Source organism: Papaver somniferum, chromosome 4, assembly GCF_003573695.1.
Source record: "Papaver somniferum cultivar HN1 chromosome 4, ASM357369v1, whole genome shotgun sequence".
NCBI lineage: Eukaryota > Viridiplantae > Streptophyta > Magnoliopsida > Ranunculales > Papaveraceae > Papaver > Papaver somniferum.
The window spans coordinates 48,515,002-48,587,090 of record NC_039361.1 but is presented as its reverse complement, the minus strand read 5'-3'; the positions used below and the strand labels follow the sequence as shown (position 1 = coordinate 48,587,090).

General features: G+C 37.2%; 3 protein-coding genes, 2 long non-coding RNA genes and 1 pseudogene across 12 annotated transcripts; 5 read left to right on the top strand and 1 right to left on the bottom strand.

Moving 5' to 3' along the window:
• The first annotated feature begins 18,390 nt into the window (after nucleotides 1–18,390).
• Nucleotides 18,391–18,490, top strand: LOC113276738 (annotated as a pseudogene).
• A 5,443-nt stretch (nucleotides 18,491–23,933) lies between these two features.
• LOC113273847 lies at nucleotides 23,934–25,931 on the top strand. Its single transcript, XR_003322635.1, has 3 exons — nucleotides 23,934–24,211; nucleotides 25,083–25,160; nucleotides 25,663–25,931. It is a non-coding gene; the product is annotated as an uncharacterized LOC113273847 (long non-coding RNA).
• Nucleotides 25,932–37,286: 11,355 nt separating this feature from the next.
• LOC113275398 (L-Ala-D/L-amino acid epimerase-like) lies at nucleotides 37,287–40,437 on the top strand. Of its 4 annotated transcripts, none has more exons than XR_003323567.1 (7): nucleotides 37,287–38,076; nucleotides 38,790–38,900; nucleotides 39,027–39,243; nucleotides 39,414–39,747; nucleotides 39,842–39,903; nucleotides 39,980–40,100; nucleotides 40,252–40,437. XR_003323567.1 is itself a non-coding variant. In XM_026524888.1 (7 exons), coding segments are annotated over exons 1-7 (1,311 nt in total). In that variant the 5' UTR covers nucleotides 37,289–37,563; the 3' UTR covers nucleotides 40,253–40,437. The 4 variants fall into 4 exon arrangements, 3 of the variants coding, with proteins under 3 accessions (XP_026380674.1, XP_026380673.1, XP_026380672.1); XM_026524888.1 differs by having other exon boundaries at nucleotides 37,289–38,076; nucleotides 40,028–40,100; XM_026524889.1 differs by having other exon boundaries at nucleotides 39,980–40,437.
• Nucleotides 40,438–44,788: 4,351 nt separating this feature from the next.
• On the top strand, nucleotides 44,789–47,338 carry LOC113273846. The gene is made up of 5 exons (XR_003322634.1): nucleotides 44,789–45,144; nucleotides 45,260–45,306; nucleotides 46,119–46,197; nucleotides 46,397–46,451; nucleotides 46,887–47,338. It is a non-coding gene; the product is annotated as an uncharacterized LOC113273846 (long non-coding RNA).
• Nucleotides 47,339–54,423: 7,085 nt separating this feature from the next.
• LOC113275396 (LEAF RUST 10 DISEASE-RESISTANCE LOCUS RECEPTOR-LIKE PROTEIN KINASE-like 1.2) lies at nucleotides 54,424–66,158 on the top strand. Of its 5 annotated transcripts, none has more exons than XM_026524882.1 (4): nucleotides 54,424–55,530; nucleotides 64,515–64,550; nucleotides 64,708–64,977; nucleotides 65,079–66,158. In XM_026524882.1, exons 1-4 carry the CDS (start codon nucleotides 54,669–54,671, stop codon nucleotides 65,993–65,995), a joined length of 2,085 nt encoding a protein of 694 aa, XP_026380667.1. In that variant the 5' UTR covers nucleotides 54,424–54,668; the 3' UTR covers nucleotides 65,996–66,158. The 5 variants fall into 5 exon arrangements, with proteins under 5 accessions (XP_026380667.1, XP_026380666.1, XP_026380669.1 ...); XM_026524881.1 differs by lacking the exon at nucleotides 54,424–55,530 and adding an exon at nucleotides 57,064–57,950; XM_026524884.1 differs by lacking the exon at nucleotides 54,424–55,530 and adding an exon at nucleotides 60,056–61,105.
• Nucleotides 66,159–66,262: 104 nt separating this feature from the next.
• Nucleotides 66,263–70,194, bottom strand: LOC113275397 (alpha/beta hydrolase domain-containing protein 17C-like). Its single transcript, XM_026524886.1, has 5 exons — nucleotides 69,498–70,194; nucleotides 68,388–68,424; nucleotides 67,246–67,482; nucleotides 67,118–67,165; nucleotides 66,263–67,016 (listed from the first exon to the last, which is right to left on the bottom strand). The coding sequence occupies exons 1-5, from the start codon at nucleotides 69,854–69,856 to the stop codon at nucleotides 66,612–66,614; spliced, it is 1,086 nt and encodes a 361-aa protein (XP_026380671.1). The 5' UTR covers nucleotides 69,857–70,194; the 3' UTR covers nucleotides 66,263–66,611.
• Between the last annotated feature and the right edge of the window lie 1,895 nt (nucleotides 70,195–72,089).

Here is a 72,089-nt window from a genome sequence, read left to right as displayed (position 1 = left end):
CCTAAAGAGATGTTTGTGAGACAATTAATTATTGTAAAAGCAAGCTTAGTAAATAGTTTAAGGTTGATCCACTATTTAGGGAGATTGTGAGCGTAACAAAGAGAGAATTGTAATCGTTTTTTTGTTCATAATCTAGAGAAGATATATTCATTCGAATTACTTTCTTGTGTCTTCTGTTTTCTAAGTATTTTTGTCTATTATTATTCTGAATTCCGCCTCTATAATAATAACTACCAAGGTATAGAGATCAATACGTATCAAGATCTCTGTCATCAGTGCAACATCCCCAATCTGTATTTGAATATTCCCAAAGAAATGAAATTCCTTTAGTGAAATGTAATCCAAAATCCATAATTCCTTTAATATACGTCAAGATCCTCTTTGAAGCTATTAGATGATGACACCTAAGATGCTGCATGTGTTGACAAACCAAATTGACAGTGTAAGAAACTTCAGGTCTGTCCAGGTGATATAGTGAAGAGAACCACTAGAGACCTATATCATGTTGGATTGTCTAGAAGTGTACCACCATTCTTGATTAGCTTATCAGAAATAACAATTGGAGTTTGATAGGGCTTGACACCTTCCATATGATGCTTGTGAAGTAAATCAACAATATATCTAGTTTTTGAAAGACTGGGAGTATCAGAATCCCTTTTAATTTCAAGTCTCAGAAAATAGTATCAGTCACTTAGATTCTTGATAGAAAAATACACTTATAGCTAAATGATGATGTGTTAAACAAAATTTAAGGAAGAACCGGTAAGAAGGATATATCCACATATACTAGAGCCACTGTAAGTTAAGAACCCTCATTGTGAACAAATAATGATGAATTAACTGCAGATCGATAAAATATAGAGATTGTAAATCATTATTCTATCACAGTGTGAAAGGTAGGGGCTACCGTAATGGCTGCCAGTAATAGTTAGTTGAGGGTGCCATATCATTTTCTGTTTAGTTAACTGTGTCCATTGGATCTGTGACACGTATGTCCGATCCGTTGACGTAGTCTTAAGGTTAATCTTTAGCTATAAGGTTGTAAGAAGAGTTCATCTCTTCATTATCTGAAATTAATGAAATGAAACCATTGTTGGCTGCGCTTCTAAAGCACAGATTTCTCCTGAATCATTTGATTTAGGAGGTGTTTATCACCAATTCTACCATTATGTTTGTTAATTTGTTGTAGTAATACAACAATTGGTATCAGAGAATGCAAGCCAATAATTCTATCCTTCTGCTTGTTGTAGTAATACAACAAGCAAATAGATGTAAATGGAGGATAATTGGTGTTAAACACCTCTTGAATCAGAGATCCAAGCCAAGTTTTTGTGCTAATAACCGCAGCCAAGAAGAAAAACAATTTTATTAACTTTCAGATAAGATCCAATAAATCCTTCTTACAGCTTAAATAACCAATAACTGGGTCTAACCCTACTGAATGGATCACACACACGTGTCCACAATCAAACGGCTAGTAACATCCAGTAACATAAATGTTAAATACACCCGAGTTACTAATAAAGGCAGACTAAACTGGTAGCCCCTACTATGCACACTGTGACATTACCTTCCCCTAAAAAACATCCTTGTCCTCAAGGATGAACTTTGGATAGTGAGTCCGAATGTTGGAGAGTTTTTCCCAAGTTGCATTCTCTGGGAAGGAATTAGTCCATTGAATTAATATCTTCCTGACAAGCTGCTTTCCCTGTATAATTTTCCTTGTACCCAAAATCTTTTCAGGTAGCATAATCACTTGGCCTTCATGATCCACTATTGGCAGAGATGGTGAGGGAGTGTGCTTCTGACCAATGTGTTTCTTGAGTTGAGAGACATGAAATACAGGGTGAATGTGAGAGTGTGATTGTAAATCTAACCTGTAAGCCACTTTGCTAATACGCCGAAGAACTTGATAAGGACCATAAAACTTGAAAGATAGCTTAAAAAAATTTCTAAAAGAAAGAGAAGACTGCCCGTAGGGTTTAAGTTTGAGGTAGACAAGGTCTCCCACTTCAAAGGTTCTATCTTGTCTTGACTTGTCAGCATATAGCTTCATTCTCTCTTTGAGCTTTAAGAAGGGACTCTTTGAATATATCAAGTAAAGAAGCTCTGTCTTTCAAGTAAGTCTCAACTGAAGCAACTGAAGTGGTAGTAGCAGAAGGAAAATCAAGATGAGGAGGAACATACCCATACAGTGCTTTATAAGGAGAAGTATTCAAACCTGTGTGGTAGCTAGTATTATACCACCATTCTGCCAGAGCTAAGAATTCAGTCCATTTTCCTGGTTTGTGTCCAATAATGCACCTCAAATAATTCTCAACACAAGCATTGACCCTTTCAGTTTGGCTATCTGTTTGGGGGTGGTATGTTGTGCTGAGGTTGATGCTAGTACCCAATGCTTTAATAAATCCTGCCAGAAATTGCCGGTGAAGACTTTATCTCTATCAGACACAATTGAAGAGGGTAATCCATGTAACTTGGCCACCTGATTTAGAAATGCATGAGCTACAGATGCAGGAGTATGTGGATGTTGCAGAGCTAAGAAGTGAGCATATTTTGCCAGTCTATCTACCACCACTAAAATGACACTTTTCTTGCTGCTTATAGGCAAACCCTCTATAAAATCCATGGTAATATGTTTCCAAGCATGTTCAGGTATAGGCATAGGTTGGAGAAAGCCAGCAGAGTTAGTGTGATCAGCTTTGTTTATCTGACAAACATCATACTGAGAGATAAGGGAAACTGTGTCTTTATGCATACCTGATCAATAAAAATGACTTCTTGCTCTCGCAGATGTAGCCTGAATGCCAGAATGTCCTCCAATGGCAGAAGTATGTAAGGATTGTAATAGTTTATCTCTAATCTGAGCACCAGTACCTATGTAAAGTTTGTTTTTGTATCTCAGAACACCATCAATGAATGTGTAATTAGGTAGAGTATCAGGGCTGAGTAGGAGTTGATACATGATCTGATTGGCCTTGACATCATTAACATAGCTCTTCTTGTACCCAAATTGGTGTAGATATTGCCATGGAGTGGCAAGTAGCAGAATCTGAGGGTCTTCTAGAAAGTGCATCTGCAACCACATTGTCACAGCCATTCTTGTACCGAATTTCATAATCAAACCCCAATAATTTGATGAGCCATTTTTGTTGGAATGCAGTGGTAACCTTTTGTTCCAATAAGTACTTCAGACTTTGATGATCAGTTTTTATGATGAATCTGGTACCCTGGAGATAGTGTTTCTACCTTTGAACTGTAGTAACAATAGACAGAAATTCCTTCTCATAAGTTGAGAGTGCTGCAGCTCTAGGTCCTAGTGGCTTGCTGAAGTAAACAATAGGTTTCTTCTCTTGCAATAGGAAAGCTGCAATGCACAGGTCACTAGCATCACTTTCCACTACAAAGGGCTTAGAAAAATCATGTAAAGCCAATATAGGTGTAGAACTCATTGCCTTTTTGAGAGTCTCAAATGCAGTTGTGGCAGCTGGGCTCCAATGGAATGAATTTTCTTGAGAAGATTAGTTAGTGGCTTGCTTATAATTCCATAATGTTGTACAAACTTTCTGTAGTAACCTGTGAGACCCAGAAACCCTCTCATCTCTTTTATATTCTTTGGTAGTGGTCAAGATTGCGTACAAGCAATTTTATTTGGATCAGCACAAACACCCTCTGTTGTTACTATATGACCAAGATACTCCAAAGAAGGTTGTCCAAAGCAACATTTGGATAGTTTGGCAAAGAGTTGATGATGTCTGAGCAGAGTAAAGACCATCCTGCGGTGCTCCAAATGTTCACTCATGCTTTTACTATAAATAAGTATGTCATCAAAGAAGACCAACACAAATTTTCTTAAGAATGACTGAAAAATATCATTCATGAGAGCTTGAAATGTGGCAGGGGCATTTGTGAGGCCAAATGGCATGACCTTGAACTCATAATGGCCTTGATGAGTTCTAAAAGCTGTCTTGTGGATGTCAAGATCATGAACCCTGATTTGATGATATCCAGCCCTCAGATCTATCTTTGAAAAGATGATGGCACCATGTAGTTCATCTAGCAATTCATCCACAATAGGGATATGAAACTTATCTTTAATAGTGATGTTGTTGAGATTCCTATAATCCACACAGAATCTCCATGAATTATCTTTCTTTTTCACAAGAAGAATGGGATAGGAAAATGGGTTGTGGCTAGGCTGAATGATCCCAGTTTGAAGTATTTCCTTAACCAATTGTTCAAATACTTCTTGGGTGACTGTTCTTTTTGGGTCAATTTTGACGGATGCATACAATGCGAATTTGGTTTGTGATTTTTTTCCAAGACATGGGTATCCGTATGAATTTCAGTTATTCCATCGTTCGCCAGATGCAGTTAGAGTAGCATATATTCAACTACAACTACAGTACAGATTGCTTGGAGTTATAATTCGTCATCTTGGGTCACTAGATATTTTTCAGATTACTTTAAAGAGTTGTGCACCTGCCCACGAGTCTATCTTAATGGCTACTTCAAGCATTCATACAAGGTTCTTTACACTGCCATTTTGGGTTAAATCCCATCTTATGTTTCTTTTTTTATAAGGATCATAATGAGTGGGTTACTCAAGTTGTTATAACATGTTCTTAAATCATTGAGAAGGTGTATTTGCTAATAACTAATGTGGTAAATTCAGCAAATGATTTTAAGTGGGTCTATTATTATTCTATTATGGGGAGTCTCTCATTTGCTAGAAAGTGCCCTGAATTCTTGTGGCTAGGTTCCTTCTTACCTTTTCTTTTGTTGACGTATGAAGTGTGTGGTTGTCTAGTGGTTCGAGAGAAAATAAAAAAGGTATATCCACATTCCGCCATACACTCAACTTAAATCTTATTGGAATAGAGCTTATCATCCAGTGAGATGCTTATTCAAACTAGCGGTTTTTGAAAGAATGACGGACACTCAAGCCTCACCTTAAGTGTTTGATCGTGGAAAGACGTGTTGTAGGTCCAGGGTAATGGAAAATTACAATAAAAAATTTGTTGTTGCACTTGTTTTAAAACTTGGATACTCATTAAAGTTGCTATGGAAGGGCTCGATTATATTTATGTTGGTTCAAGGGGTTGAGACCGGTGCTGTGTGCAAGTTATTGGATAAAAGGTTAAAGCAGGGTGCATTTCTATGGGCTAGGTTGATACTTCAACTAACAAGTAATCATGAAGCTAAGACTGCGAGGGAATTACTTGATCAACTACACCATAGTAGTAGATACAGTTTTAGTGGTTTTATATTCTCGCAGTTGGGAGGTGGTTCACACAAATCTTTGAAGGTCTGTATTGCTGCGAAGAAATATGTTGGTAAGTCACATATTCTCTCAAAGAGACTTACCTGTATGTTTGTGTTTAATGTTTATTTCATTTGGTGCTAGCAAGCTGTGTGATGAGTTTTTGCAGCAGGGGATCAAATTATTGCTTAATCTGGGTTTGTGGAGTACAACTTGTAGTGATGTTTTCACTTGGTTTTTCACTGGGCTACCAAACGGACCTAGCTCTACAGTTTGCAGTAGTAATGAATGTTGTCTTGGTTGGGAAGAGTTTCTTGTGGTTATTGGTGGTGTATGCTTTTATGGATATTTGAGGTGGAAATTTAAACTTGTTCCGCTTGGGTTCTGGAGTCTGAGGAGTGTTAACATGACAGTTCAATTCTCAGTTTTCAGCTTTGACAAAAAATGGACTTCTCATTCTAAGAGCCTTGGTTTTGTTCCTGTTTACACAGAAATTCTATAGAGCAGCGACGCAGATAATATTCGTGAACATGGTTTTCTTAATGCTTCTGTAGCTATGACTTATGCATGGTTGGATGGTAGTACAGGTACACTTCGAAATGAGAATTCTGCCTTGGCGACAGTTGGTTGTTGGGCCTGGTTTGAAGTGTGTCAGAGCCTCACCAGGTTATTCACTAGCGTTACGGATATTGGGCTTCTCATGCGTATTGGGATGAGCTGCCGCTACCTTTTTTCCAGCCAGTTTGAAGGGGGTATGTCGACTCCATACCACAATCCTTGTTCTTTGGAACGTGTTACAGGAGATGAATATCTGCCACTCAAGTTAATTTTCATCCTTGAGGACAAGGATGTTTTCAAGGAGAGTGAAATGTCACAGTGTGAAAGGTAGGGGCTACCGTAATGGCTGCCAGTAATAGTTTATTGAGGGTGCCATATCATTTTATGTTTAGTTAACTGTGTCCATTGGATCCATGACACGTGTGTCCGATCCGTTGACGTAGTCTTAAGGTTAATCTTTGGCTATAAGGTTGTAAGAAGAGTTCATCTCTTGGATATCTGAAATTAATGAAATGAAACCATTATTGGCTGCGCTTCTAAAGCACAGATTTGGCCTGAATCATTTGATTTAAGAGGTGTTTATCACCAATTCTATCCTTCTGTTTGTTAATTTGTTGGTGATAACCTTTAGCAGCCAGTCTTGCCTTATAACTATTTATACTCCCATCTATGTTAAGTTTTATTATGAAAACCTATGTGCTTGCCTGAAGCAATGCATTGTATATTCTTCAACAGATGCTATCCTCCATACTTTTTCTTTCTTAGCAGCTGCAATACTCCTTAATATAGTAGACACAAAGAAATATGCAAGGGATGTTTTGTCGCATACTAAGATTTTGAGGTGAAAATGCCATTTTTACCTATAGTAGTCATGCAATGATAATTTCTGGTAACATGAGTAGTATGAGATGAACCAGAAGAACAAACAGGAGGAAATATTTGAGGTAAGGGAACAACAACACATATAAGGAGTAGAAAGAACAAGTTCCTTATAAGGAAAATATGATTCACTAAAATATACACATATGGAGATGTATACAGTAGTAGAAGTAGGATCCAAAAATCAATAAACTTTATGTTGTAGGCTATGCCAAAAAAATAAATACAATGTTTACTTCTTAGTTCAAGTTTGGTTGTGGTATAAGGCTTGAACCAAGGAAAATAAACACAACCAAACACCTTAAGAAATTTATTATCAAAAAGTTTCTCAAAAGGAGTATGAAATTCAATGGATCTAGTAGGTAATCTAAGTTCTCTTCGTATCATACTTTCTGATTCCTAAATATAGATATCTGAAAACTATTCTTAATTGATAAGTTGAAGATTATTCTTGAGAGGTGGTAAAGAATACAGGCTTCTCATCTGAGTGAGTGTAAGTATTCTAGATTTGTGAGGTTTGGTAGCTTTGTCTATTGCAAACAGATTTCCAAGGCTTGATCATTGATCTAAAGGAAAATCAAATAGGATTATCTGTTAGACGCAGATTGGTATCAAAAGTCTTTAATTAGGTTGAAGAAACTCTTAGGATGTAAAGGACGTCAGCTAATGGAATAAATTGTGCACAACTTTTTGAGGTTCAAGAGACTTAAGGAGCACGACTGTAACTGAATTTATTGGAGGGCGGATTCGGTCTCAAGTACTTTCCAGTCTGAAGTATGATATTGGGCTAGTGTCTGTGGCGGCTTAATACAGTTTGATGTGTTAGAACATTGCTCGGTTTAACTCACAAGTGTTGCTATATAAAACTTATTCTCAAATTTAGTTGTCAAAACTATATCTTGATTTCTAGTCTATATTTAGTTAAGTCTCGGATTAGGATAAAATTATGTAGTTGAGAATCGGATATCACTGCGTTCTACCATTTGAAGTCGAAGATCAACCGAAGCTTTTGGAGAACTTCTTCAATAAAAGGTAAGTGAAGACTGAACCTCCTATTTCTCAAGTTATATTCATCCTTCTGTCTATGAGATGTTGTCGCATGACTAATTAGACTATCGTAAGCATATCAAGAATTTCGAGTCAAGTTTATCTTGGTAATTAGTTCTTAAAATATATATGACTAAGCTTAATGAACATTTGTTCATACTTGATGAATTTCGGTTAAGAACAATTTATTGTTCATAATCTAACCTGTGATTCAAGATTATCATTCTAAAAATAGCCTGGAACAATAATATGTGTGATTGATGTTATTTGGGAATGTTTCGAATTGATTTAGAGAGAAATACGGAATTACTGTAAATACAGATACAGGACAGTATGCATACCAGTTTCACAAACTGGGAAAACTATTATAGGTCCGTTGTCTATTGCATGTACCCATTACACGTAACAGAGTAGCTATATGTCGATAGTAACTTAATGGTACGCATACCCGGTCTCCATACCATGAAAAGTCCGTGAACTCGTGAAACTAGAATGGTATGCGTACCTAACATGCATACCGAAATAAAACTGTTGGTTTTGAAACAGGTGTGGTATCCATACCCGGTACTCAAACCGGAAAAGTTCTGTAAGTTCCTGAACTTATATTTGTCTTAAGGTACATGTAGCGCCCCCTAAGCTAGCAGCTGACTAATCCAATAGGTTAACTAAATAAAGAGGCATTACGAATCTAATTCAAATACTTAAACATTCAATTAAGAAATCTGCTACAAAACTTATCTCAAAACTAACCGCGCTCAGAATATATATACATGAACTTCTCTCAAATGATACATATGCAATAGTCAATTGGTTTACAGATACAATAAACAGCATAATAAACATAACAGAAGTTAACTAATTAACGGAGTCAACACTTGTGGCTTTCGCTGCGCAATTCTGATCTGTCTCTGAAAACTGAAAGTGGGAATAATTAACATTTAACTTCTAAGTAATCATAAACAATATTAAGAAAAACAATAATGTTTTTCCCAGACATTAAATAGTGACCAAGTCACTGAGATACACAAACACGAATTGGACAAGCTCTTTCTTCAAACAATGTATACTATGGTTATGCAATTCCGAACTCGCAAATCCACACCTAATCGTAAATATGGATGTCGACCATTCCGAACTCGCAAACTGTCGACCGATATAAGCATAAAAGTTGAATTCATGTAGATATAAATGTGAAAGAGCATATCCTCACAGAAGTAAACAAACATGTATATGGACAAACTCCTTCTTCAAATAATGTATACTATGGTTGTGCAATTCCGAACTCGCAAATCCACACCTAATCGTAAATATGGATGTCGACAATTCCGAACTCGCAAACTGTCGACCGATATAAGCATAAAAGCTGAATTCATGTAGATATAAATGTGAAGGAGCGTATCCTATATACCACAAGTGGAAATTCGTATTTCCCATAACAATTCATATGACAAACAAACATTACAAGTCATTTCCAAACCATGGAAAGATTAACAAAATCAACAGAAGTATAGTAATGCAATTTAAACAAAACATGGAATGCACACTAGAAAATGCATGAGTTTGTTAAGCATAAACTTTTGTAAAAGAAACAACAATGGTTACAAAAGAGTCAAATGTATTCCCACCTCTTTTGATGACAAGCCACGCCTACCTCGAGATCCACGATCCACTGGTTCGTCCTTTGAATCGATCTTTGTTAATAACTAATTGTTAATCATACAAGAACTCTAAGAATCTAGCCAAAATATCTCATTCAAGAATCATACAAGTCTATCTAATTGTTCTAAGCCCAATTATAGTTTTATATCCTTTTATTATCTATCTTTAGTATGTCTAAGGTTTACTAATTCAATTAGGTTGATTCTATAGTCCGTAACTAAGTCTTATGAATATCTACAACTTTGTAGAAGGATACAAGGTACTAAGCCCAAGTTCTCTAAAAAGACCCATTAACTAAGGTCCGGTCCACCTGAGTCAACTAACGGTAAACGTCAGTCAAAGGTCAAGGTCCAGGCCACGGTCAAAGATTAACTCGGTCAAGGTCAACTGAGTCAAACCGAATCAACTCAGTTTAACAAGGGTAACTCGACTCAGTCAGATTAACTGAGTCAGCTAAGCAAGACGAGTCAGACTGAATAAGTTCAGTCAAGGTCTAATGAGTCAAGTCTAGTCAGGTCTGGTCATTGAGTTAAGTCAGTCAGATATGCTGAGCCAGATGAATGGGATGACTACGGGTAAAGCTATGCCATAACAGAAGCCAAAACTCTAATGCACCCTTCTATGTTCCAACTGAACAGAAACTCTACCAAGGTTACAAACACATCTAATCTCTTTATCAAGCAACAACATATTCTTAACAAAAGCAATTCATATATTCTTTCTAAATAAACTTCATAATCAAATGAAACCCACCTCTAATTACTCAATTAATCAATCAATTTCAAATAATTTAATCCTCAAATCAAAAGAACCCTGGTTTACCTTTTCTTTACGATTCAGCACCAGAACAGCTTCACATCATCAATTAAGAACACCCATCTTCTAACTTCTTTGATTCATCTACTAAATTGAACTTTAATTGAAACCATAGAAAACCTAAATCTTTGTTTATTCATTAAATCAACCTCATCACTTTAATTCAACTACCACCCTCATGTTCTTCATTTAACAACAACCCATCTTTGTTCGCTCTCTTCTTGTTTCGATCCTCCACTCCAATTTTACACAAACTCGAAACCAACCCAGAAACCCTAATTTCAATTCATCTCATATTCGAATTTGAATCCACAACAAACAAAATCACCACCAACAACCCTTCGTGAATCTCGACCAACTTACTAACGACTCAAACTCATGAGTTGATTCTCAATTTTTCATCAACTGATGAAGATTAGGAGCAGAGGAACGAAAAGAAAAATGAAGAAGAAAAGAAAGAAACGAGATGAAAGAAGAAGAAAGAGAAAGCAAAGAGAATGAATGAATTCTTACCGATCGGTTTCTAGAGATAATACCAAGGAAAACACTAAGGAACGAACCACATTTGATAAGGGAAGCCAAGGTCGGTGATGTGATTTGTAGATAGTGGTAAAAGTGGTTCGATTAACAGACTTGTGAAGGATATTAATTAGACTTAAATTCTAATATTAAAATAGAAAACTCACTAAAAATTATAGCAATCCCAATCAAAGTTGATATCAATATTAAAAGAACACCGAGGCTAAGATTCCACTATTTTCCAAATTCAAAGTGATTTAATCCAATATTTATATTCATGCAATTTTCTTGTTCAATTTGATTCTTACTATTGCAACAAGTAGATTTTCTAAAGCAATAATTGTAAATACCAAGCATGAAGCATCAAGAGTCTATAAACTAAGCATACTCCATCAAAATAGATCACAATCACTCAAATAAAAATTATATTCAGTAATAGTCCAAGGCAAATAATCATAATAATAATTGCAATAAATTAAATTAAATAGATTGTACCGCTTTTTGTTGGAAAAATAGCTTCCTATATCGCCTTAGCAATGGGGTTTAGCTCCTCATATCAAAAACAGGTTCAAAATAATAAATCATGGCTCAAAAGGTGGTTTTATTGAAGAGAATATATAAAACAGCAGATCTGCAACGGTGTATAGAAGTCACCGTTACAGTTGGTGTTGCAATACTGAAGATATACGTTACTAATCAACTGTTACAGGATTAGAAAATTAAGACCCTAGAATACGACTGTCCTGCACAGCTTAATGTTCTTCAGCTATTAAACAACGACACTGTTCTACGACTGTTTCCCGTGCGTCAATGTTCTTCGCGTTCTTCCTCTTCAGCAGCAGCAACAGCAGAAACAGAGTTTGGTAAAGCTATGATTTCTTCTTCTCTGGCTCTCCTTAGGTCCCCAAACTCTCGACACCCCTTCTATATGACCCAAACAATCTATTTATATCAAAAATACCGATTAAATCTCTCCCAAATCTTCCAAAATCTCTTTCCTTCTCTTCACGGTAAAGTTACGGCAATTTCTTGTTTTAGAATTTGTACGCGTTTCTGAGCTTTCCTTTTTATTCTAAACTCTTCCTTAGATAGATACAAATCTTTGGGAAGGTTTACAACACTTTAATCTCTCTAAAATTCTCTAAAACAGGTCACACACGTGACTTTCCATATTTTCTGTTGTGATAAAAATCCATCGATTGAGACCAGTCTAATCGATTTCAACACCCATACCAGATTCCTAGACCCATAAAGAGTCTATCCTATGAAAATCAAAGGTTTAATCGACCTCAAACTCCTTCAAATCAATAACCCTAAATCTGCCAGAAATGTATCTACTTTCCCGCCTTTTGAATTTCAAATATTGAAGATGGTTTCCCCTTATCCATGGTAGGGGTGCGATTAGCAGCTGCCTGGAAATGGGACACCCCTTAGTAATTAGGTTACCCCTTATCCAAATTGAGAGTCCGAATAGCAAATGTCCTCCGGGTGCTTTCCGACAACTTTTCGAGCCAATTTTTTCCAAAAATGTTTATTGGCTAAAAATACCTACAAATAAATAAAACACCATAATAAGTACAAAAATTAGCCCTAACAATATATAGAATCGAATCGGACACAAAAATGTGTCTATCAAATACCCCCAAACCTATTATTTGCTAGTCCTCGAGCAAAAATAAAATAGAAATAAAATCCTAACTCACTGTCGCAGGCATCGTCGATTGCATTTAGCGTATGCAATAAGCTTTTAAACCCCTAGGTGTCCCTAGTGGTGGAGTGTTGTCTCCGGAGAGCTTACCAGAGGTATACCCACAAAACCTTTGTACTCCAGACCCTAGCTATCTACACAGAACCTTGGAAGGCACTAAAGAATCTCCTTGGTTGGCATACTTATTGACTACAGGAGGAAGTACCCTGATGCGAAATTCCAATTGTTGTACACGAGTTTGCACTCAAGCATACTAAAATTCATATATAAGTGACAGAGCTCTACTCAGATAGTTGCACTATGGACATCAATATCCGGAGTCGAAACTAATCACATGGATAGATCAAGAAGATGAGTATAGAGAAAAACATAGATGGTTTTGATGTTTACTAGGTGAACGGTGTTTCTCATATCTTTCTGAAGGCCTCCGCAAAAATGAACCTATCCTAATGGATTGAGATACCGGTCTGACTAATATCAACACACTGGCATATACAAGGGTACCATTGGTCGATAATCCTAACTCTAGGTCAACACAACTAGCATATACAAGGGTTCCAGTGGTCGACTTTATTGAATTTATTCCAGTTGGTCTGATGGTCTGATCTCTTTTTTTTTTTTTTTGGTATCTCAATCACTCTAATTCACCCTAGCATTGGTAACAACTTGAATCGTGAGCCCCACCTAATCACTTAGAGAAACATAGTTTAAAAACAAAATAAAATAAAAACAGAAGTGAAAAAGACTCAACGAGATATGGTGAAACTATCATGTTATTTCTAACACATGAGCTCTGTGCTTTTATGAATAGACTCTTTAGATGTTGCCATCTAGTCAGATTGGTTCCTCAACTCCTACAACCAAAATGATTCCATCCACTTAGATTGGTTAGTGCCATCCTTAATAGGGATAAATTTCTAGGCTCTGGAGTTTATTTATTGCAACGAAAAGGTAACAAAAAGTTCTACCCCACCCCCAAACTTAAATCTAACATTGTCCACCATGTTTCTAATCAAAGAACAGTACCAAAAATATAGTAACATGAGGAAATAGTAAAGAGAGAAGTCGGAAAGATAGTACCTGGGTGAAGTGTAACCAAAAACCTAAAAAATATTATACAACATACAAAATCGCCTCGATGGTCAATCAAGGTAAACAGGGTCCTCCAGAGGGACCTCCTCAACATCACCTGTAGGAAAAGGCTCTAAAAAGGGCTTCAATCGCTGACCGTTAACCTTCGAAGAACTACTACCATCTGGTGTCTCAATCTCAACACGCCATGAGGAAAAACAGTACGGACCACAAAAGGACCGGTCCACCGAGAGCGCAACTTCCCGGGGAATAGATGCAAACGAGTGTCATACAGAAGAACTTTTTGACCTGGAGAAAATGACTTTCGTAAAATATTCCTATCATGCACAAGTTTCATTTTGTTCTTATACTCCTTAGCACTATCGTATGCATCTCTACGAATCTCGTCCAACTCATTGAGCTGGAGCTTTCTTTGAGCTCCTGCCTTGTCAAGTGAAAAGTTTAAGTTCTTAATAGCCCAATAGGCTCGATGCTCTAACTCAACAGGCAGGTGACATGCCTTGCCAAACACTAAACGATAAGGTGACATTCCAATGGGTGTCTTAAACGCAGTACGGTAAGCCCATAAGGCATCAGTAAGCCTCGACGACCAGTCTTTCCTATTTGGATTAACTGTTTTCTCTAGAATACGTTTAATTTCCCTATTGGAAACCTCTACCTGACCACTAGTCTGAGGGTGATATGGGGTTGCTACTTTATGGGTAATACCGTATTGTTTCATTAAAAGAGCAAACGGTCTATTACAAAAGTGTGAACCTCCATCACTAATTATAGCTCGCGGCGTACCAAAACGTGTAAGTATATTCTCTTTCAAAAACTGGACTACGACCCTGTGGTCATTCGTTTTACACGGAACCGCCTCAACCCACTTAGACACATAGTCTACAGCGACAAGTATGTAAAGATAACCAAACGAAATAGGAAATGGACCCATAAAATCAATGCCCCACACATCAAAGACCTCAATCACTAAAATAGGGTTCAAAGGCATCATATTTCTACGGGAAATGGTTCCTAACTTCTGGCAACGCTCACAAGAAACACAATGACTATGGGAATCTTTAAACAACGAAGGCCAGTAAAATCCACACTGCAAAATCTTAGCAGCAGTCTTAGCACTAAAATGACCCCCACATGCATGTTCATGACAAAAGGAGATAATACTAGACTGGTCACTCTCAGATACACATCTCCTAATAATCTGGTCCGGACAATACTTAAACAGATAAGGATCGTCCCAAAAGAAATGCTTAACCTCGGCTAAAAACCTAGAACGATCTTGCTTACCCCAATGTTGAGGGGTTCGACCAGTAACAAGATAATTCACTATATTTGCATACCAAGGTGATTGGGAAACAGAAACAATTGTTCATCAGGAAAGCTATCCCTTATAGGAAGGGAATCACTAGGGGAACTAACAACTAGCCTAGACAAGTGGTCTGCTACTACATTTTCTGCACCCTTTGTCTCTAATGTCTGATGTCTGGGAAAATTCCTGTAACAATAGGATCCATCTAATCAATCTAGGTTTGGTATCCTTCTTAGATAAAAGGTATTTCAAAGCAGCATGATCTGTATAGATTATGATCTTAGAACCTAATAGGTAGGACCTAAACTTATCCAAGGCAAACACGATGGCTAAAAGTTCCTTCTCGGTAGTTGTGTAGTTCATTTGGGCATCATTCAGAGTTTTGCTAGCATAATAAATCACATGAAGTAATTTGTTTTCTCGTTGTCCTAAAACGACGCCTATAGCATAATCTGAAGAATCACACATAATCTCAAAGGGTAGGTTCCAGTTAGGTGCCTGGACTATCGGGGCAGTAGTGAGTAAAGTTTTAAGCTTCTCAAAAGCCTCTAAACAAGCATCATCAAAGACAAACTTAACATCTTTTGCAAGCAAATTGCAAAGAGGTCTAGAAATCAAGCTAAAATCCTTAATGAATCGACGGTAAAAACCTGCATGCCCTAGGAATGACCTAATATCTTTTACGGTTTTTGGGACCTGTAAAGTCTTAATAAGGTCAACTTTGGCTTTGTCTACCTCTATACCCTTTGAAGAGACGATGTGCCCTAACAATTCCTGATTTAACCATGAAATGGCATTTTTCCCAATTAAGCACTAAATTTTTTTCCTTACACCTAGTCAACACTAATGTCAAATGATGCAAGCACTCATCGAAAGATGAACCAAACACTGAAAAATCATCCATAAAGACCTCTAAGAACCGTTCTACCATATCAGAAAATATGCTCATCATACAACGCTGAAAAGTTGCAGGGGCATTACATAGCCCGAAAGGCATGCGTCTATACGCAAAGGTACCAAAGGGACAGGTAAAAGTGGTTTTCTCTTGGTCTTCTGGGGCAATAACGATCTGATTATAACCGGAGTAGCCATCTAAGAAGCAATAGTGACTATGTCCAGCTAATCGCTCTAGCATTTGGTCGATAAAAGGAAGGGGAAAGTGATCCTTCCTTGTGACCTTGTTCAATTTCCTATAGTCAATACACACACGCCATCCCGTGGTCACTCGGGTTGGGATTAATTCATTATTATCATTCTGGACTACAGTGATACCTGATTTCTTGGGGACAACCTGAACAGGGCTGACCCACTTACTGTCTGAAATTGGGTAAATAATACCCGCATCTAACAACTTAAGCACCTCTTTTCGAACTACCTCTTTCATGTTAGGGTTCAGTCGACGTTGCATCTCCCTAGAAGGTTTGGAGTCTTCCTCTAAATGAATCTGATGCATACACACAGTAGGACTTATACCCTTAATGTCTGCTATAGTCCACCCTAAAGCTTCCTTATTGTCTTGAAGTACATTTACTAGCCTACTTTCCTGATCACTATCCAAATGGAAGCTACAATCACAGGTAAAGTCTCAGATGGGCCTAAAAACACATACTTTAGAGTATCGGGTAGTGGTTTAAGGTCCAACTTTGGGGGCTCTTCTAAAGAAGGAATTAGGGTAGTCTCAGAAACTGGTAACGGTTCGAACCTAGCTTTCCATCTATCAGTGTCTAACACAGGGGTAGAATCTAATAGAGCATTCACCTGTTCAATAGTGCTATCGTCGTCAAAATCTAAACCAAAATGGGATAGACAACTTTCTAATGGGTCTTCAGACAAGATGTTTGGTAATGACTCCTGAACTAAGGCTTCTATCATGTTCACCTCCTCAACACATGTGTCATCTAGCTCATGAGGTTGCTTACTGACATTAAAAATGTTCATCTCCATAGTCATATTACCAAAAGATAAACTCATCACACCATTTCGACAGTTAATGATCGCATTAGACGTAGCTAAAAATGGGCGACCTAAAATCACAGGTATCTGGTTCTCTGGGTCAGGGACAGGTTGGGTATCTAGGACCACGAAATCCACTGGATAAATAAACTTGTCGACCTCAATAAGAACATCCTCGATAACACCTCGAGGGATTTTAACAGACCTATCAGCTAACTGCAGTGTCATCTGAGTAGGTTTCATTTCACCAAGTCCTAGCTGTAAGTATACATGGAATGGCAGTAAGTTCACACTGGCTCCTAAGTCAAGTAAAGCTTTTCTACCCGGAAGTTACCTATTGTGCAAGCAATGGTAGGAGAACCTGGGTCTTTGTACTTTGGAGTTGTGGTGTTCTGAATGATTGAACTTACGTGACTAGCTAAAAAGGCTTTCTTATGGACGCTAAGTTTTCGCTTTCGCGTACACATATCCTTAAGGAACTTGGCATAAGCAGGAATTTGCCTAATTGCATCTAATAAGGGAAGGTTTATGGTAACTTGCTTAAAAACCTCCACTATGTCATTAAAGTTCGATTCCTTCTTTGTTGGTACTAATAGCTGAGGAAATGGGGCTCTAGGCCTAAAATCAGACCTTTCAGGAACCGAATTCACATCATCAGAAACTTTATCAGTCTCTTCAGCTACTGGTCCTGAGAGGTGAGATCCTGAGGGGTGAACTACAGTATGTTCACTATCGGCATGGTTACCTTATTGTCTACAACTCTACCACTTCTAAGGGTTCTAACAACATTCAATTGATTCGATGGTTTTGCACCTAATTCATGAACTCCTCTAGGGTTGGGTTGTGTTTGACTAGGAAACTTACCTTTTTCTCTCAAAGAATCACTTATCAGACCAACCTGGGTTTTTAACTCGGAAATAGCCTGACTATTTTCTTGTCCTATCCTGTTACTAGCTTGTAGACTCTGTTCTACGGATAACTGAAATTTTGCAGTTTGCTGAGTTAACAAGGCGAGAGATTCCTCTAAACTTAGGATTTTCTTATCTGACTGATTCTGAAACTGAGCTAGTCCTGAAGGATTCTTAGTATAGCCAAAACCTGGGGAGCATTAGAATTACTAAACTGACCTTGACTTTGGCCCTTAGACCACGAAAGGTTCGGATGGTTTCTCCAACCAGGATTATAGGTTTCTGAATATGGGTCAATCTTTTGACGGTTATCAAATCTAGTGTTATTATAAAGAGCATTGGCCTGCTCTTCAATATTCTGGCCTTCCCAAAAAGGCTCCACTCTACCACTAGTCTGGCCCACTTCTAAGGCTTCTAACCTTTTTGCTATAGCAGCAATTTTGGCATCTGATTCATAGCCTCCTTCTACCCTATTAACGTTTCCTCTACTTAAAAGAATTGTTTTCTGGGGTGCCCTACTATTTTCCCATTGCTGGGTTTTTTCGGCGATTTCATTAAAAAATTCCATCGCCGCATCAACAGTTTGGTTTTCAAATCCACCAGTGCATAGAGACTAACCATGGTCGTTGTGGAATAATCTAAACCCTCATAAAGGATCTGAACTAGCCTAACCTTTTCTAAACCATGATGAGGACACTGGGATAATAAATCATTGAACCTTTCCAAATACCTATATAAAGATTCTCCCTCTTGTTGTGAAAATGTGCATATTTGCGTCCTAATAGACGATGTTTTGTGCCTAGGGAAAAACTTATTGAAAAAGGCAGATGTAAGTTGTTCATATGTCTCAATTGACTCGGAGTCCAAACTATACAGCCACGACTTGGCCTTATCTTTCAGGGAAAATGGGAATAACCTAAGTTTCAAAGCATCATCATCTAAGCCTCTAATTCTTAGAGTACTACAATTTCCTCAAAATCCCTAACATGGTAATAAGGGTTTTCATTTTCTTTCCCTAAAAATATTGGGAGCATCTGTAAGGTCCCAGGTTTCAGTTCATAGGGTGCCTCCGTTTCAGCTAACTTAATACACGAAGGACGAGTAGTCCTAGTTGGATTCAACAAAGCTTTCAAAGTTGCCATTTCTGGCGCTATCGGAGCAACATGGATTCTCTCCTCAGTCAAAGGACGTTCAAAAACAGACTCTTCAAAAGTCGGACTTTCTAGATTAAGGTAATCGAGACGCTTCGAACTACTAGGTTTCTCTTTAACAAATCTACCTAGTGCGTCTCTTTTACGTTCAGGCATACAATAGAATTTTCTAAATTGGAAGGGTAAGCAAACACAGATCAAGGCCGACTCAACCAAATCAAACCTATTGATTTCTAGCAAACAAAAAGCATGATGGCTCCACTTAGATTGTTTCTAGACCAGCTTCTAATCCTTCGAACGGGAATTCGTTACAATTTAAGCAAACCCCTCTGGAATCAATCCGAGTTAACGTAAGTTGAATAGAGGCGAGCTCGGTGGAGCTTTGATACCCAAGGCCTCACCGGTATTACAAGGCGGCGCAATCACGCATTCAACTTACATAAACCGTCAAGAACTTCGAAGTATGCTTAAAAGAGTAACCAATATTTTTCGAATGACTTTCCTGTTAAGCTCGTTACCCTATCGGTCTCTTTCTAGTCAAAATTTTAGGCTTAGGTTCGCGTAGGTTACGTGTTCCTAAAGCGGGCAAGAAGAGAACGGTGATGAAATCCGAACCCTTATCTTGTATGGCCAGGCCTTGCCCTTTACTAGAAAAATAAATATGCGTATTCAGTCCTCAACATATATGCATACGAAGGAGTCCAGTAACTCGCTGACAGGGGATTCACGAGTGTTTAGAATCTTACCTCCCGTTCCAGACGGGGAATGAATCGGTTGTAGTCGACTCGGGCCACTGACTCCGATGTCTAGTGTACGAACCCAAGGTGCAGAGACAATATCGTAATTGTCCTCCTTCTCTGCAAACAATTTATATTTAAAGTACCCTTCCGTAGGGTAATAAAAAAATAATGTCCCAAGGTCCAAAAGTCCAAAAAAAAAATAATTATAAAAATAATAAACCCTAATACAGTTTTTTTTTTAAAAAGAAAATAAACAAACCCTAAACTAAAATTGTCTAAAATAAAATTTTCTTCTTTTCTGTTCTTTTTGCTTTAATCTTTAGCTCTAAGTCTTTATGAAATCACCAAACTCTTTGGCTCAATTTTCTTTATGATCCAGAACCTGTAGAGACAAGATAAATACCCAAAAAAATAAAAAAATAATAATAAAAATAAATAAAATAAATCTAAAACCCTAAAAACAAGTCCGCGTCGGCGGCGCCAAAAATTGGTGTGATTTGTAGATAGTGGTAAAAGTGGTTCGATTCTCAGACTTGTGAAGGATATTAATTAGACTTAAATTCTAATATTAAAATAGAAAACTCACTAAAAATTATAGCAAACTCAATCAAAGTTGATATCAATATCAAAAGAACACTGAGGCTAAGATTCCACTATTTTCCAAATTCAAAGTGATTTAATCCAATATTTATATTCACGCAATTTTCTTTTTCAATTTGATTCTTACTATTGCAACAAGTAGATTTTCTAAAGCAATAATTGTAAATACCAAGCATGAAGCATCAAGAGTCTATAAACTAAGCATACTCCATCAAAATAGATCACAATCACTCAAATAAAAATCATATTCAATAATAGTCCAAGGCAAATAATCATAATAATAATTGCAATAAATTAAATTAAATAGATTGTACCGCTTTTTGTTGGAAAAATAGCTTCCTCTATCGCCTTAGCAATGGGGTTTAGCTCCTCATATCAAAAACAGGTTCAAAATAATAAATCATGGCTCAAAAGGTGGTTTTATTGAAGAGAATATATAAAACAGCAGATCTGCAACGGTGTATAGATGTTACAGAAGTCACCATTACAGTTGGTGTTGCAATACTGAAGATATACGTTACTAATCAACTGTTACAGGATCAGAAATTTAAGATCCTAGAATACGACTGTCCTGCACAGCTTAATGTTCTTCAGCTGTTAAACAACGACACTGTTCTGCTACTGTTTCCCGTGCTTCAATGTTCTTCGCGTTCTTCCTCTTCAGCAGCAGCAGCAGCAGAAACAGGATTTGGTAAAGCTCTGATTTCTTATTCTCTGGATCTCCTTAGGTCCCCAAACTCTCTACACCCCTTCTATATGACCCAAACAATATATTTATATCAAAAATACCGATTAAATCTCTCCCAAATCTTCCAAAATCTCTTTCCTTCTCTTCATGGCAAAGTTGCGGCAATTTCTTGTTTTAGAATTTCTACGCGTTTCTGTGATTTCCTTTTTATTCTAAACTCTTCCTTAGAGAGATATAAATCTTTGGGAAGGTTTACAACACTTTAATCTCTCTAAAATTCCCTAAAACATGTCACACACGTGACTTTCTATATTTTCTGTTGTGATAAAAATCCGTCGATTGAGCCCAGTCTAATCGATTTCAACACCCATATCAGATTCCTAGACCCATAAGGAGTCTATCCTATGAAAATCAAAGGTTTAATCGACCTCAAACTCCTTCAAATCGCCAGAACTGTATTTACTTTCCCGCCTTTTGAATTTCAAATGTTGAAGATGGTTGCCCCTTATCCAGGGTAGGGATGCGATTAACAGCTGCCTGGAAATGGGATGCCCCTTAGTAATTAGGTTACCCCTTATCCAAAGTGAGAGTCCGAATAGCAAATGTCCTCCTGGTGCTTTCCAACAACTTTTCGAGCCAATTTTTTCCAAAAATGTTTATTGGCCAAAAATACCTACAAATAAATAAAACACCATAATAAGTACAAAAATGAGCCCTAACAATATATAGAATCGAGACAAATCGGACACAAAAATGTGTCTATCAGTCGGTCCAAAGGATAAAAGACTATTTTGCCCTTCATATTTATCCATAGATATCTTCTTCGTCCAGTATTCGATTGGCACGTTCGAGTAGTCTATTCTGCGTAACTTTTCGACATCTATTCAACGGTACTATTTTCATATCTAGATCGTTGTTAGACTAATTCCTATATATTAATGTTCGAGTTAAAAAAATCGATTAATTAGCGGCTAAGACGTCTCTTGACTAGTCTAATTGTGTTGACGAGCCTGAGGGTCTTTACATTCTCCCCACCTTATATATTTTCGTCCACGAAAATCAACCATCCTTCTGGTATTCAAAACTCCCCACCTTATAGAATAATCCCATCTCTTGTCTAAACGCAAACAACAAGTAACAAAGCACAAACCTATATGGCTCTACAACTAAAATCTAAAATTTATAACTCTAAGTTCAATTATGCTGAGTTAAGTTCTATCAAATGGTGAAGTCTAAGTTTCTTGCACGAATTTCTATAATGGAGAACTATAAATTTCCGTCTTTAAGACCTCTACACTAATTTCTATTTCATAAGATATATAATTGTCTCTGATTACAAGGGAGATTCCTAAGAATCTTTCTAAGTGTAATTATGTCTAACAGTTTCCTAAAATAATTAGGACACACTCCTATGATCAGTCATCTCTGAATGTAGTTGCCCTGTCAAGGTTGGCCAGTCCCAACAATGCCTTCCTATGAACAGAGAAAACAGAACCTTCACTATTCCCCAGTGATGGATTAACTAAATACAAACTTATTAAGATTAATTAAGTATTAATTTATTAAAATTAATTAGTCTTTAAACTTTTATCGTAATTAGTGTAAGTTTGATAAATTTACTTCGTAAAATATATAAAGAGTTTACATCATTTTAAACAATTTAGTCCTCTGAATTTATTTATTTATTTCTATATATATATTTTTTTTCACTATTATTATTCATTTATTTTAATGAAATTGAATTTTAATTCCAAATATTATCTATTATAAATTTATTACCAGCTTAATTACTCGGATATTGTTATCAACTGTGTCATTGTTCCCATTATTCTTAAGTTGATAGTCCAATTGGTACATTAAGTCTTAATCTTCTAAATACCATTCTACATTCACGTAAAGATTGATATAATATATTTTATTTATTCACATTGAACTTGTATAGTATATCTTGTTAAACATTGACGTTGGTAATTTAATATGATCTAAATTTGAGTCTGCATAAAATTATAATATATCTTAATATATCTTACGAGTTTATTTCCTTTTAATTCTAATATTGCATTACATCAAAATTCTATCATTACTATTTCATGTATATTTGTTTCATTTAAAGATTTGCTGGATCATCTATTACACTAAAAAATAATTTTGATACAAAATTACTAACAAGTTGAGTCTTTTTATATAAATATTAGTTAGCAACTACTTATATGAGCTATTAGACTAGTCAAGAAAAGTAGTTAGGATACCAACACTGTAGCATATGCCCATATAAGCTGCTATCTTAGGGGGCGCTACTAATGGGCTCTGATGATATTTAGCTAACCAATCCACCTGATCGGTTTATTGGTCCATTTCAGATTGTTGAGAAGATTGGAGAGGTAGCATATAGGCTTGCACTACCAGCAAGCATGAGTCAAGTTCATGACGTGTTTCATGTGTTTATGCTTCGTGGATACGAGTCCGATTCCTCTCATGTGTTAGATTGGAAAACTCTATCGTTGGAAGATAATGGTTCTTATAAAGAAGGGTCAGTAGGAATTCTGGACCGTAAAGAAAAAGTTTTGCGAAATAAAATCATCCCACTAGTGAAAGTGCGCTGGATTCATCATAATACAGAAGAAGCTACTTGGGAGAAAGAATCCGATATGCGAGCTAATTATCCAGGATTTTTCATTTGAGGTATGTTCCTTTTCTTTTCGAGGACGAAAAGTTCTTTTAGGTAGGGTGATTATAGCAGTCCAATAATTTATCTTTTGATTTTTGGCATTAGGAATGCACAATTATTAATAATTGGAGATAGTATAATTTTTGTGGTTAGTCGACCATTCGGTTGGTTCGTTATTTTGGTTGGTTATCAGTGTTCTTTTGTGAATTAGACTGCCAAGTCTTCTTACTGTGTCTTAGATTTGGTTGCTGTTGAATGACTAGCTTAGTGTAATACTAGGATTATTATTATTTTTAATTAGCTTAGAGTGCAGTCTCCTTGACATGTGGTGAAATTCTAAATCGACACATAGGGTCACAATCTGTTAAGGACCCGTTTGGCTAGAAAAGAAAAGGGATATGATTAAACTCTCGAATTTATCTTCTTGTATTCATTGTTTTTTTTCAACGAGATTAGAAAAAAAAAAATAAGAAGAGAGGCTGAGTGAAAAGACAAAGAGCAGAAGAAAAAAGTGAATTTTGATTTGAATCTCTAATTTCAATCTGAGAGGAAAGAAGGTTATGGTCATGAACCCTTCATTTGGTAGGACTTCTGTAGAAAATTGAAGGATTGTTAAAAAGGGGCTTCTCTGTGTTCTTGGTAGAAGATTACTGGTAAGAATTCGACCTTGAGTATATATCTTGTTTCAACTAATTTAGTTCGTGTTCAATGATTCTGCAACCAACATAAATTGTAATCAATGATTCTATGGCTCCTAATACTACTTAATCGTTTCAATTTGTGTTTATGAAACTTAGGGTTTCTTTTAGAAATGGGTTTCATCTCTGCCTACTGCTGATGCTTGATAGGTGTAGAACTGTGTTAGGGTTGGAATTAGATATATTATGATCTTACCTGATACCATGGATTTTAGATTTCTTATGAAAAATTGTTGAATTGAAGTACACAGTAACACGCCAGAATTTTACATGAAGTCAGGTGACATTTAGACATTTTTAAGGCTTTGAAGCTTATGAATGGGATTAAAGTTTTTTCCTTTGAAAAGTAGATCCCTGAATGGTGATGAAAACTTGGTGTTAAATGCTCCACTTTGATTTATACGTTGTGAGAAGTACTAGTTTCAGATACAACTGTTTTGTATTTACGGCAGTTGCGTTTTCAACGATGTGGACGTGTTTTGTTTCTTAATCTAGCTTAAGACTTTTACTGCTAAGTACCAGTTATCCTTTGAACAAGAATTCCAACATGATGATTTTAGTGTTGTTATGAAATCTGGAGTTTCCTTGTAACTGCAGTGAGTAGGCATCTTTTTGGACTTTTATAGATATGCTAGAGACCGATTTAGTTCATGTTGTCTTAACGAAAATTGTAGAGGAGATTGCTATCTTTCTAAAGAGCTATTGGTTGTTTAAATTCAATCAAATATGAATGTTTTATACACCCCGAAATTTAGACCCTTGTGTTGTTTACAAGAATGATGGAAGTTGAAGATGAAGCAAGTTTTAACCAAACTGCACTGTGCAGGTTTTCTTATATGATTAGGTGTCCCTGGATTTCAGTTGGCGGACTATGCAGATTGAGGTTTGAGTAGCTGGAGTTGAGGTGGGAACTTACAGTACTCTTTTGTAATCATTGATGCTCTTTACAAAACTGTGTCTATGTGCTTAATCAAAACGCATGCATTGCTGAATCTTTCATTACTTAAAATTCTGTTGATTCTTTTAACCTTTCCGTTACTTGGAAAGGAACTGAAGTGTATTTGCTTGCCTTATGAGTGTTCTGGGAAATAAGAATTTCCTTCTATGGTATTTAGGATTGTGCTCCTTCTTTTATACCTAGCTTTTATGCATATATTGGTCGGCAGTTTGTGAGTTCGGAATTGTCGACATCCATACGTACGATTAGGTGTGGATTTGCGAGTTCGGAATTGCACAACCATATTATACATTGTTTGATGAAGGAGTAGGTCCGTATATTCAGTGGGTTAAATGTGCTTTCAACGTTTGGTAAATTTGCATTGTTTGAAATTCAACTTTAATGATTCCATTTGAGAAATGTAAGTATCCACTGAGCTTGTTGGTCTCACTCTTTCCACCTCTTTTAGTGACAGGTAACTGTGATGTAAGTGGCGTCGATTTGGGCGAAGGAGAATTTAACGTTTGGGTCGATTAGTTGTGTTAACTTATGTCCTTGAGAGATCATTGCTGGTCTCAGTAGGACTGTGCAGTCTAATATCTTTCGGAAGGTGTATTTTCTTGAGTTTTTTGATTGTAAGTAAGGCTCTACCCTCTGTATGTATATATTGTATATCACCAGAATAACACACTTGTAAATTAGATGGTTATGTATATTATGAATAGCCTAGTTTGTATCCTTGTTTTGACTTGGAATTTTTTTATCTCAGTTCAAGATAGTTTTGATTTTAGAATCCTAAATACTGATTTTGGAAAAGGGGATCTACAGTAAACATATACAGTACGTGTACCATGACAAATATAGTCACGAACAAGGTTGAGTACACGTACTTGCCTTGTCGAATATTTTCAGATGCACATAAAATTATTTCGGTGAGATAATTAACATTTGAATAAATCTATAAGAACACTGTATAAACATGATTGATCACATTATAACCTATGATTGTGACTCAAGCTTAAAGTCTTAAGTGTTTTATGAAAATGTTTAAGCTTATAGTTCAATCGGTTAGTTTCGGCTAACCATCTATGAACAATGTCTTTGTACACGGTTCGGTTACGGTTCATCCTAATCAGAGTGTATATATTGATATGTAAATCACATTTCAAAGATTCATTTAAGGGTGGATATTGTTTGCTTGGTTCCAAAGCTATCTTAGCTTAAACCTAAAGCAACCTATCCTATATAAAGGGACCCTCAAGCAACTGGGATCTTTGAATCCCGTTGCTATTCTTGTGTGTCCTAGTTTTAAACTAGAGTCGTCCTCTTCCTAAAACCCTTTTAGGGTTTAGTGACTAGAAAGACTTCACAGGGATTCATGAAGACAGGTCCAACTATCTTTTATCTTGAGAGTTCGTGTATCCTGATCTTGTTTGATTGTTGCGCTACTCACTCAAACAAGATAGATAGAAATCGCAAAGTTATATTCGTCCCAGACTTTGTGATTCCACAAGTTTAATACTTGTGAGGCGAATAATAATCTAGGCTGCTCTTCAGGAAGCATAAGAACAAATTTTAAGGTTAGCTAGACTTTGTCTATTGGTATCGATTATCGGTCTCACTTTGATCTACGATCAAAAAAGAAATCACAAGGGAGGAAGAATGGTTTAAAGTCTTCAATTGACTTGATTGATTCTTGGATATTGATCTTTGAAATCGTCTGAGTACTCTCACACGTAAATCAGGTTCACGGACTTGTCTCTGTAAACTTTCTGATCGTGAGGGAAAGAGATATAACTTTAAGTATCATTCTTTGATTGAGATTCATTAAGTTGAACTCTCATAATTATATTTAAGGTTTTCCATACAGGTTTCCTAAGAAAAAGTTAGTGGTGTATTTTGGTACCCCATCGTTTTCATTTGGTATCAGAGCAGGAAAACATGTGAAAGACCTAATAAGTCTGTGTTTGAAGCAATCTGACTATATGAACATGAGTGCAATCTCAATAAACGTACTGCCATCCTTTGATGCCACAAATTAGTTATGGTGGAAAATTGTTATGCGTTCCTTTCTATAAGCTTGTGACTTTTAGACATGGAAACTTGTGGTTACAGGATACGTTCCTACAACAGTTGTTAGAGACGAAACCACTTGCGAAGCCATTAGAAGAATATATCGAAATCGAGATAAATGTTGCAAAGCATAATTCTGACGGATTAAGGGCTATTATCCACGCCATAAGCCAAGATCTTCAACACCATATCACTTCGTGCACTATGTCTAAAAAAGCTTGGATATATTAGAAACCGAATTCGAAGGAGATACCTCAGAAAAATAAGCTAGGCTTCAAAACCTAAATTCTGACAGTGAAAATCTTCATATGTCTGATGAGGATTCATTTGACGAGTTTAACCAAACGGCGCTTGGAATTGTTAATACATCTTATGCGTTAGGGAAGACTATTCCCCAAAAGGACATTGTGATGAAAATTCTCCGATCTTTACCAGCAAGATACGAGTTTAAGAAACATGGCATCATGGAAGGAAATAACCTTGAAACTCTTTCCATAAATAGTCTCGTTGGGAAGTTGAAAATATGTGATCACGAGCACAATATGGCTAAAGATAGCGCTTTTGTAATACCCGGTATTTTTGTGTACCATTTCGGGTCGGGTTAGACCTTTTAGCTTGTCATTTAGGTTGTTGTTCTTTGGCCTTAGCCTAGGTGGGTTGCTTGAACCAGAAAAGATTAAAAATTGAGGTGGAAATAGAGTCACCTAATATTTTTATTAAACAAATGAAAATGAATAGAAAATAAGAAGGAAATTAATATAAATAAAGAAAATAATAAAATGTTAATTATTATTATTAGTATATAATAAGTTTATATTAGATTTTTGGAGAGAGAATTTAGAGAATAGAAAACCAAAAAGCTAGAGATATTTGGAGGAGAAAGATATGGAGAGGAAGAAGATGAACTGGAGTTAGGGTTCTTGAGGAGAAATTTTAATTAGGAAAATCAGTGCAGGATCAATGGAATTGAGGTAGAATGTGAAACCCTTTCTCTTTTGATGTTTCTTTGGGTGTTTATTTTATATGGTTTTGTATTGTTGGGTTTTAGTAATTTTAATCAAACAAATATATATCTCCTAATGATGATCAGGCTTTTGAAATTGTTATATAACGTGATTAAGTAACTATGGTTACATTTTGAGAACAATACATCACAAATTCACCGTTGAATTTATGTTTGAATTTGGATGATAGTTTCTGAAATTATGGACAGTTCCGCTTTTCTGTGTTTTTGATACCCTTAGGAAGTCTTAATGATAATAAAACGATTTGAGTCCTAACAAAAGTTGTATATTTGTGGTTTATATATTAGCGTGCTTTGGATTGAGTCAATTTTATATTTCTATCAATTTATCATGAATTGTTTGGTAATGACATGTAATCTGCCCAGTTTTTAGGATGTCCTTGTAAATTCGATAACTTTTGTTTGAACCGTTGGTTTTCTGTCAAATTTGGATATGTGGTTGATTATGGAGCTATGTATATTATGTAAAAGTTTCAGGAAGATCAGATGAATAAATCACCCAAATTTGTATGATGCAAAATGGATGCAGTTAGCTTGTTTGTAGAAATGCTTGAAAGAAAATTATGTTCTTATGCCATGGTTGCTTGTGCCGTGTGTAAAAATGATTTATAAAAGGAAACGAGTTCATGTTTTTCCGTTAGATGGAATATCGTTTCATGCTAACGGCGTGTAATGATCCCCGAGAGTTAAATGGGTACTGATCCCCATGGGAACTTGTGTTTCCCTCCATCGATGACGGCTGTCCATGCCGGTAAACGACAGGTGGTGTACGAATCAAGGTTTTTATACTGTGAATGAAACGGGTAACGATCCCCGAGAGCAAATGGGTATGATCTCCATAGGAACTTTTGTTCCTGACCATCGATGGAGGTTGTCCGTGCCGATAAACGATAGGTGGGTGTACGAACCAAGATTTTCGTACCGTGAACTCATGGTTTGAGGTGACTTATAAATATGTGAATAATGTGTTCGAAATCTGAACTAAATGAGTTATTTGAAACATAATCGATGTTATGAACTCATTTGTGAAATTCAAATGGAGTATTGTTGTTGTGAATTGATGAGTTGAATCCTAAATGGATGATTTGACAAATGGTTTGTTGATAATAATATAAATGTTGTGAAGTCATGGCTTGTTGGTTACGGTATTAATTTGTGAATCGTGTGTTGGAATCTCTATTGAGTGATTAGTGGAAACCTTATTGGTTTTATGAACTCAAGCATTGAAATACGATTGAAGTATTTGTAGGAAAATTTTATACTTTTGTGAACTCACGTGCGAAATCTATTTCAATGAATTGTTGAACTCAAGTGTGAACTTAAATGTATGAATTGTGAATTGATGTATTAAATCCAAAATGGATGATTAGTTGATAATAATAATGGTATAATAAACTCATGTTTGGTCGGTGACAATGTTAATATGTAAAAATGTATTGAAACTTAAATTGATGGTTTGTTGATAATAATTTTAATGCTATAAACTCATAGACTGAATTCTAGATTGGATAATTTATCGAAAATATTGTTGGTATTATGATTCTTGAATATATCATGGATTCGTTGAAGTTGTACCATGTTCTTGTCATATGTTTTTCCTTGATAAAAATGATTATGTTTGCGCATCTTTAGAGAATTGGTAATCCATTCTACTGAGCTGTCATCTCACCCCAATTGACATCCTTGCAGATTTATTAGAGTCGCGCAGCAGAAGCTAGGATTGAGTAGCTTAGTGATTTGAATCTTTTCATTGTATTGATTGAAATGTAATTTGAAATAATAAGTTTGGTGGAAATGTTGTTACAAATGATTAGCAAATTCATATGTTTAAATTCATATTAGAAAGACTAAATTATATTTGTTGTAATAAAAAAAAATTAACTAAGAGAAATATATATGTATAATTCTCTTTCCGACCGGTAATGACTCGAGTTCGGATCTCCATATGGGTTTGACCCTGGTCCAGAACTCGGGATGTTACAACTTTTGTACTTGAATCCACAACCAAAGAAAGCATAACCTCTTCGAAGGGAAGCTTGTCTTGGGATGACGAGTGTTTTGCTGATCACAATGAAGAGAATATCTCTATGATCATACAACAAGTCAAAAATATCCTAAGGAGGAGCACACATTCTAAAAATCGGCGCTCCCGAACCGCGAACCAAGATGATTCAATTATTAAAGAAGGAAGTTCTCTTCAAAGAAATAATGTTCTCATTGTTTATAATCCTGATGAGCTTACTTCTGAAAATATGATAGAAAATTCAGCCCCTCGTGCAGAAATATCTGTTGATTCTGATTCGGCCTTTAATTCCGAGTCAGAAAAGGAGATTTTAGAATTCTTGAATAAAAGTGAACAAATTTACCGAGAAAACCTATGTTTGAAGAAAGCTGTGGAAAAATTCGAATCATATCTTCAAGTGAAAAAATTAGAGTTGGATAAACTTAATGAAAATTTCACTAGAATGATGTCTGTAAAAGATAACGGGATTGATACCTTCAAGTGTGATCTACAAAGGCTCTCGGGAAGCTCAGACAAAATCTCAGCTATGTTGTTTGGGCAAAATTCCTTTGGTAACACGAATGTTATTGGGTACACCAGCAATACCTGAATCACCAACAACTGTTTCATCCTTGTCGGCTCATGTAAAGTGTCGGCTCATTGTGATAAAAAGGTAGCTAAGTATTCTAAAGATGAGCCCTCTCCGCATTGCTTCTTTTGCGGCGGTAAGTACCATGTTCAAGAAAACTACGGGAAATTAAAGAAGAATAACAAGAAGATTGTTAAACTTCAGAATGACATGCAAAGAATGAGTCAGTTATTGAAGTATGGTTCGGAATTTTCAATGATGCTGAGCTATTAAAACCCCATCGTTACAGAGCATATCTGCAATCTCTTCGCCTCAACCATCTTCATCTTGGGTGGTTGCACCTAAGGATTGGACCAAGATAAATACAGATGGTTTTTGGAACCCAAGTTCTCCAAATAGAAGAATGGTTTCCATTCTTAGAGAATCATACGATAAATTTGTTGACACTCAGTCAACTTACTTGGTATGTTTCTCTGCAGAGAAAGCAGAGACTCATGCAATCAAATATTTTTTGATGTTGGCTTTTGAGAAGAGACTTGATCAAATCATTGTTGAGAGTGTCTATTACAATACCACCACCTTAAATTGGAGTGGTTCGCGGATCCGGAATATACTCAAGCCTAGATCTTCGACGTTACTTGCCCCTCATGAGATCAGTACCTGACATATATCGTCTAGCGTACTCTCCCACCCTCGATAGGTGACCCGTCGTCGGCTCTGATACCAATTGGAATGATCCGACCCTCCACCGATATTGTCCCCACTTAACCACCGGGGTTATCCGGTAGTGTGAGGTTTTCAATGAGAAACTCTGCGGTCATCCAGCAACAACTTCCCGGGAGGTTTCCCATCCCTGGATTATTTCCGTCCAAACACGCTAAACTGCAGAGCATACTCTCTCAACCGAACAAAAGCAAACCGTCTTAGTTGTATCCCAACTAACACCGATATTGTTCCAACTTATCCACTGCGGTTATCCAACAGTGTGGAATTTTTAACGACACTACTGCAGTCATCCAGCAACAGCTTCCCGAAAGGTCACCCATCCTGTGGTTACTCCTACCGAGCACGCTTAACTGAGAAGTTTTGCCCATATCTCAATCAAGTGAACCCATGAGACCTCGGTGTTAGAAAAAGACGGACCATTACTTATATTCCATTCAGCCAACCACTGCTGAAATTGGGGTATTACAGTAACGCCTTATCAATCTTGGAGCAAATAAACAAGAAGACCTTCATGGGAGATCAGAAAATCCATTGCCTATTATAAGACATTAAAATACTTATTCCTAAATTTAAATTTATCTCCTTTGTATTTGTTAACCACGTCGCAAATGGAGTTGCTCACGATTTAGCCCAATGAGCTAAAACAAATGTCAGCCATATGGCTTGGTCTGTACCCCTGTTTGGCTCTTGCCATCTTTATGTAAGGACCACAGGGGCGGTTCGTTGTAGTCGCCTGTCTGATTTTTGCTTTAAAAAAAAAGACAAAAATATAAAAGAAAAAGGAAAAAAAATAAAATTATAGCCAACCCCATTGGACCAACTCGCAAACTAGTTTGGAGATGCCCTCAAATTCGCCAGGTTACACATGTGGAGAAGGTTTGGGTGTTTGAAAATTTTCACAGTCTCGATGTCTATTTTCTACTCCCTCCGTACCACGTATATAGACGGAGGTAGGGGTGTGTAACGGACGGACGGTTGCGGATTAGGGGTCACCCGTAACCGAACCGTCAAAGTTGCGGATTTTCAAAATTGAACCGTGACCGGCCCAATCACCCGCGGATTTAACCTTTGCGGATCCGCGGATTGTACGGGCCGGTTGCGGATTAACCGCGGATTTGACCTAGTTTTGATTGTACTTGTTGGGCCTAAATTCAGTTAGTGTCTTAACTTAGTTTTGATTAGGGCTGAGCATAAAAACCGTAACCGCGGTTTTTATCCGTATCCGTCCGCAAAATTGCGGGTGAAAATCAATCCGCAAGAGCTATGGACCGTACACGGATGCATTTTCAAATCCGCAGGCGGTGCGGTTACGGTTGCGGTTGAGATTTGATAACCGCGGATTACCCGCACCGTAGGACAATTAGGGATTCAATCGATTTCTTCTTGGGCCTCTTATTAGCTAAGTATAATTAGTTGGGCCTATAGCAAACTCTTCTTGGGCCTCTTATTAGAGTGACTCTACACGTAGCGAGGCTGCGAGAGGATAAACTCTTATTTTCTCTTCTTTCTTCTTCATTTTTCCTTCTTCTTCTTTTCTTTCTTCTCTTCTCTGCTTTCTTCTGTTCTTCGCTCGAGTAGTGATTTTGAGAGTAGATTCAAGAAAATTCAATTCGCGATGTTGTTTATATGGAGGAAGAGTTGATGTATCAGGGAATTACGAAGAAGAAGGTGCTTCCGGGAATCGTGATGAAGAATCAATGAAATTAGGGTTCCATGAGAAGAACTCTGAGATGATTTAGAAAGTGAATCTGACGCTCTAGATAGATGATTAGAAGTGGGTTTTGTTGATTGTGGAACGGGTCGAGGTTAATTGGATGATATGGAGTCATGCGTGAAGAATCTGATAGTTAGGGTTTCATGTTCTTCCCTAATTTTAGAACTAGAGTTTTGGAAACCGATTGAAGATTGATTTGGAGTTAGACAAGAAGAAACTGAAGGCCGGGTGTAGTGAATTGAGGAAGAATCTAAGAAGAAGGTGATGCTTCTGAAACTGATTAAGAATAGAAGACTAATATCAGAGAATAGTTGATGATGGTGTGTTGCTTCAAAGGCTGTTTCAAACTCAGGGGAGATGTGAATTAGATTTCAGCATTAGTGGGTGGTGGAACATCAATTCAGGGAAGATTATTGTTGGATAAGTCTGTATGTTGTTTAATTTCAGTGTTTGAAGTTTAATTTTGGTTCCTTAGGAATTGAGGTTATTCATATGTTCTTTCCAAAATCAGTAAATTAGGATTCGTGGATTTTAGTGGAACTATTCGTTTATTTGTATTTGATAAGATGAATTCCAGATTTGTAACAAAGATGTTAAATGTCTGCTGTGTGTGTTGGAGTTGTCTTGAAATGGAGCCACAGATTATTGTTGGGTAAGTCTCTTTGTTGCTTATTTCATTGTTTGAGGCTGAATTGTTTAGCTTGTATGTGTTGAATTGAGATGGACATGGCGGATATGAGACACAACTATGGTTTTTTGTGAAGATAACTTCTTTTTTTTTGATGATTTTTGTGATTAAAAATCCACGGTTAATCCGCAACCGGCCCGCACAATCCGCGGGTGATTGGGCCGGTCACGGTTTGATTTTCCAAATCCGCAACTTTGACGGTTTGGTTGCGGGTGACCCCTAATCCGCAACCGTCCGTCCGTTGCACACCCCTAGTTTTGATTGTATTCAGTTAGTTAACTTAGTTTTGATTCTATTTGTTGGGCCTAAATTCAATTAGTGTTTTAAGGACTTTACTTCTTTCTCTTTGGGCCTAAATTCATTTAGTTAACTAAGTGATCAAAGAACTTCACTTCTTTCTCTTTGGGCCTAGGTTCATACTCAGGTAAGAAAACTTTGCTTCTTTCTACGGTTGCGGTAATCCGCGGTTTTCAAATAACAACCGCAACCGCATCCGCACCGCATGCGGATTTGAGAATCCCACCCGTGTCCGGCCCATACGTCTTGCGGTTTGGGTGAAATCCGCAATTTTGCGGACGGATACGGGTTAAATCCGCGGTTCCGGTTTTTATGCTCACCCCTAGACGGAGGAGGGACAAGTTCTTTTAGATTAAGAAACTTTTTGGATTTCATAAATTTTTATGTTTTTTCCTGTTTTACACTTAATCATATTCCTAATGTTAAAAACATATATTTAATTGTGATGATTCTCCACCAAATAAATAGGGTTAATATAAGTAAAAATTCGTTTTGAAATTTGGGCTCGGCGCGCATAGGTAGCTAGGGAGTACATTCTACAGTACAGTCTCTATGACTATTTTTTACACATCGAAGGAAGAGAGATCCGATCACAGGGAGTCCGGAAGTGCCTAAGAGCAACCACAGTCATGACCAAATTTGGGGACTATACCCAAATTTGGTCCCAAATTCAGCCGCAGTGGTACTGACTAAAACCATATTTAGTCCAGTTAATTAGGGTTTGCGACCAAATGTGGTCGCCAACCCAGACTAAAATGATTAATAGTGGGACGGAAGTATAGTGGGCGTATGATTTCAGACGGAAGTATAGTGGACGCTCCACATCGGGCGTACGTATAAAGGATGTATATAGAGCGTTTGAGTTAGGCGTTATTATAAACACCGCCGGGCCATACGTAGATAAAACCTACGCCCCATAGCAGACGCAGTTACTAAAAACGCCTGGTTTGGACGCAGTTACTAAAAGCGCCTGGTCCGGGCGCATGTATTATGACCGTATGCGGGAGACGGACGTATTATTAACGTCTGTGTGAGACGCATGTTTTATGGGCGTATGAGTGAGACGCATGTTTTATGGGCGTATGAGTGAGGCGCATATATTACGACCGTCTGGAGTGGGCGCATGTTTTAGAAGCGTCTGGGATGGGCGCATATATTAGGACCGTCTGGAGTGGGCGCATGTTTTACGAGCGTCTGGGACGGACGCTCGTATTATGAGCGTTTGTTCGGAGCGCATGTATTACGAGCGTCTGTTACCAGGCGCATGTATTACGTGCGCCAACGGTTATATTTTGGAATTCTGATTTTGGTTTTCTGATTTTCCGACCGTTTGATAGATTGCAACGGCTCTTTCGTATATCTATATATAGCATTTGACAAACTTATTTCTGCATAATCTTATCATTTATAATTTCTATTTCAAGAAATATAGAAATATGGCACCACGAGGTCCCAATTTTACAACATAAGAAGATACAATGATATGTAGAATCCATTTAGCCATATCTCAAGATTCTGCAACCGGAACCGATCAACCAGAAAGAGTATTATGGACAACCCCAAGATTATATTTTATTTACTTACAATATAGAAGATCAAAAAAATTTACAAAAAAAATCTAGACACCGTCTTTATCATACAACTGTTTAACATTTTGTATCTCCCCTTTGTGAGCAACAACAATTCATGTTTAATGGATTTCAGTGAACTTAGTCTATCAGTAAAATTATTCTATCAGTGAAGATCAACAACAACATTTTGTATCTCCCCTTTGTATTCTATCAGTAAAATTATTCATACATAATCAAACAAACAAATTATTCATATTCTATCACTCAAATCATTCTATACATAATCAAACAAAGAACAGTAACAGTAACATAATCAAACAAAGAACAGTAACAGTAACCTCATGTTATATGGTTAATGAAATCAAACAAACACGGTTATGCTTAATGAAATCAACATGCAATCCACTCATTCCACCCAAAAACAGCCTAATTAATCATACCTTTAATCTTCAATCCAACCAAAAACAAATTACCCAAAAACAAATCATACCTTTAATCTTCAATCAAATTTCCCCGCACCCAATTAACGAATAAGATTACTCGTTTCTTTCGCAAGAACTCGTTTCCCCGCACCCAATCAAATTTCCGTCACATTCGATTTAGGTTTTGCCCTAGATTTTTCGTATGTTTTCGTCTTTTTTTTTTCTTCTGTAAAAACTGTTTATGTAAAAGGAGGAGGAGAAGAAGAGATAATCACGTCTATATCCAGACGGATTTTCCGTGCACGCCTCACTCAGACGCACGTATTACAAACGCTTGATTCAGACGCATGTATTACAGACGTCCCACTCAGACGCACGTATTACAACCGTCCTTCTCACACGCACGTATTACAAACGTCCCACATATACGCAGGTATTACAAACGTCCCACTCAGACGCTCCTTCTTTAAACGCCCCAACCAGACGCTTCTTAAATGCACGCTCCACTCAGACGCTTCTTCTATAAACGTCTCACCCAGACGCATAATCCATTAACGCCCGAAACATACGCATAATCCATTAACGCCCGAAACATACGCACTTTATATCTCCGTACGAGTGATACGCACTTTTCATCTCCGTCCCAGTAGACGCACTTTCCATCGCCGTCCCATATCCGGCGTTAGTTATACCTGCGCCTCAATCAAGCGGGCATTATACCTCCGTTTCATTCAAACGCATAATAAAAATCCGCTTCATCAACAGACGTGAGTATAAGTTACGTCTGGCATCGGGCGTTAGTGTAAGTTACGCTTCACCAAATTTGGTGTTATCCCACTGCGGTTGGGTCACCCAAAATACCAAATTTTTTTGGTTTTTAGTCTGGCTTTTGGTATTTGGTCCGTCTCATGACTGTGGTTGCTCTAACCCTACAAATTACTAAACAAAAGGAAAGAAATAACCCCACTTGAAACTTCGATCCATCCGAGGACAATAATACCATTTCTTAATTCATTTTCCTTCAAGTCAAATTGTATTTTCAGATCTTAACAGTTTTTTGTTAATCATTTTTGCAGATTCTTATAGTTTTACTTTAATCAAAACAAACAGAATCAAATACCCTGAAAACGTTAAATTTACAATCAAATAATTCAGTTTCAATATATCAGTCTCACTCACCTAATAGTCACTCTCACAAACCCTCTCGTTGAGACATCAAAACACTCGAAAACCCAATCAAAAACATCCAGGGAAAGATCCAAAAATGTCATCAAAATCAGTTTTTGTATCAAACCCATTACTCAATCTCTCTTCTCCTTCAAAAAAACATTATCTTTGTAACTTCAAGACCCCCATTGTAGCTATAGCAACTGGTAAAAAACCAACATCCGTATCAACAGCAGCAGTAGCAGCAGTTCCTGAAACAAATACAAAAACAAAAATGAATCTTGGGTTTAAGAGTTTGTTAGATACATTTCGTATAGATGTACAAAAAGCTGAAGGGAGACCATTAAATGTTCCATTGATTGCTCCATTTACAATTGCAACATCAAAGCTTGTAAATGTTGAGAATGTTGCAATAAGGGTTGAATTGAATAATGGATGTGTTGGTTGGGGTGAAACGCCTATTCTTCCTTTTGTTACAGCTGAAGATCAATCAACTGCACTTGCTAAAGCTGCTGAAGTTTGTGAGTTTCTGAGATTGAGTAAGCCAATGAGACTAAATTTCCTTCTTAATGAAATTCAACAACTTCTCCCTGGACATCAATTTGCTTCTGTGAGTATGCATACTTTCCAGCTTTGATTGTGTTTGCATGTTTAATTTGAAGTTTGGGTTGTGAGTGATTTGAGATCCTCAAAAGTTTGAGCCTTCAGAGAAGAGAATTTGCCTAATTGTTGTGCCCCAAGTGGGTTAGGGTCTAAATTTATATCTTGATTTGGTTAAACAATGTGGTTCTTGATTTCAGCTAGAGACCTTAGCATTACCTATTGGAATGTTCAGTTCTCCTTTTAATTATGGTTAGTCTCTTTTGTACTAAAATCTATGGTAGAGACTGAATGTTGGTGTGTCCTATGCAATATAAATGAGGTTCAGATTGAGGTTCGCTGATTCTCTTAATCTATCAAGGATATTGTTCTGAAGGTTCATTTTCTTAATGCAATTGTTAAATTATAGTGGCAAAAAGATTGCTGTGGTCCTAAATGCGTGTGCAAAAAGTTCCGGGTATCTGGTGTAAATTGTTAAATTCCATAAAAGGTTTGGCTTGGATCTGCCTCCATCGGCCATATTAATAAGTGAAACTAGTCTTTCATAAGTTGGATTGCTGAAGAGTAGAAAGAAATAGAGGGATGGTGATTTCTTATGCAGCCACTAAAACTTGCATGGTTTTACTGAAATAACTGAGAGGAACAGTGGCTTTGCTTATTTTGTAGTATTCTTATGCGTAAAATAATTTTGCAGTTCTCATGTAGCCGTATGCTTGTGTGAAGGTTAGGGCAGGACTTGAGATGGCATTGATTGATGCAGTTGCAACAAGCATTGGTGCACCGCTATGGAGATTGTTTGGTGGTGCATCAAACACCATTACAACTGATATAACAGTTTAGTTCCTTCCTTACATACTAATGCTGCTCTATCATCAAAACAAGTCTTCCTAGAAAACAGTTCTCTGTTCTGTCTTTTCATCAACTTTTATGGTCATTGTTTAACAAATTTTGTATGTGCAGATTCCAATTTGTTCTCCAGATGAAGCTGCCAAATTGGCTTCAAAGTACCGTAAACAAGGATTCAGCACCTTGAAGCTTAAAGTTGGAAAGAATCTGAATACAGACATAGAAGTTCTCAAAGCCATAAGGGTTGCTCACCCTGAGTGCTCATTTATATTGGACGCCAATGAGGGATATACATCCTCTGAAGCCATCAAAGTGCTTGATAAGTTACATGGTAATTAGATCAAACTATGGTGCAAACATTTTTCCTCATCTGCTGTGAACAGTTTTCATGGCTATCATGATATTCTCCACAAATGTTGTTCTTCTTACCCCTCTCTCTGAATTTGGATATATATATTTTTCGACACTGTTGAACATTTCTATACTGTGGCGTTGTTGCAGAAATGGGTGTAACCCCAATTCTCTTTGAGCAACCAGTTCACAGGGATGACTGGGAGGGTCTAGGTCATGTGACTCAGGTTGCCAAGCAAAATTATGGGATATCTGTTGCTGCAGATGAAAGCTGCCGAAGCTTGGTTGATGTTGAGAAAATCATCGAAGGAAACCTAGCTGATGTTATAAACATCAAACTTGCAAAAATTGGGGTTTTAGGGGCTATTGAAATTATTGAGCTTGCAAGGAAATCAGGCCTGGACCTCATGATTGGTGGCATGGTTGAGACTAGACTTGCCATGGGTTTTTCTGGTCATCTGGCCGCTGGTCTTGGGTGTTTCAAGTATGTCTCCTTTTTTTCTTTTCTTTTTTAATCCACTGATCCCTTATAGCCAGGCCTCAAATTCTGAAATATTCTCATTTTGGTAACTTTGCAGATTCATTGATCTTGATACGCCTCTTCTACTTTCCGAGGATCCAGTTGCTGAGGGTTATGAAGGTATGTTTCTTTCTCATGCAACCACTCGGACCGTACACTGTGATATTCACAGCTTCAATCTGTAATATAATTGCAGATACAAGGAACTAAAACTGTTATGCTGAACATGATTACGTTGTTGCAGTTTCTGGTGCTGTTTATAAGTTCACTAATGCCAGAGGTCACGGCGGCTTCCTTCCTTGGGACAGTATTGCATGGTAGTTTTACCTGCATCTCGCTTTCCAATTTGTTTGCTCTCCTGATTCATGCTTGGTTGCTAAAATTACAAGCACATAGTACATAAGATTACAGATGGTTCTTTGTTTCCATATTTTATATGTTTAAGTCTATATCCCATTTGTATTTCAGATCTAGTTCTTGACAGAGACAACAGTTGCAGAGTACTATACATGGATACAGAAAACTTTGTCTCTCTGAAGTTATTTAATTCAATTTGAAGTACCAGTTTGTCTACTTATTTATATGTATGTAATGATATGGACAGAAATCTCCAGTTTATAATGGAATGGATTAGAGTTTAGATCGTTTGGTTTAGATGAATGTGGCATTTGTATTCTAAAATCAATAGCTAGAATAGGGTGCTGCTGCACCCGCAAGCATTTCTCGATTTCTAGTTGTTGCTGACATTTAAGAATTTCATTTGAAGTGAAGTAATGAAGAGCCATGAGTTCACCGTTAGGGTACTCATGGCCATGAGACAATATTATCAAGTTGTCATCAACCCTTCTCCGTTCGGTTGGTGTGAGTTTTAGGGCTTCCTACTTGGATAATCCTGACCAGATATGTGGTCACCTCAAGTAAGATGGATGCTTACGAGTTTAGGATATAAATTTGGTGCATAACCTGTGAAGCACGTCATGTCGCCATCGAAACTATCAGATCATTGATGACCAAATCAGGAAACTAACCAATTGTCTGAGATTCAAATTTGATGTCTTTCTAAGAAAAATCACCTTAGACTGGGTCTTATTTAGACTCACTCGTCACAATTCAAGCACTAGGCATGCAAAAAGTTTGGACTGGTCTAGAGATTCCACATTTTTGTGAGTCTCCACTCTCCATGAAACCCAGTTTTAATTACTTGGTATATGTATTACACGTATCTTCAACTTATCAAGTAGGAAATTACACGCATCTCCAACTCATAAAAATTGAGAAGTCCCTCGGCCAAGTGTGTGATTAATTCTACTGTTGGATGCGAACCCAGTACGGAAAATATATCTCCACATGGAAGCGTATGATTCAAGGCATCCCATACAAATCAAAAGACCGACTTTCCTTTTTTCACTATTCGATAACTACATATGATATGGGGCTAGTAGGTGCAACCAACTTTTAGTGCGTTTGGTGCAATGCTTAGCTAGTGCCCAGTGCATTAATGACACAATTAGAGGATAAGACTTAAAGTATGATATTTTTTGTTAAGTCTTAATTATTAAACCGGCGAGCATATTATATAGTGCGCTGCACATCTGCCGCAACTTTGCCTTCTCTGTATTTCAAATATTCAGTTAATATTCATTTGCAAAATACCAAGGCGCGCTAACATAACCTTTACACGAACTTATAGCATACAACCAGTCACTTTCGGCAATCACGTCCCAAAGCTTCAAGTTAACAGCGGAATTGCAACTTGCAAGGCTTTCTCCATAGCTCAGCCATGTTGTTGACATTTTTAAAGATGTACTCTATTTTCAATAAACATTTGAGATTTACAACCGTACTACTATGTTTGCCCGAGTGACTGCTGTGCTGTCTGTTTAAGTGATGCATGTTATGCACAATCATCCGATCTTAATACGTATTAATATACTCACTACGTCGTACTGATCACCATATCTAATAGGAAACCAGATAGTAGAAACATGCTCCACTGAGTGTGTCACCGAAGAAAAGGTAATCGGCACTAATGAAACTTATAATTGCAAAGAAATGATAACTAGCACTATCCGGTACTAGGTGTCGACAGCCAGAAGTGCTGCAATTTGATGCATAATAATTAAGCACTCGGTTACAGTGAAAAATGAAATGAAATAAAATGAATGAAAACGAAAATCTTGGATTCTAAACGTTGGACCCAAAAATGATACGAGACCTTTGGAAATGCTTTTTCCACGTTCATATAGTAAGATTGTCTTTCGGAAGTTTTGATATAAAATCTTTTACGGTTAAAAACTTAAAATACTACCGACATATACTTAAATTTGCACACTAATTCGTAACGATCAATGAGATAAATGTCAGTGTACGATGAGTCGATCGCATTAGTAATAATGCACATTGACATGAGTGGGTTCAACGAGTGCACCTTTGCTTTAATTTGCAACTTTTGTTTGTGATCAAAATAGTAGCCTTTTTGGTCCGGCAAATGTCAATTGGGACTTCCCTCTTCCACTAAATTAATTAATTTATATGGCACTTCTTTTGATTAGTGCTACTTGTGCGCCTATAAATTGCGAACACTCCCGAACTAATTTTGTCACTTCCATCTACTTTCCTCTCTCTCTCACTGTTTTGTAGAAGATGAATGTTGGAATATTTTCAACACCGCTTACCAAAGGGGGGTCCTGGGGGGCATCGCCCCCCAGGCTGTGGTCGACCTGACAGGTCAGGTCGTGGGGGTCCAGGGGAGACCGCCCCTGGTGGGGGTTTCAAGGGGGCAACGCCCCCGGAAGAATTTTTTGAACTGACGGTTTTATTTGGCCGATAAAAGCCTGTTCGAAAATTTCGAATCCAAAAGACACCATTGATGTCTGTTGATGAAGGAACCCGACGTTTCGTGAATAGAAACCTGTTGGCGAATAAAAACCTATTCCCAACAGGTGCAAAACCCTTTATAAATAGCTTCTCCCAGTTTCGTTTAAACATATAAGAAAAATCAATCTGTTTTCTCTGTTTCAAAAAGCATCATCAGAAATCAGAAATCTCTTTGTGTGTTCTTGATTGAATCAAGGGGTACAAACCTTGAATTCAGTTTTCGTTGCAGGGCTTTCATTGTATCCTGAAGGCAATATTTCGCATACCTGTTGTAATCGCCAATTGTTATTGGGAGGGTAGAAATATTTGTCTAAAAGAAATTTATACAAGCCTTGAAAGTTTTGGAGTGCAACACTTTCTTCTCTGATTCATTCATCCTTTGTGAAACCCAATTTTTTCCAACAGACAGCATACACTTCCCTTCTGGTCATAACCATGCTTACCCTTCTTTTGAGCAATCAAATCCAAGTTTCAGTGGCTGTAACTTGTAGCGCTATTCAACTAGCACCATGTCTAGGGGCGATGATGTCGTCCAGTACTCAGCCATCGCAAGCTTGTTGCGATAAGTTAAGAGAGCAAAAACCATGTCTTTGTGGGTATATGAGGGATCCTAACCTCAGACAATATGTTAATACTCAAAACGCTAAGAAAGTGGCTAATACATGCAACGCACCACTTCCTAATTGCTAAGAAAACAAGATAGGGTCTAAAGTTGTCAACATGTTATTTCAAATATCGGTCTCTTATATATATATGTGGGTGTTTTTGTATTTCCGATTACTACCATGGATGATCGTATTAAGTTAAGTGTTGCAATTAGTTCGGCGAATAGCGGATGCTATATAATCTTGTGTGTTATGAATGAATTATGTCAACTTTGTTTGTTACTATGATAAATAAAATTTATTATGCTGTTTGGAGATTGTTGAGATGTTGAAATGGTTTGTAGCTGCTCTAAACAAAGTGACGAGGCACACTCAATGTTAGCCACTTCGACATTTCCTTGATAGAATGCTAATACCTAAAATTTCTTGTTTGTTTGGTTGTTTGAAGAAAAAGAGTTATCTTCTTCCCAGTACAATAATTGATATGGATAGAAAACTCTGACTTTATTTACCAAAGATCCAAAACCAAACCCTCAAAAGAACCGAAGCTATTCTTACTTCAAGTCAGAATTCACGTTGAGTTTGACTAATACCGGTAATATACAATCTTGCGGTCAGTTATATATATGGCCCCTCGTGATTAATGCATAGTGCATTGGTATGTGTAGTTGCAAGGTACAGTTACCTTCTATTTTTTTTTTCACAAAATGGTTAAAAAACCAAAATCAATAATTTGTGAGTGAAAAGGACATTTAGATTTTGATACTGTTTAAATGGACAAAAATGTAAAAATAGTCGGGATATAAACAGTTTCATCCTATCCATTTCAAATACTTTTTCTTATTTTTAATTTACATCAGGATGCATCCAGTTTCATCCTTACTATTTTTTAAGTTTAAGTCAGGATGAATCCAGTTTCATCTTTCCTATTTTTTTAGTGTCCATTTCACTCATACTAATTTTTACTCGTCCATTTGAATCATGTTTTAAAAATATTTGGACAAATGATCTATTTTCCGTTTTTTTTTTCTTGTAGCCATCGGCTAGTTGTGTAAGACTCTTTTGCTGACCCTACCCGTTGACAAATCTATGATTAAGCTTAAATTATGATATTAAAATCCATAGAAATGTCTTCGCTAAGTTGCATGAAGAATTTAAGGGAGAGAAAGTAATTTTGAAATGAAAAACAAAAAACAAAAAACTCGCTTTCTTCATACACACAATAAAAGTACGGGCAAATTAACAAATTGGCCAGCTTCTTATCATATAATTAATAAACCAGCCAAGATTCTAAATTTTTTTGTAATCTGGCCTTTCCGTTAGTTTCACACTTGGACACACCAAATTGGTCAACAACTTTGAATAAGTCAATTATGGTTGTTGAAATTACCCATCCATCCTTACTAACCTATCCTACACTAATCCAAATTCGATTCATTTCTTGTTTCTTTTTCGCTCAATTCTCAGATGCTTCTTCTTCTATGGATTTGAGAAGAATATATATTTCTCCAAGATATTCAATATCATCGTCATCATCTGCACGATTAAACTCTCTTTTTCTATAAATGATATCTCTCATTGTAATCATTATTATTATCTTTGATATTCTATTCTTCACAAATTACAGGGTTTCAATTTTCTTACTTTAAGGCTTTTATTCCTCGATTTTTCTTACAATATTAAATTATATTCTTAAGAAACCAATCTCATGATAACAATTTTATTAAATGGTGAGAAATGATGTGAATTAGGTAGTTTTGAATTCATTTTAATGAGAATTTTTGGTATTGCCGAGAAGCCAGCCGTGAAAACAAGCGATGCCATTAAAGACTACCATTAATGAGAATTTTAAATGCGGAAGACAAAGGTTTTATAAGAGGTATAAAACTTGGCACGAATGCTCCATCTGTGAATCATCTTTTATTTGCTGACGATTGCATTGTGTTTTGTGATGCTAATGAACAAACTAGCCATAATCTTGTTAAAATATTCAGGGACTTTGGCGAAGCCTCGGGTCAGCTAATAAATTTGAGCAAATCAGGTATTTTCTTTAGCCCTAAAATTGACCCAAATGTCATAACCAGTATCCAACAAATCTTAAATGTAAATTTAATACCTATAACTGATAGATACTTAGGAGCTCCCCTATTAACTAACACTTCTAAAATAAAAAGTTTTGAACCATTGGTGGTGACAATGAAAAAGCGATTAAAAGGTTGGAAAGGTGAGCTTCTAAATTATGCGGGGAGAACTGTAATGATAAGAAATGTTGCTTCTTCTACTTGTGTTTATCAAATGAATTGATTTAGAATTCATGTTAAAATTTGTACTGAAATCACTAAACTGCAGAGAAATTACTGGTGGGGTAAGGATGGAAATGGTCTTAATAAAAATGGTAAGAAAGGGGTTTGTCTTAAAAGTTGGGATTCTATGTGTAATTCTTTGGTTGATGGAGGATTGGGCTTCCAAAACATGAGAAAGTTTAATTTAGCTATGTTAGCTAAGGTTGGGTGGAGACTCCAAGAGAACCCTGAGTCTCTTTGTGCTAAAATCCTGAAATCCAAGTACTATCCTAATTGTGATATACTTTATATAAACACCACACCAAAACAGAATGATAGTTGGATATGGAAAGGTATATTAGTAGGTATTTCTCAGCTTAAGGATAAATGCTTTTGGGAGATAGGTAATGGGGAAATTATAAATATTTGGTAAGATAGGTGGATACCAAACTTAACTTATCCTCCTCATAAACCTGAAATGGGAACAAAAATGATCACAAAAGTTTGTCATCTTTTTACTGATAATTATACTTGGGATTGTGCAAAATTGAACATTTGTTTTGATGAGCAGACTATGCAAATCATCAAGAGTTTAATTATCAAAGGCAGTGGAGTAGTGGATGCTCCCATCTGGTCCTTAACTGACAAAGGTAACTTTACTGTTAAATCTTTATATAACAACATCAACTCAAATGGAGGTAACAACATGGATTGGAACATGATTTGGAAAATGAAGATAACACCGTTAGTTAAAATGTTTATCTGGAAGGCGGCTAATTCCATACTTCCTAATAGTGTGAAGATAGCTGCTATTATGCCAGACATTAACACAACTTGCACTCTCTGTAGTGAAGGTGACGAATCTCTTTCTCATTTGTTTATGGAATGCAACTTCGCAAAACAGGTTTGGATGCATCTTAACTTCGATATGAATTTTGTTTTGAATGATAAAACTAACTTTCATGACTGGTTAAATGAGTGGTTTGACTTAACAGATAGAGGAGTAAGTACAATGAAATGGGAAGTTTTTTGTAGTATCATAACATGGCATATATGAAAGGCTAGATGTAACATGGTATTTAGGAAAAAAAAACAAAACAGTGCATGTACAGCTAGGAAAATAATAAAATTTATAAACAATTTTCTATGGGTCCATAAAGCTGGTTATAACATTATTCAATCTTTATACTATAATCCTATGAATGATGATACTCTCACTGTAACAAATGGTCAACCGCGAGATGATATGGGTTTCATAGCAGTTAAGATAAATGTGGTATTGTCTATGTCGGAACCTATAACAAGCTCGGGATTGGACTAACTATGATTGATTATGCAGGCAATACCATTGAAGCTAGGGGATAGTGGGAAAATTGTAACACACGAAAACAGTTAGAAGAAGTAGGGGCTAAGGCAGCTTTCCAATGGGCTTCAGAATGGAGTGGCTACAATGTGATATTCCAAAGTGACTCTAAGCCAATACTCTTGTTGGTGATAGAAATGTACGCCAAAGCAAGGGAAAGAAGATATGAACAAAGCACCAACTTTGGGAGAAACTATTATTTTGATATCAACTTTAAAGCTTTAGCTTATGTTTTACTTAGTAGATATGATCTTAGATATCTCGTAAACCTTTCAGTTTTTTGTAATAGGTTTTCCATCCAACATAGATGGACAAACGAAAACCTAAAAGCTATTATGACATTTCTAGATATTTACAGATGGAATGTCACCGTAACTGATACTCTTCCCTACCTGAGGAGAAGAGTAGGTTCTATAAATGTACGAGGATCTTCCTCTTTTTCGAAAAATAAATAAATTAAAGACTGGAGTTGTTGTTGTCGATTAGATTGATGAACAGAGGAAATGATGAAGTATTTTTAGCATCTGTAATGAATTAAAAGTGGGGTTTTGATTGGATTTGAAGTACAATCTTTACCATGGACATAATTTGCACTAAGAAAGTAGGGAAGCTTCATGAACTGCTGCCATTTAATTCAGCTGAACGGTGAGATATTAATGAGTTTTTAAGGCTTGAATTGAATCAAGAAACATGGGTTATCATATGATTCAAATTTGCAGGTGTCTAGAAGATGACTGAGTGAATAAAAAAGCACAACAACACGTTAGAGAAAAGACACCATTAGAGTAGGAAGTAATAAATCTGACAAACACATCTTGGTTAGATTTTCCTGTTAGAAAAAACGCTTTAAAATTACCAATTTTTCCATGGACTATGTTTTGATCCCTACACCTATTGCCCATTAATTGTTTTTTCTTTTGAATAGATAAAGCAATAGTCCCACATTGACTAAAATCTAAAGAGTTTTAGACATAAATACCATAGAATTGGCTATAAGGGCATGGCCCTTGGGTCATTAGACTTTTGTGCTTGGAGGGAAGGCTTAGACTAGTGCAAGGTTGCCTTTCCCGTACGCGCGGTGCTTCGCACAGAAGCACGCACGCCGCCGCCGTCCGGTCGGGCTCCGGTTCGGGTTCGGGTGTGGGTGTGGGTGTGGGTTCATTAGATCCTATCTTTTTGCTGAAACTTTTGGTACGTGTTTTACACACATGTAGAAGAATCTTCTTCTTTGTCTGCACATGTTTGTCTTGGATTTCTTGTCTGTACGTGTTTGTCTTGCTTTCTTTGTTTGCACATGTTTGTCCTGGCTTTCTTGTCTGTACGTATTTGTTTTGGGTTTCTTGTCCGTACATGTTTGGCTTGGCTTCTTGACAACACACTGCTCTAAGCCTGACAAAAGCAACACTGTTTTTAACCCAACATTACCAGTATTTCTGTCATACGCATGGTTTGGTTACATGCATTTTTCCTCTCGTTTGTAACGTGTTAAACACTATATAAGGGAGGAGTCTTGAGCTCATTTTACATACCACAGAGAAACATCTCTTCTACTCTCCCTCTGTTTTTCTGTAAACATTTCTTCTACTGTTTTAAGTTCTGCCAAGCTCTAAGGGTACCCTCATTGTATGCTACATTGAGGGGTACTAACTGTAGTTGTATCCTGGAGGTGACTCGCCAACTGCTGTAGCATCTCAGAGGAGTGGAAGGCGATATTGCCTTTAGGACAGCGTAGTTTACGTGCCTCTACATTTTCTGTGCAACAACATCAGCAACATTATTTTGAGCTAAGTATCTTCTTCTCAGTTACATTATTAGTATTTTCTCCAACAATCTAAAGGCAATATCCTCTTTACTATATTTTGTAACAACATGGGAAAGAGTACTGTAGACAAACCCCCAAAGTTTAGTGGCAAAGACTTTAAACGATGGCAGTCCAAAATGTTATTCTTCTTGAAGGACCAAAGGCTAGATGAAGTTGCCTTAGAAAGACCCTCAAGAAGGCTTCATGACCGTGGTTATGAAGATAGACTGGATAGGTGGACTAGGAAAAATTACATGTGCAAAAACCGTATTCTTAACTGTCTGGATGACTCCTTGTACGACTTTTATAATGCAAAAGAGAATTTTACTGCTTTTGATTTATGGGAAGCCCTAGAAGAAAAATATCTTGCTGAAGCTGCTGGAAGCAAGAAGTTCTTGGTGGATAGGTTCCTGGAATATAAGATGACTGATGAAAAGCCTGTTGTAGAACAATTCGTCGAACTCCAGCTACTCATCAACGAAATTCTTGCTGAAGGCATGCATATTGATGAATCTCTACAAGTATCTGCAGTGATTGAAAAGCTACCACCATCATGGAACGAGTACAAGAGGAGGCTGCGACACAAGAATCGTGAAATCACCATGGTGGAGCTGGGGAAAAAGATCCAGGTGGAGGAACTTCTGTGCTGCAAGGACAAGAGCCTGATGCTGAGCAAAGACATGTCAAACAAAGCTCATGTCTTGGACGATAATGCTGCGTCAAAGAAAAGGCACGGAGAATCCAGCAAAAATGGTAAACGTAACAAACAACGTAACTCCAAAGGTAACCATCTTAATCCAAAGGGTGGTGTCTCCAAAAACACCATCAAAGGCGACTGCTATAACTGTGGGAAAACTGGTCATATGGCCAAAGATTGCAGGGCACCTAAAAAGACCAAAAATGATCCTAAACAGAAAAATAAGGCAAACGTAGTAGATGATTCTGGATATTTTACTGGCATGGTGTCTGAAGTCAACCTTGTCTCTAATGTGACCAATGTGAGAGACTGGTGGCTTGATTCTGGAGACACTAGGCATGTCTGTAAGTTCAGAAATGCTTTCTCCTCCTATAACAAAGTAGGAGACGATGAGAAATTGTTTATGGGAAACTCTTCTACCTCTAAAGTGGTGGGAAAAGGCAAGGTTGAACTAAAACTCACTTCAGGAAAAACTCTCGCATTGAATGACGTGTATCACGTCCCGGACATATGCAAGAATCTTATCTCAGAAACCATCTTACTTGGGAAAGGTTTTAAATTTGTAGCTGAGTCTAACAAGGTTGTAATCTCTAAAGGTGGTGATTTCGTAGGAAAAGGATATGTCACTGATAACATGATTAAGCTTAGTGTACTTTCTTTGAACTTGAATGATAATGCATCTTCTTCTGCTTATGTTTGTGACTCTTCACATGTTTGGCATGATAGACTAGGACATGTTAATTTCAAATCTATTGAAAGACTTGCTAAATTAGGCTGCATTCCTAAAATAAAATTTGACAGAGGTCATAAATGTGAAATTTGTGTTGAATCTAAATATGCTAGAAAACCCTTTAACAAAAAGGTTGAACGTAGTACAACTCTCCTAGAACTAATCCACTCCGATTTGGGAGATTTGAAATCAACACCAACTAGAGGTGGGAAAAAATGGTACATCACTTTTATAGATGATCACTCAAGATACTGTCAGGTTTATCTTCTTAGAAGTAAAGATGAAGCCTTAGACGCTTTCAAATTATATAAACTTGAAGTAGAAAACCAAAGAGGTGTTACTATTAAAACTCTTAGGTCGGACCGAGGCGGTGAGTATGTGATACCTATAGGAGAATTCTGCAAACTTAATGGCATCATTCATGAAACTACTGCACCTTCTTCACCTGAGTCGAATGGAGTAGCTGAAAGGAAAAACCGAACACTCATAGATATGGTGAACGCTATGTTAGCTAGTTCAGGGCTACCTTCGAACCTGTGGGGGGAAGCAATTCTCTCTGCTTGCTATATCTTGAACCGAGTTCCATTTAAGAAATCCGACAAAACTCCATATGAGTTATGGAAAGGAAGACAACCGTCCTATGCATACTTTAAAGTGTGGGGGTGTTTGGCCAAGGTGGCCACTCCTCGTTCCAAGAAAACCAAAATAGGACCTAAAACTGTAGATTGTGTTTTCCTAGGATATCCTGAGCACACTAGTGCTTATAGGTTCATGGTAATTGGTGAGAACACCATAATGGAATCCAGAGATGCAGTGTTTTTCGAACACATTTTCCCTTTAGGGTCTGGACCTCATAAAAGGGTCCGCGATGATCTCTCAGATGTTCCTTCGACTAGTCAACCCCCGTCTCTAGATGCTGAAACCGAACCTAGAAGAAGTAAGAGGGTCAGAACCGAGAAAGGTTTCGGTCCAGATTTTGTGACTCTTACGGTAGAGTCTGAACCCCAAACCTATAAGGAAGCTATGACTTCTCCGGAAGCTCCCTTCTGGGAAGAAGCTTCAAATAATGAGTGGGATTCCATTCAACAAAATGAAACTTGGGAGCTTGTAGACTTACCTCCTGGTAGTAAAACCATAGGTTGCAAGTGGGTCTTCAAAAGGAAACTTAGAACAGATGGAACTATAGAAAAACACAAAGCTAGGTTGGTAGCTAAGGGGTACAGACAACAGGAAGGATTAGATTTCTTTGATACCTATTCACCGGTCACTAGAATCACTTCTATCCGGATGCTGATTGCTATTGCTTCTATTTATGATTTGCATATACATCAGATGGATGTTAAAACTGCTTTTTTATATGGTGAATTGAATGAAGAAATTTATATGGACCAACCTGAAGGTTTTGTTGTGAAAGGTTTTGAAGATAAAGTATGCAAACTGAAAAAATCTTTGTATGGTTTAAAACAAGCACCTAAACAGTGGCATGAAAAATTTAATCATGTAATGATATCTAATGGCTTCAAGGTTAATGAATCTGATAAATGTGTTTACATTAAATCTGTGGATGATTCTCATGTTATTGTGTGCCTATATGTTGATGATATGCTCATATTAGGTAGTAACCTTGATAGTATAATACCACTAAAAGCATGCTTAACGAAAACTTTGACATGAAAGACTTAGGCCCTGCTGATGTAATCTTAGGGATGAAAATCAGAAAGATGTCTGATGGATATAGTCTTAGTCAATCTCATTATGTTGAAACTGTGCTTAAGAGATTTAATCATGAAAATGCTAAACCTGCAACTACTCCTTATGATCCCAATTGCAAATTGAAAAAGAACAAGGGTGAGGGTATTTATCAACTTGAGTATTCTCGTGTTATTGGCAGTCTTATGTATTTAATGAACTGTACAAGACCTGATATTGCCTATACTGTGAGTAGATTAAGCAGGTACACTTGCAACCCTGGGCAGGATCACTGGAATGCTCTCTACAGAGTTCTACGGTACCTGAGAGGAACTTCAAACTATTGCTAAGTTTTGGGAAGTATCCTGCTGTGCTAGAAGGGTATTGTGATGCTAACTGGATATCAGACTCAGATGAGTGCAAATCCACTAGTGGGTACATCTTCACACTTGGTGGTGCGTCTGTGTCATGGAAGTCTACCAAACAGACATGTATAGCCCGATCCACCATGGAGTCTGAGTTTATAGCCTTGGAGAAAGCTGGAGAGGAAGCTGAATGGATACGAGGTTTCCTGGGTGGAATTCCACTCTGGCCCAAGCCTGTGTCTTCGATCGCAATCCACTGTGACAGTCAAGCTGCTATTGGATGCGCAAAGAATAGTGTATACAACGGAAAGTCTATACATCTTCGAAGAAGACACAAGACAGTGAAACAACTACTCTCTACTGGCATCATCTCTATAGACTTTGTAAGGTCTAAAGAGAATATTGCAGATTTGACGAAAGGGTTATCTAGAGAGGTAGTTAGATCCACATCGAAGGGGATGGGACTCAAGCTCATAGAATAAATCGCCATGAAGGACACTCAACCTTGTGAATGGAGCTCCAAGATCAAGGTTCAATGAGATAACTAATTTTTGGTGATGTCGAGAGAAAGCACTATCTTTGTCCCTCCCTATGGTGTAACCGTATGATAGTGCTGCCTGCATGTTTTAGGATGATCTGTCAAGATCTTAATGAGTTCCATGGCTTTGCTTAAAGCGGAGTGTGGCAGGACACTCTTAATGGACTCACCTATGTGGATGTTGGAAGTGGGGCCGCTTCCTATGAGAATTTGAGCTTTTTCTCTAGAGACATTCATTAAGTCCGGGATTTAGCCCACGGCCAAAACGGGCACAACGGCAAGAGCTTGGCAGCTTTCTTTTTCTTTGAGACATCAAAGTGTGGTTGTTATTTCTGAATTGCACTCACTGTTGACGGTTCAAGACATTGTGTTCACCGAAACAACAAGCAGTTCCGGTAACCTCTCACTATGTTAAGGTTCAATCTCTGGGACACCTTAGCCTAATATTGATGTATTATGTTTTCTCGTATTTCGTCGATATGTTTTATCATTCATGTGGGGGATTGTTAGAAAAAACGCTTTAAAATTACCAATTTTTCTATGGACTATGTTTTGATCCCTAGACCTATTGCCCATTAATTGTTTTTTCTTTTGAATAGATAAAACAATAGTCCCACATTGACTAAAATTTAAAGAGTTTTAGACATAAATACCATAGAATTGGCTATAAGGGCATGGCCCTTGGGTCATTAGACTTTTGTGCTTGGAGGGAAGGCTTAGACTAGTGCAAGGTTGCCTTTCCCGTACGCGCGGTGCTTCGCACAGAAGCACGCACGCCGTCGCCGTCCGGTCGGGCTCGGGTTCGGGTGTGGGTGTGGGTGTGGGTGTGGGTTCATTAGATCCTATCTTTTTGCTGAAACTTTTGGTACGTGTTTTACACACATGTAGAAGAATCTTCTTCTTTGTCTGCACATGTTTGTCTTGGATTTCTTGTCTGTACGTGTTTGTCTTGCTTTCTTTGTCTGCACATGTTTGTCCTGGCTTTCTTGTCTGTACGTATTTGTTTTGGGTTTCTTGTCCGTACATGTTTGGCTTGGCTTCTTGACAACACACTGCTCTAAGCCTGACAAAAGCAACACTGTTTTTAACCCAACATTACCAGTATTTCTGTCATACACATGGTTTGGTTGCATGCATTTTTCCTCTCGTTTGTAACGTGTTAAACACTATATAAGGGAGGAGTCTTGAGCTCATTTTACATACCACAGAGAAACATCTCTTCTACTCTCCCTCTGTTTTTCTGTAAACATTTCTTCTACTGTTTTAAGTTCTGCCAAGCTCTAAGGGTACCCTCATTGTATGCTACATTGAGGGGTACTAACTGTAGTTGTATCCTGGAGGTGACTCGCCAACTGCTGTAGCATCTCAGAGGAATGACAGGCGATATTGCCTTTAGGACAGCGTAGTTTACGTGCCTCTACATTTTCTGTGCAACAACATCAACAACATTATTTTGAGCTAAGTATCTTCTTCTCGGTTACATTATTAGTATTTTCTCCAACATTTCCAACAAGATTCCACTCCTTGGAAGACTTATCTAAACCATGAGGCCGCAGCTCCTGTACCTTACATTTGTGGGGAAAACTCCATTATGTCTTAATCGGATGCTTCTATTTGCTTATTAAAAAAAATAGAATAAAATTAGTACTGTTTTGAGATTTTATTGGTCAATAGTATACAGAAAACTAGTGTTCCATTTTCCTCCTGAGTTTCCAGTCTCCTTCTTTGTACATGACTAATCAAAACCAGCCGCCTTTGAACTTGATGAATGTCATTTAAATTACAAAAAATAAAACGTTTCTTGGAAGAAAAAAAATTCTTTCACAAGACTAGTTCAACGTCTCATTAATTACTTCAATTCCTAGCTAATTAACCTGATATATCTTCAGCATACCCAGTTTCAATTAGCTCTCTAGCTTTTCTTTTCCTCTCTCTAATATGATTCCTCATCATGGTTCAAATGATTCCCTTTTGTTCCTTAAGCCCGTTATTATCATCTTGTCCATCTTAATGTTTCACACCTATGTTTGTATTGCTCAGGAATATAATCCGGAAAGGTACGAGAAATGTAAAAGCAATTTCGTGTGTGGAAATCGTGTAAACGTAGGCTTTCCATTTCATGGAGATCATCATAACGATGGCAGAGACCGGCCTGATTACTGTGGGCTTCCCGGTTACAAGCTGGATTGTTATAAGGGAGATATAGCAGAAATAAAATTTTTAGATGAAATATATCGTGTCTTGGATATTAATCTAGACAGCCAAGTTATGAATATTACAAATAAGGATCTGGCGGATGATGCTTGCGCATCTAAATATCCAAGGACGCCTTATGTATCTGCCGTATTCAAATTGCCTTCTCCCGATGTTTATCAGCTGATTTCTATTTTCTCGGATTGTTCTGATATCAACATTCGGGATCAGTATAAGTTCAAATGTCAAAAAAACGACGCTGGTTCAGACAGTTCAGCTTCAAATGATGCTTATTTTTTGTTAAAATCCCCCCTTGATACTCCGCACATTTCATCATGTAACAGGACTGTCGAAGTACCAGTTATGAGTGCTTTTATAAAAGATCTTATGGCTAGGCCAGAAACACTGCCTACAGTTATAAAGCTGGGTTTCAATGTGACTTATCTCAAAGATGAAAGTGGTATCAGCATCAACTGGTGTCCAGCTTGCATGAGATCTGGTGGAACATGCGGATACAACACTGCAACAAATAATCCCACCTGTTATTGTCTCGATGGAAATGATGCATGTTTTAATCCATCTTCTGCCGCCGCTGCACCATCTCCTGGTATGTTCCTTTCATGATCTTTCTTACTACTTACTTATCCTCATTATCGGTCATCGGTATCGTCTTCATCATGGGCTTCTAACAAAAAGCCCATGAGCCATAACTCTACTTATACCGTTTAGGCGTTTACACTTTACAGTCGCTATTCAACATTGGCTGGTAATGGCTGCTAGTTGAACTTTTTATGCCTATAACTAGCGATGGTTGTGGGGAAAAAAAAAAACAACAACTAGGGATGGTCTGATTTTTGGGGTTTAGCCTAGTGGTTAAAGTAAACTATTGCAATGGTCTTGGAAATCCTCGGAATGTGAAAAACAAGGTCTTATTAAAACTTAAAAATCTGCAGAGGTTACATCAGCAAGACATAAGAATCTTCACTTTGAGCATGTAAAATGTTAAGGGAGAAAGTCTTCATTTTTTAGAACTTTCGGTTGAAACCAACCTAATACCATCCAAAGTCTTTCTCTATCCCTTTCCTTTCTAGGCGTGAGGTAGTTGCCTATGTTAAACTTAAAATGTCTAAACTACCCCAAAGCTTCTAGTTGGATATGTTCCACATAACCCAAAAGGTTTAGCAATACTTGCACTTATTGTAGGCCATATAACATAAGTACAAAAGCTGAAAATGGTGGTTGTGATTTTCTCGTGGCAGTAAATGTCAGTGCTAGTAGTTCTGTTATTATGGTAATCTGCAGTTGAGAATATCGATAAGATTGTCATACATCCTACTCCCTAGCCTAGTAAATTTGGAACCATTAATGCCAAAGTGATTACCCACTGAGAAATTTCTTAAAATTTCTCACGAGTAAATTTGTCAGTTGGTTGTAAAAATCACACTCACTGAGATACAATGCTTTCACAACCAATTTGAAATTATGTCTAGGAGAAAAAAATTCATAGGAATATATTCCTTGAATTTTCTTGACACTGCACAAGGATACGTTATAATAACGTAATCTTTTGTGACATGTTTGTTTTTCTGAAGCATTTACATAATATATTTAATTGGGGAGGGTTGCTAGCTGAAAATTCGAGTGTGCTAACAACTCACATAACATAGGAAACATTATTTAAATACTCCTTAAAATCCGTCCTTTATAATATATTTTTATTCAATTTTTAAAGAAACCCCTATCGTTCGAAAAGTGGAAGCAACTAGTGCAAGTTGCTTTCAGAAGTGGACGCAACTAACACAAGTTGCTTCCAAAAATGGACGCAACTTTCTCAAGTTGACTCCAAAAAAATTATATTTTATCCCTCGGAGATATTTGTACAATGTCAACAATAATCGATGGTATTTATAACATTTCCACCGTAATCTAAATCTGAAGTAGTAGTTACGTGATGCAGTAAGGGTACTTTTGTCATTAGGTATAGGATGACATACGTGTTGCATATCTCGTGAATGGGCCATTTGAAAGTTGTTGGCGCTGCTTTCTTGTACCACTGTCTAATACAATCTGCATTGTGGTCAAGAATCCACACGCCACGTCAACACGCATTTCAACATTACCCTATAAAATATCAACATGACCACCTCCTCATGTTTTTCTTCTCCTTTTCCCTCTCTTACGCTCTCTTCAGTGCATCACTGTTCTTCCTATGTAACTCTTCATTCCAAAGTTATCAAAACATGTACTTCAATAAATTCTTCTTCCCACTCTTACTCAATGTTGTCATTCTCATTTTCCTACTAGAACCTGTTTTAGGACAAAACAATCAAAACCCGAAATTCAGAGCTTGTGAACCCAAGAAATGTGGCAATAATAATCTAACCATAAGCTATCCATTTTGGATTGATGATGAACAAGAATCTTACTGTGGTCACCCTGACTTTAAGATATCTTGCACTGATCATAAAATTCCTATTCTTCATATATCCGACGGGGATTACCTTATACGCGATATCTCTTACAAAAACCATTCACTTTCGGTGACTAATGCTGCTGCAATTTATGATGAACCAAGTTGTCCAATTCCTCATAGGAATTTCACCGTCGTTGGATCACCTTTCTCGTTTACTGATTACCACATTGATTTATACTTCTTCTATAACTGTAGTTTGGTTCCTAAAGAATACTTCGTATTTCCTATTCCTTGCGCGAAAACTTCAAATAAGAGTCTTACTTCCTATGCAACAATCATCCATGGAGAAGGAGGATTTCAGTTTTTGAATTCTAGCTCAGAGAAGTGCGAGTCTCTAGTTGGTGTTCCAATTGAGATGGATGACGTGGAAAATTTAAATACTTTGATGAAAAAGCAATACTCCGATTTGGTGAAAAACGGTTTTGTTTTGACATGGAATTCATCGGTAACTGAGTGCAATGACTGCCAGAGAAGCGGTGGACGTTGCGGTTCCGAAGATACTAAATTCGTGTGTATTTGCGTTGAAGGATCTCATCCAATAAGTTGCAAACATGGTAATTCTAACTTCACAATCCCCTGTTTTTGCAAGAATTTTGCATGAACCATTTTTCTTTTCATTGCATAACCTTGAGGTTATGCCTAAGCCATTTGCTTTAAATGTTCGACTACATTTTATTTTAGCGGCCTTAGGCGAGACTAACCATCACCATGATTGTTTCCCTTTTTGGGTTCGGCATCACGGTGGTGGTGGGTTGGCCAAGTTTCCATTAAGGGACAACTGGATTATAGAAGTCAATAGTCAATGGCATTTGGTAGTCATTGAAGTCAACATCTAGAAATCATAGCTTTAAGAAAAAGCATCACCAACCCCAACCCAAGTAGTAGACAATCCATTAGTGCATTTTTCTTCTCCACTGATCACATCATTTGTTGCCTTTTCCGCTTGTTATTCTCTTATTCTCCTTCAGCCTTAAAAATGGTCCATTCCTTTCACAATCCCTTGTCCCTATAGCTCATCTTTTCACAATTGTCTTGCTGCCATATCCAACAGAGGTAGAGCTAAGTAAAGGCTAGTGGGTCATTTGCCCATTTGTTATTGACTCCAAAAACTTTCCAAGTCTAACTTATATCTAGTTTCTATTAATATTTCTCGCCTACCTCTGCTAGTGCTCTATGACGCTTCTTAGTTCCTAACACCATCTGTGGCACTTCTCTAAGTTCTAAATTGTAGACTTAAGCATAGAATCAAACTAATCAACTCTGTGCATGTCATAAGATATGGACTGATCAAGCCCCTCAAAGGTCCCACAGGAAGTGCTCGTGTCGTGTTGGCCCCTTCGAATTGCAACTCTTTGGTCTTACTAGTTGGTACTGCTCAATCATTTAAGAAGATGATTTTCTTAACTAAAACAAGAATCATATCTCGGTTGCAGGAGGGATGTTAGAAATTAGGAGAACTTATTAGTACCAAACTACCAAATGTAGAAGTAGTAATAATTTGACTACTTTCCATTAAGCGAAATTGCTATGTTGACAGCTTAATCTAACAGCAGAATACCCGCATGCTGGCGTGGCACTCACTGGCAGAGAGAGGATACATTTTATGCTATCCACATTGTCAGCTATACTTCTCAGAGTCTTTGTTCAGTTTCTCTTCTTTCTTTCTTCTCTCTTTGATCGAAGTTTCGCTCTTCTTCTTCCGGTTACAAGATTGACATCTGAACTAAAGCAACGAAACAAATTTGCGTGGAATTTAAGCATGATCAATATCGTCCATCAAGATCATAAACTCCATTCTTTGAAGATCGACCCATGAAATTGTTCGGAAGATAAAAGAGATTAAATTGCTCATGGAATTTTTCCGCTGAAACAAGTGCCACTTTAAATACTAATTCTTAAAATTTCTCTCAACCATTCTTAATACTAATCATCAAGAGATTTACCCTACTAATGTATATAAATCCCCCATTCTCAATATACTGTTGTATCTTAATTGAATCAAATCCTACGAGTTAGGGCTAAATAAATTTCTCCAAACTCAATCAACTCTTGTAATTGTCTTCCTCTGAGACATATTACATCAATCATGAAAGTCTCAAAACCCAATCGTATGTGTTTTACCGTATAGGAGAAGACCATCAGATTCAGATATGAGAAAACCGACGAGAAATATATGCGTGCTTTTTCGGAAACGCATTTAGTGGCCACGTGTGGTGAATATTTTTCATTCTCTCTGCCACGGGGGTGACACATCACCTTGCGGGCAATCAGCTGGTATTTTAAGCAGCAGAATTGTCCATTAAGTAGGTGAACTCTTTAAAAAATGGGAGTATATTTCTCACCTACCTCTCTAGCCTGTTTCCTGAAATTTGCTTCTGCAAATCAAATTTTACTCCCACATTCTTTTGTGCGTTTTAAGATATATCCTGCATTCGTATGCATACTTGTTTTTCTATCCCACTTTTTCTAACTCAAGCTTGCAAAGGTGGGGGTAATTTACACACCTTCTGTAAATTTCTTAGATTATGTAGTGAGCCTAAGACTTAGTATTACCCATGCTAGTTAGGTGATTATGATAGAAACCTAACATGGAGAAAAAGTCTGCCCTATTGTTAACTTCTAATATCCTTTTGGGTATTGATATATCCATCCTTGAATACATAGGATTTAATATAATTCTCTTATTAGATTACAAATTTTATCTTTGGAAGTTGGTGTTACTTGTCACATCTCAATTAGTGCTGAAGCCATCAAGTTTGGTGAAAAATATGCAAGTCTAATATCTCTGCTAGAAACATGTTAAACTAATAATCTTCATCAATCCTCCTTATTTCAAACCCTTCTCTTCATCTCCTATTCTTCAACATCAGTATTCACTTCTTCCTAATGGATTCAATGTTCAATATTCATTTCATACTTCACATTGCTATCTTCTTAACCTTAGTTCAACTAGTTCTATCAGCTGATTTTCGGTTTGAAGCGTGCAAGCCTAAAACCTGTGGTGGCAGAACAATTAGATACCCGTTCTGGATGCAAGAAGACTATTGTGGGCAACCAGGATTTGGAGTTACTTGTAAGAACAATGATCCCATTTTAAATGCAGCAGGATATGATTACATAATTCGAGAAATCGACTATGAAAACGATTCATTACGGGTGGAGAATCCGGTCATAGCCGATAAAGAATGTCCCGTCCCTTTCCAAAATTCCACATTCAATGATCAAAGTCCCTTTAAAACTGGTTTCAATGTTCGGGAACTTTCATTCTATTTCAATTGCTCCAATCTTAATTATCCTCAGTATGAGAACTTCGCGTATAGTGTGACTAGTTCTTGTGCAAGCTCTTTTTCGGATGATAACCTTGTTTCTTTTGCTATATTTACTCCTCCGAAAGATTTTGTTATGGATCCGTTGACATGCGAGTCTTTAGTTAGAGTGCCTGTAGAATTGGATGCAGAGCCAAGTTTAGGACCTGAAGGCCAGAACATGGATTATATGCTTCTATTGAAAAAAGGTTTCTCTCTAGGATGGGATAAAATATCGTGTACTGGGTGTGAAGAAAGCGGTGGATATTGCGGATTTGATAAGAGTAGTGTTCTTGTATGTTTTTGTGAAGATCACCCCCATTACGACAGCTGCAATGGTGCATTGACCCCACCCTTCATAGTTGTTGCGTCTATCCCACCTGGTGTAGATGACAAAACTCACGGTATAGTTTCTCCTCCCAGGCAACTTCTGTTTACTTTTCTAGTTTCTAGTAATTAAGGTTAGAGTTCTTCATTTCTGATAATGAACAAGAATCTTATATATCGTGGTCACTCCCAACTTTTGCAATTTCCTGTCTTGATTTCAAAGTTCCTATTCATCTGATGAGTATCACCCCGTATACCCACTCCTAACCGGAAACAGTCTCTTTTAGTGACTAATGCTGCTGCAGTCTATGCTGAAGCAAATAGCCATTCCTAATTGCAGCTTCATTGTATTGGGATCTTTCTTCTCGTATAATCCTAAATCCTTAGCATATTGTTCTACAATTCTTCCACAGTTGGAGTTTGGGATCAAGTCACACTTTCTGTTACTTTGCCCGGAAAATTCAAATGACAGAAACTTGTTAAGTACTTTTCCATTTTGGCATTGAATTAGTCAGTCCCCTGTTTTTTCACGAACCATCTTCTTTTCATTGGCAAACCATGTTTCCTAGCTATATATGAGCATGATAATGTCAACTCCTGGACAGGAGATATTCCGCCTTATCTCCCTTACACCCCCTACCAATTTGGAGCACTTTTATATACTCAAATTTCAGCTCCAAATGGGGTTGTTTGGTAAGGTGTCCACTATCTACTGCTTCCTGCTCTCTTTTTCGTTATTTTCTGCATTTCATCCAAAAATAGGAGCCATTTATTCAATCATACCTATTCTTATAAGAATCTCTCAATGCACAATAGCTCACCACTCCAAGTAATATTTTACTAACAGTATCTGTCATTAGAAGTTATTATGTTCACATCTGTGATGTTCAACGGTAAGACTTTGTAGCTTTGAAGTAATCAAGTATATTAAAAAACAAAATTATACTAATAATATAGTACAACTAACAAAAGACTAGTCAAATATCAATCCTTAGAACATGTTAATGACATCCCAGTTATTCAACAGTTTCCATCTGTCTCTTCTTCTTTGTTCTCTTCCAATTCATTTCATTCAAATGAATATAAACATCAGTTTTCATCTGATCCTGCTAATGGGTACTATTATCACCCTAAGCTTAATCAAATTAGCTTTACCACTCGACCATCGGTACGAAGACTGCAAGCCTAAAGATTGCGGAAACGGCTTGAATATTAGCTACCCGTTTTGGATTGAAAAAGACTTTTGTGGGTATCCAGGATTTAACATTACTTGTAAGAAGAATGAACCCATTTTATATGCAGCAGGATATGATTACATAATTCGAGATATCCATTACGGCAATAGATCATTTCGAGTAGAGAATCCAGTTGCACATAGTAGCTGTCCTGTTCCTTTTAGAAATTCTACTTTCAATGATCAAAGTCCCTTCAAATTGGGTTCCGGAGTTCAGCTTCTTTCATTCTTTTACATTTGCACCAATTTCAGTCGTCATCTATATAAGAATTACATTTATCCAGTGAATACTTCTTGTGTATCTTCATCTGATAGCAAGATTTATTCTCTCGCCGGGTTTGTTCCTTCCGGGGAATCGCTTTATGATAGGTTATCATGCCAGTTATCGGTTCATGTTCCCGTAGAAGTGGAGCCAAGCTTTAAAACAGGTCAGGTTAACGGTTATATGCCGTTTATGAAAAAAGGGTTCACTTTAGAATGGCGTAAATCACCATGTACTGAGTGTCAAGCAAGCGGTGGGTATTGTGGAGTCAATGAGAAAGGTCTCGTCGTGTGTTTTTGTAAGGATGGACCATATCATAAAAAATGCGGTATAGTTTTCTTCAACTGTTAATTTTATGCCAAGTTTCTTTCTCTGGATCACCTTTTAGGTTGCAGATGAGCTTTGAACCCAGGTCCTAGATTTCAACACCTTAAAACTACAGAGGAATCCATCCGAGCTAATTTCTTCGTTTTTGATTGCATAGGACAGTTTTCTGTTTGGTTTAATCAAAATACTTGACTTGTCATCCTTTAGAAAATACAACCTTTCATACCCACAAAATCTTTGATTCCTTTCATATGTATTAGTCCTCTCTGTGTTCATTTTGAGTGGTGTTCAATTTTTCAAAAATTCTGTAGCTTATATTTTTAGTTTTTTAAGTTTATTTCGTATGAAAAATGTGTCCTAGACCCCGGTGATGTGAAATTTGTTGCGGAAGTCATGTGTCAGTGAGACCAGTTTTCACAGCCAACGGTCAGATTAACCCAGGTTAGAAATCTTGTTTAATCATGTTTGCAGTTAAAAATCACAATCAAAATGAGAAAAAGAAAAGTCCTTGCTGCAATCACTTTGTGGTTGGTTTGCACTCTAGTTTCACGGGAGCTTCCTTACCTTTCAATTTTTCCAAGTCTTTAAGTCATAAAGTCTAAGTCAACTTAACGTATCGACTTGGGAAAGCGGAAAATATCATTGGTCCCTGAATACTGTGCTCATATCATGTGTAGGCTTCTTAACTAAATTTTTCTTATTGGTCTGCAAAGAGTTGTTCTTGATTGGGTAATCATTAGTTGAGGAACACAATGATTCCAATTCTTGTTATCCATTTCTTCATCTTTCTCTTCTTAAGTAGCACGTTATTGGCCGATCAAGAACCAAAATGTGAAGCCTCTGATTATTGTAGAGTCCCTGGAAAAGTTTATCCCACTTACTCCAACACTACCCATCATGATTGTAGAGATTTGCCAATAGATTGTACCGCAGAAAAACCCACACTCATGGCCACAGAGGAGAAAAGATATCAAGTTAAAGATCTCTGGCGGAATAAAACAGTTCTTATTCATGATCAATTTCTTCAACAACAATTGAAATCAAAAAACTGTGATGCCACTTACATAACTCCATCACATACTTCTTCAATTTTTTCTTTCGAGTTAATAAGCCATAATCTCACTTTTTTCAAATGCGATAGAAAGCAAAAAGTTGATGATGCTGTTGTTGGTGAGCTTATAAAATATGATGGTTGCCCCAATGAGTATATTTTATACTATAGTTACCCAAAGCAGCTCAATCAATCTCAGCTCCTTGATTTTTACTCTCTTCCTCTGTGTTCAAAGGCTTTTCTACCCTTAATTCATAACCCATCAACTCCCAAGGATAATAATCCGTTTTCTCTTTTTACTGCTGATTTTTATTGGAAATGGAGATTAAAAGATAAGTGTCTAGAGTGTTCCAACGGTGGAGGCCACTGTCGTGCTAATAATATTAGTGGACCATCCGAATGTGTTCCTCCTATTAACGTTAGAGCCGGTATACAAATTAATATGGTTTTTTTTTTCCTGCTATGTTGAGGAGTTACTTATTGCAATTCCTTAAATTCATCAGCTGATTAAGAGCAATCATGGGGCGTTATATAGTAGGATTGTTTTGGTGTCATACTGAGTAGTTTTAGTAGGATATGGCACTAATCCTGTTTTTCATGGCTATGCTGCAGATTCGAAGTCAAAACGAAAGAGCAAAATTGCAATAGGTAAATATGCACAACTCCCATCCGTTTGCGCGGTTATATCAAAGATACTGTTTTTTTAGTGTTAAATTGTTCATTCTCAGAATTTCCCCTTTCTTCCTTTATTTCATGGAACACCTTCTCATGTTGGGGTTAATATATAGCTAAATGAATTCTGCAGGTTTAGGCACTGGAGCCGGGGCAAGTCTTTTAACTATCCTTGCTGCAATTTTCATATTCCGACGCTGGCGTCAGAAAAACGATCTTCACAAAAATTCAACCCTGATATCTAGAAGCATTTCTCCTGATCTCTCCATGCAACCAGACCCTGAAAAAGGAAGCTCCTACTTCAACACCCCGATCTTTTCCTATAAGGAACTTGAAGAAGCCACCAACAATTTCGACTCCTCCAAAGAACTTGGTGATGGTGGCTTTGGTACTGTTTATTATGGTAAGAGAACATGGCAGATCCCTCTGATTCTTTCTGTGAATTATAGTATTTGAAATCATTCATGGACGAGGGAATCATCTTTTCCTATTTTATATATGCAGGAAAGCTTAAAGATGGGCGTGATGTTGCAGTAAAACGGTTATACGAGAACAATTGCAAGCGAGTTGAACAGTTCATGAATGAAGTTAATATACTTTCACTCCTACGACACCAGAACCTGGTTTCCCTCTACGGTTGTACCTCGCGCCACAGCAGAGAACTTCTTCTTGTTTACGAATACGTTGCAAATGGCACGGTGGCCGATCACCTCCATGGAGAACATTCCAGTGCAGGCATGGTTACTTGGCCTATTCGATTGAGCATCGCCATCGAAAGTGCTGATGCACTAGTATACCTTCATGCTTCTGACATCATACATCGTGATGTTAAAACCAACAACATACTCCTGGACAAAAACTTTCACGTCAAAGTAGCAGATTTCGGGCTCTCCCGCCTCTTCCCAAATGACGTCACTCACGTCTCTACAGCTCCTCAAGGGACCCCTGGGTATGTTGATCCTGACTACTACCAGTGTTATCAACTTACAGATAAGAGCGATGTGTACAGCTTTGGGGTTGTCTTGTGTGAGCTTATATCGTCGAAGCCTGCAGTAGATACTAATAGGCATCGACACGAAATCAATTTGTCGACCATGGCACTTAACAAGATCCACGGTGACGCTCTACATGAGTTGGTTGACATGTCGTTGGGTTTCAATACGAATGCTAGTGTAAGGAAGACGATGACATTAGTGGCAGAGTTGGCCTATAGGTGTTTGCAACAAGATACCGATGCAAGACCTTCCATGGCAGAGGTTTTGGAGGTTCTAAAAGAAATTGAAGTAGAGGGTTCAAAGGTGGTGAAACCAGGAGAATTGACTGATGATGCCAAGCTATTGAAGAATTATCCACCAGTATCGCCAAATTCAGTCACAGACAAATGGGCCAGCATAACCAGTACACCTAATACTAGTTCTTGAGATTTCTCTCCCTATTTTCAGATCTTAATCGTATTATATAAATCTTGTAATAGGTACTATTAGTCTACTTAACACACGATAATCATCTGTTTGATATATTTTTTCATCTGGTTTGGATTTATATATCATCAATATGAGTATCTGCATAGTAAATGGAGTGCAATATATACACTGCAGGTGATAGTATTTAAGGATTCAATTATGTTTATATGCTTGAAGCCGAAAGGAACTGAGATGCGAAGAAAACAAGAATGCCAGACAAATAACTAGAAAAAATAACAAGCTCTTCTTGATTAACTAGAGAGGTTTCTAAAAAATACAAGTTCAGGTTTCCAGGAAAGCAAATGATTCTGTTTCCATTTAATTCAACTCACTCAGACAAAAATACATACATATGATTTCGAGTGCATAGTGGTCACAAATACAGTTTCATGGTATTGGAATTTAGACTATTTTATCCCCAGAGTTCGAAATTCAAGACCACAGATTATCATCATTAAAATCTTTTCTAGCCTTCCTATGAAGTGTTGCAACGTTGCGAGGGGACACAGTGAAAAGCACGGAATTAGTACCTTTTCTTAGCTCATATCCTTAGTGAATTGTTTTGCTTTTGTTGTCACCACACCAAGCCCTTTCTTCTTCTGTACCTGTCAACACTCATCCGTGATTTTTCAGTTTTGCTAGGCTTCTTAGATTTCTCAAGTCGGCTATCTAAACTGTTTCTTGAGGCTTCTTCTGGTGGCTGGTCAGACACAACTTCAGATAACTCAGACTTTGCACTCTCCAAAAGTTTAGTCTGCTCACTAGTTGATTCCTTTTTTGTGCTTTTGGAACTGCTAGTAGACGAAGCCTTTGACTTGCCAATGGCTGATATAAATTTCTTCATGTGCTTAATATATTCGGGGTATAGTTCAAGATTGCAATGGCCACCTCCACTTACCCACAGTGGTTCGTACTTCTCCTTGCTAAGCTCCCAAAGCTGCTTACCATGAGCACAATCAACAACTTGATCCGCTGTCCCCTGGAGGAAAATTAACAAATTGTCACTTCCATGTTCTCTCTTGACAAAACTTCCACAAGGATCATTTGTTTACAACTTGCAAATTACACCAAAATACTTACGTGAATTACTAGAACTGGACAGCTCACCAAAAGTATTTTGTCAATATTCTGAAAAGTAGAAGGAATTAGTGGTAGCTTTCATATTATATATCTTAACAGATAAGTAAATTTTAGTGGTAAATCATTACCTTGTAAATGTCAAACCAGTATGTTCGTTTTACAGGGTACAAAACTCTCAAACCAGAGAGAATCGGACTATGTAGAACTACTGCTCTCAAGTTTGGTAAGTGAGAAGCCAGATCTAGGGTTGGACCACTTCCAACAGACTGACCATATAAGATTATTTCCTCATCTTTCGCTCCATACTGCTCTTTGACGCATTTATATGCTGCCTCAATGTCTGCATACGTGTTAGATTCACTTGGCTGTTTCACAAATAAAAAGAAAAACAGAAAGTTTAAATAATGATAGAGAGAATACATCATCCTTTTGAAGATCCAAATGGTTTCTAAGTGCAATCTTAAGTACATCAATATAAAACAAAATCATCTGTAAGTAAACATTGTCCTAACTTATGCTAAAAAGGTCAGATAATAGCGGACATCTCAATCTTCAAAGTGCGACAGTTGCTATTTAATCTGATAGAAGAATTTGAAAGAGGATTATCAAGGAAGTTGCCTTGTCTTCCTGTCCCTTCCTGAATGGTAAACGTAGTTTACTTGGTGCCCATAGCTTCCTTGCAACACCGTTTTAAGGTTTCCTAATCCTTCCGTGGTGACCCACTTAAAATTATCAACAAAGTTTGACACCAAATATAACTAGACAAATCTTTTTAAGAAAAACACTAGATACAAGGAGTACTTCTTTTCCTGAAATATGTCATGCATGTATATGATTTTCTGAAGAGTTGAGGGTCATCAATTTTTAGTATTTAAAACTTCCCATCTCTCCTTACAACGCTTTAAAGCTTTTGTAAGTAGGACGGATGAGTTACCCACGGTAGCTTGATGTTTGATTAATGAGATTACTATCAGACATGATATCGGAAAATACTCCTCGGAATTATTATGGAACTCAATTACCAACATCACTAATCTCAGGAAGAATTTAGGGCTCGCTGCATAACCAATTGTTAGCTTGATTCCGAGTCAAGAGCGGGGGACATACACTACATGCTCCTGCCACATAGATCTCAATAAATGATGGTAGCTCCTCATTCAAGTTATATCATTACAACTACAGGTGGATTTGGTTATTCTAAATTCAAATACCCATGAATGTTAACCAAAATTGATACTAAAAATGAAACAGAGAGATCTAAGCATCCAACCTTTCCAGTCGATTGTCCATATCCAGAGTAGTCATACCTGTAAACCATGGGTTCAAAGAAGAACAAAAAGATAAGATATTAGCATTAAATTCATTTTGTTACTAAGAACATATGAAGAACCAAATATGAACGTCTTTTCAAGTGTCTATACTCGAGACTTGTTAAAACTTAACAACTGGCATGTAAAAGTACTTCTGCAAAGTTCATGAACCATCCCAAGGGAATATACAACATCAGTTCGACGGGAGATTCTCATATCAGCATTTTTACTCAACGAAAAACAAGAAAGATGTTATAAGAGTAACAAGAATGCATCTGAAGTGCCTATAAATGCCATGAATTCCAAACACAGAGGAATAAGAACATAAATATATAGTAAGGTAGTAATTTAACAACTTTATACTGAACAGAATGCAAATGACAGAACAAAGACCTTAAATCTCGTAGGTAAAAATGTAAGAGCCCATTAAGGCATGTTGTTTCTAAAGGAGAACTTTAAACTCTTGACAGTTGCTCCGAAGACCCGAAATACTGCATCTGAAACTTGCAACTATAACGATGCAAGTGCCACGTAGTGTCCATCTACTGATTATTTCAGGAAAAACTACGATCCGAGACAAAAGCTTGTCGAAGTTCAACAACAACAAGTGACAAACAAATATAGCACGCAAATACCACCCGTAAACGATATCATCTCTCTTTCAATCTCAAGAAAAATTTCTGCCTCATTCCATTAATCAAATTGAAATGTATCCATGCTAGTTATGGGTTGAGCATTTAGACTGGTCATGAAGATACCAAAAATTAGATTCTCCAAGATCCAATTGAGTGCATTACATAAGCCTAAAGCTATTTTTATCACCAAAACAAACTAAATTTGATACTTCAAATAAATCCAATCCTAATTATAGAAACAGAAATTTTCTCTGTTGCCCCAAGAATCCAAGTTGTAAACAGATCCCAGAAACAAAACCCATCCATAAATTTCCAAATTAGGCTCAAATTTCTTACTTTCGGAAATTCTGTTGTTCATCAATCAAAGTTTATAACCTAAAAAATCAAACCCACATGCACATAGATAAGTAAAAATGAAAAGAGAAATGAAATTACCCCAAGAGATTGATTCTGAGACGAAGACTTAATTCAACAAAAAGCTCAAACATTTGACCTAAGTCTGCAGCATTTCCATGAGAATAAAGAAGAGTAGCAGTAGCCTTAGGATGCTTAAAATAAACGGCTACGATTTCATTCCCTCTTCTAGTCTTCAGTTTCAACACATCAACGTTATCTCTTTTTGGTACTTCAGGTATTACAAAAAGGGTCTTTTTACTCTTAGCTGCATCATCACCTGCTGCTGCTGTTGATGATGAAGAAGATGGTGTTATTTCTTCTGTAATAACAGTATATGAAGATGGGGTTGGAGGGAAAAAAGCAAATTTAGCTGCTATTGATGAAGTTACTCCACCCATTTTCTTCTTCTTCTTCTTTTTGTTTATTTCTTCTTCTCATTTCATATGAGCAACTAATATTTTTTTTCTGGGTTTCAAACCCTCAAAAGACAAACCCTTGAAAAAGATCTAAGTAAACTAAAAAAGGGATCTTTGTTTTCTCAGATTTTTCTGATTAGAAAAATAATTTAGAGTTTGAAGTTCTGAAGAGAGAGCAGAGGAAAAGAGAGAGAGACAAAAAGAAAGTGGGGGTTGGGGTTATAGGAGGAGGAGAAGGAGGAGCAGCCAGGTCATGGTGTGTTATATGGAACGTGGAGTGGACTCTTTTTCATTTGTTTTTGTTGGTTGTGTCTGGTCTTTTTCAAGCCTTTCTTCTTCTAGTGCTGTTTTCTTCTCTGTTATGGTCAATCGATGCTATTGTACCTGCAATGGAGTGGTTGTGATGGAATTGGTTGAGTTGTGGAATTAAGTCTTGATACAAATAATAAACATATGCAGATGATAGGGATATCAGATATGGCAACTTGCTCAACCATATTAAAATATAGCAGCGCAACATTTACCTCAAAACATTCGTCAGATATGTTGTATTTGGACACTTGCCCTGTCAAGTTGGCGTCGTTATTGTGTAAAAATAGTGTGACAAGTGCTGCTTAGGCATTGAGCCGTTTTCTAATTATTATTTTTTATTTATTTAAGCTAACAACCAACCAATTTCTTACTAGTTTGTGTTTGTTTAGGATGATCACTTCTTTCTGCGGGGTAATGATTGGGGGAAGAAGAATCAGGGATGCAGTAATGATTGGCAAAAAGAACTGAGGATAAGGTAATGCGTATTGTAGTTGGAGGGCCGAAATGTATTAGCGCATAAATTTAATGTGCATCTCTAGATTTCTTTGCAAAAAAAATAGAAGCAGATTTCTTTGTAAATGCTCGTAAAACTACGATCCAACCAGTCAACCACAATGTGCTCAGCATTTAACGGGGATAGAATTTTAGGGGGTGTATTGGATTAGGATTTATATGGATATTTAACAATCCTAAAAACTCATACGTATTCAATTAGGATATATAAGGATTCATTAAATATCCATGATATTCAATTAGGATTGTTTTAGACTCACAAAATTGGTTAAAAAGACCAAAATCAACAATTTCTGGGTGAAAAAGACATCTAGGTTTTGATACTGTTTAAATGGACAAAAATGTTAAAATAATCAGGATGTAAACAGAGGATGAATCCAGTTTCATCCTTGTTATTTTTTTTTTGTCCATTTCACCCGTAATAATTTTTACTCGTCCACTAGAACTATGTTTTAAAAATATTTGGACAAATGACCCATTTTCCGTTTTAGATTCCACAAATATCCTAGGTATTCAATTTGTTTAAGATTTCTTAAGATAGTTAAAGGACAAGATATATATGGATTCTTATGGATATTTGTAGGCAAAACATGTATATTATTATCTCATATCAATCTTAACCCAAATCACAAGAGTTTCATGGATTCTTATGAACAATTTTTTTTATCACGAAATGTTATGTTTTTCCACCACCACCATCGCTGCCACCACCAACCATCACCGCCACACACCAACCACCACCAACCATCACCGCCACCACCACCACCTCCACCACACCATCTCAATTTTTGGATTTTTTTAAAAGGGAATCATGATGACCTTGGTTTTTTCAAATATATTACTAATTGGTAATATACTTCAACTTTTAAAAATCTAATTACTCCTAAGGCAATCCTTTATAAACCAGAATCATATATTTATAAGAATCTTAAAGATTCTTTAAGAAACATTATAAATCCACTAGATTCAGGTAAAACTAGTATCTAATTGTATCAAGATAAATCCTGATACAATACACCCCTGTTAACTTTCATATAAGGAGACACTTATTTGGGACCCGGGTTGCCATCCTAAATCAACTCTCATGGGGTGAGCATTTGGGATCGAATGCGCGGATCCGAATCGTCTCGTCCGTTTTTTTGTACCGTTGGTTAATGGATTGGATGCGGATATAATTTTTGCGATCCAACAGATGTGGATGCTATCCTAAATATCTATTGGACATCCACACCTGTTATATTGAAAATACGTATGGAATTTTCGTAAAATATTGAATGTTTATGGAATCTACAAAGAACTGATTTCTATTAGCATTTTTAGGGTTTGAAAGTGAGGGTTATGTCATGTTTAGATGAAGTGTTATAAAGAAATTTTTTGGATCATTTGCATC

Excerpts from the sequence above, each read along its gene's own strand:
- LOC113275396 (XM_026524881.1), top strand. The coding sequence starts at position 57,074 with ATGTTTTTCTTCTCCTTTTCCCTCTCTTACGCTCTCTTCAGTGCATCA. Across the intron at positions 64,551-64,707 it reads AAAGAGCAAAATTGCAATAG|GTTTAGGCACTGGAGCCGGG; the intron begins GTAAATATGCAC and ends TGAATTCTGCAG. Across the intron at positions 64,978-65,078 it reads CTTTGGTACTGTTTATTATG|GAAAGCTTAAAGATGGGCGT; the intron begins GTAAGAGAACAT and ends TTATATATGCAG.
- LOC113275398 (XM_026524887.1), top strand. The coding sequence starts at position 37,564 with ATGTCATCAAAATCAGTTTTTGTATCAAACCCATTACTCAATCTCTCT. Across the intron at positions 38,901-39,026 it reads CCATTACAACTGATATAACA|ATTCCAATTTGTTCTCCAGA; the intron begins GTTTAGTTCCTT and ends TTGTATGTGCAG. Across the intron at positions 39,748-39,841 it reads GCTGGTCTTGGGTGTTTCAA|ATTCATTGATCTTGATACGC; the intron begins GTATGTCTCCTT and ends GTAACTTTGCAG.
- LOC113275397 (XM_026524886.1), bottom strand. The coding sequence starts at position 69,856 with ATGGGTGGAGTAACTTCATCAATAGCAGCTAAATTTGCTTTTTTCCCT. Across the intron at positions 68,425-69,497 it reads CTCAGAATCAATCTCTTGGG|GTATGACTACTCTGGATATG; the intron begins GTAATTTCATTT and ends CATGGTTTACAG. Across the intron at positions 67,483-68,387 it reads ATGGACAATCGACTGGAAAG|CCAAGTGAATCTAACACGTA; the intron begins GTTGGATGCTTA and ends TTTGTGAAACAG.